At 38.4% G+C, this 72,089-nt stretch overlaps 2 protein-coding genes and 1 long non-coding RNA gene across 3 annotated transcripts; all 3 read right to left on the minus strand.

The window, feature by feature from the left end:
• Positions 1–16,311: 16,311 nt before the first annotated feature.
• LOC107808829 (uncharacterized) lies at positions 16,312–18,991 on the minus strand. The gene is made up of 5 exons (XR_001653273.2): positions 18,840–18,991; positions 18,445–18,737; positions 17,565–17,695; positions 17,075–17,119; positions 16,312–16,471 (listed from the first exon to the last, which is right to left on the minus strand). It is a non-coding gene; the product is annotated as an uncharacterized LOC107808829 (long non-coding RNA).
• Positions 18,992–30,400: 11,409 nt separating this feature from the next.
• Positions 30,401–33,126, minus strand: LOC107769265 (uncharacterized). Its single transcript, XM_075220912.1, has 3 exons — positions 31,372–33,126; positions 30,767–30,922; positions 30,401–30,601 (listed from the first exon to the last, which is right to left on the minus strand). Exons 1-3 carry the CDS (start codon positions 33,124–33,126, stop codon positions 30,401–30,403), a joined length of 2,112 nt encoding a protein of 703 aa, XP_075077013.1.
• A 66-nt stretch (positions 33,127–33,192) lies between these two features.
• Positions 33,193–34,065, minus strand: LOC107769255 (uncharacterized). The gene has a single exon (XM_016588464.1). It carries the CDS (start codon positions 34,063–34,065, stop codon positions 33,193–33,195), a length of 873 nt encoding a protein of 290 aa, XP_016443950.1.
• Positions 34,066–72,089: the final 38,024 nt, after the last annotated feature.

Below are 72,089 nucleotides of genomic sequence, written 5' to 3' on the forward strand. Positions count from 1 at the left end.
AACAACATCTAATCATTGAGCAAAGAATATACTGTCTACTTTTTTGTCTATTATTTATCAGAATTGTCCTTTAGCTCTACTGCTCTTACTTTACTTTTCTTTCTTTATTTTTCTAAGCCCACCTCGAGGTCACTAAGCTCGAGGTCAATACTGTTGAGTAACGTTGGTTTGATTCACTTATTTATTTGATTTCTACTTCATATTTCTTGATTATCAATTGGTATTGAATTAAATCACATATCTTTGAACCACTAATCAAGTTTAATTGTTACTCGTATTTTCGAGGTAAACAAAAACCAAAACCAAAGTGTAAGAATGATTTCTGAAAGAATTATCCTAATCCAGGGTTATCAAATTAGACATAGACAAAAGTTTATGATAAGGTCTCCTCGCCTTTTCTACGTAAAGTTCTGAGAAGATTGGGCTTTAATGACTAGTAGGTGGGCCTTGTGTATAGATTCATATCTAATAATTGGTAATCTCCGGTCATTAATGATGGCATGTTTGGTTTTATTATGTTTGAAAATAGTCTCAAACAAGGAGCCCTATCTCTCTCCCTTTTCTGTTCTAAGTGTTGAACTCCTCTCTTATGCTCAATAATCTGTATAATGATATTAATTTCAGAAACTTTTATATGAATATTAGCCATTTGCCGTTTCCTTATATGTGATTATCTCTGAAGGGAAAATAGAAAATCTTTGCTGATTAATTTGCTTATCTATTCATCACTAAAAAAAGGTTGCCTATAAATCAATAAGCAAAAAAGCACCATCATTCTTCACCCGAATGGCATCTCAAAGAGGATAGATCATAGATAGAACTGCTAGATTAGCTGGAATGAAGAATGAATCATTTCTAACAGATACCGTGATGTCCACTTTACCTGGAAGGAAGAAAATATCCATCTACTCAAGCATTATTGACAAGATACTCTCTAGGATTAGGGTATAGAATTCTAAATTCTTATCTCCAGGAGGTAAAAGTATCTTTATCAAACATGTCTTACAAGCTATGCCTTCTTATTTACTACCTGATATGCAACCTCCTATATATTAATTACTATTTTTGAGATGAAATTAATAGATTTTTCTGGAGTGGAGTTGATGGGGATCACTGGTCTATAACTTGTTTTGTCACTTTAGTGAGGGTGGAGCCAATATTTGAGGTTAGTAAATTAAATCCTGTTTACCTTGAAAATGGTAATTATAAATAGATTTGATTTGTGGTTCTAAAAATACGTGATCTATTTTTATGCTAGTTGTTAGGTAGCAGATGCTAAGTATGAGACTAGGAAATAAGGTAATAACTCGAAAGCAGTATGTTTGAGCAAACTGAGTGACTGAGAATCGGGGCCTCGAGCCAGGTTATGCGGGGCCTCGAGGTCGAGCTGGATACTAAGCTATGGGTAGCTGATGAAGGACTAACAGTTTTGAGAGCTTTGATGAAGGCTCTTTATGATCAATAATGAGCAATAAATGAAGAACAGTTAATGAAATACAATAAATGTAAGCAATAAATGTAAGTAATATAATCAAGGGAGAATGTGTTTGAGTTAGAGAGCAGAGAATGTTCTTGTTCTTGTATTGAATGTTGTATATAATTTTGTGTATGTTACAAAATGACAAGGTTTCCCTTTATATACCAGGGGGAATCCCAACATAGTAGAAATACATTTATTACAAAGATATATGGCTGGTACAACCATTACATGCCACGGTACGAGCTTGTACTAGTCTAATAGACTTGGTCAGCTAAAGTCACGTGCTTTGGGAATCTCCCATTTGTTCATCATAGCCACTGATTTACTTTTCCTCGAGGTCGTGCATATGGAAACCCTCGAAGCGGGGCCTCGAACCTGGACTCGAGCCTTCCAAAAATGGGCTGCGGGATATCATAATGATCATAAAATCGGGCTCTCCAATTTTAGCCATATACAGATAGTCCCCACATTTCTTAGAATGAAAATGATAAGAAACGGTCTTGAATTCTCACCTATTCAATACTTACTACCATGAAGTCAGTCTATCAGAGCATTAAATGCAATGACTCAAAAGCCGTGCAGGAGTCGTTGGTAACACGACAATCGAGAAGCCCACGAACCGCTACTGGTTCGGCCCTTCCGCTTCCCAAACGCTGGCCATACGACTTCAATAAATACCTCAACCGTTTTGTTATTCACACTTTTACAACATCTTCAATTTTCTAGAGTTAAGTCCACCGTCTTCTACATTATTCACCCTTCTACGCTTGCTTCTTCACTTTCCTTCCTAGAAACCCTTTTTATATCCATGGCTAGGACCTCTAGAACGGTACCTCAGAAGGAGGGCACTTCTTCTTCGTCTCGCTCATCCAGGGGTAAACCAAAAGTATCCCCAACTGTCGAGCAATATACTCCTACCAAATTCGACAACGTATCCGACTTTTCCGTCAAAAATCCCCCTACCACACTAGACCGATGTGATCCCGTGTCTCGGTACATCAGCGTGGTGACCTATACGAGCAGAGAGAAGGAAGACTGTCGATAGGGAGGGGCAGCGTTAGTAGAAATCCTCAATTCTGGGGAGAGCATAGTAGATCATAAAGCTGGCTTTCTCAGTGTGTATACACACCCATTTATTAGGTCCCGTAGATTCTTCGGATCCTTCTTCCCCATTGATAGATCCGGTGATTCTCGATTTCTGCCATGAGTACCGAGTGACACTCGGTCAGATCTATCCTTATTTCTGGAGGATAGTTCATATGCTTCGGTAGTTTTCCAACAAGGTCGGGGGTATGACCTTCACCCTCAATTACTTGATCAAATTATACAACCCTCGGTTCTACCGAGGTTTGATCAAGCTTCACCCTCAGTCCGCGAAGCCGTTCTTTTTGAGCATCTATAAGGACAAGGATCGAAGGTGGATGAGCCAGTTTGTCCAAGTGAGGACCTCAGACATTATCCCGGCTAATAGGATGCCATTCCCGGAGGAGTGGAATACGAACCGTAAGTGCCCCCACCTTGAACATATTTTATTGCCTTTTCATCCTCTTCTGAAAAAATGGTCTTCTTTTGATTATGCAGCCACCATTTGGTACCCTAGTGCGGTTCAGAATCTATTGGGATGGATCAGACAATTGGATTTCGCTTTCCCTTATTTTGATCGTTCTTGGCGCGACTTGGCCAAAACATGGTGGCAGGCCAAGAACTACGATATGCTCTTTACTGCTATCCTTACTAGGCTCCCTTATGAGTATCGTTTATAAGTTTGATGTATTATGCTTGTGTAGGCCTCGAGGATGGAGTGTCGATGAGGCTGGTTCCTGCTGGTGAAAAAGGAACCTCTAAACCTGGCAAGGGTAAGAAAAGGAAGAAAGAAACTTCGACCAAGTCTTCAATTAAGACAGATGCCACGGTCTCGACTTCGGCTACTGTGGCAAGTCCCCGTGCCGAGGATGAATGTGATGATGATGATGGAGGCCCTTTGGTATAAAGGATGAGACAAGGTAAAGATGCTCCGCAAGTTATCAGGCGGAAGGCCGCCGAATTGGGGGTGGTCGATTTGGAACAGACCTGCATGGAGGAGACCCTCGAGGAGGGCTTGAGGATAGTCCCCGAGTCTCATATCGGATATGGTACAGTCTGTGCTGATGAACCCGATGTTGGTGACTCTGAAGGGCCTGAACCCGAAGCTTCTTAGGGGCAAGATGAGGCCCTTAGAAAAATTAATGCCCTGAGTGGCATTATTTGGGCCCTCCATACTCACTGGGGGAGATCAGGGATACTCAGGATCAGGATACCTCTGGTGCGGGGGCCTTTCATGGAGGGGAAGATGTGCTCGGAGACCTCTTTGCTGGAATCGACGAGAATATCGATCTCGACGCCCCCGTTGCTCTCGAGGAGGCAGAGAGGCTTCAGCAGCAGGTCATACTCTTGACGTATCATTTGTGCTTAAAATCTTTGTGCTTGACTTTCTAACTTTTCTGTGCTGTTGTAGGCCAAGAATATGTATGATCATGCATTCTCTAGGCTCCAAGATGAGCTTTCGTGCTGTCGGAAGGAGCTCGAGAAGCTAACCTCGGTATTGAAGGAGTTAGAGACCTCCTCTGCCCGAAAGGGGGAGGAAGAGCGGGCTTCGGGCAAGTTTGGAGGGAGTGCTTCAAGAAAGGGCTGGCCTTGCCGAGCAGGTAACGTGACATCCATTAACTCACTCTTTTATTCTTATAATTTGATGCTCACCAACTTGTTTTTCCTTTGCAGATTGGGAAAAAGGATGCCCTAGTGGGATGACTTCGAGAAGAGGCTGCTCTCAAGGATGCGAAGATCCTCGAGCTGGAGGAGCAAAACGAGACCGTGGTCTCGGAAAGAGACCTCTTGTAGATGTAGTTGACATCCATCCAGGTTCTCCTCCGAAGTTCTCAGGAGGAGGTTGTTTTACTATCTGTGGCCAAGTCTGAGGCTGAAGAAAATGCATCTTCATACATGACGGATGCCACTACTATGAATGAATGAGCCCGAGAGATATCAGAGAAGGCTGGGCAGAAGCTGACTCTGGCCATCGCTTACGCTCGTGCAAAGGCAAGGAGGCAAGTTCTCGAGGAAGCAAGCGCTAAAGGCGCCGATCTCTCAGCTGAGATAGCGGAAGCCCGAGACTTGGAGGAAGAATCGACATTCTCGACCACTTCGTATGAGGGTTTCGGAGATGATCCAGAGAGTAGTGGTGGTGAAGAATAGATCCACGTCGTCTTCCATTATTTTTTGTGTATGCATTTCTCGGGGGAAAAAGTCTTGTAAAGACGCCCCTTGTAAATATATTTTTGGTAGTGTAAGAAAATATTTCTACTTCTAGTCTTTGAATTCTTTATATTTCAGCGTTCACGAGGAGTTGGCCTTTGAAATTTGATGTTGGCTCTTCGGAGCCCGTAATTGGAATAATCGAAACCCTCGAGATCGAGCACCATCTCGAGATTAGGTCGATAGCTTTTTAGAATCGATGCTTATAATAGTAGAAATCCTCGGGGTCTTGATGGCTCCCGAGCGTTGTGTGATAGTATCATTTATGCGACACGAATGTGAAGCGACCGGGGTGGTCCCACCAGTACACTTCCCCAAAATGGCACTAACATGGTCAGAATCAATTGGCTTTCAAGATAGGCGAACAGTTGCTGCTTGCTCTATATATTCATTTTCTTATTACTTGTTTGAGGACTCCGCTACTTTGAGTAACTATCCCTCTTATAGAGATCTTTTTTGTGCTAGTTATCTTACCATTTCAAGAGCTTTTGCCCAAGCCTTTACCTTCCTTTTTCTTATTTTATTGTTGCCATGGCTGCTACATCCAAACCCGTTCACCAAGGAGAGGATAGTTCCGCCTCCGCTTCACGCTCGGTTGGTGGTACACCGCCGGTGCCTGGTGAGCTAACCTCGAGGTGCTTTATCATGAGGAGGGACTTTGCATTTGAGAGACCTCCGAATTTTCAGGGCCATCGGGAGCATGCACAGAGGTTTATTTCCTCTATAGGGGAGGAGCACCTCGAGATAGTTAGAAAAGACTGCGGATGGGGAGAAAAAGTGGTACTGCAGGTACCTTCCCTGGAAGAGAGTATCATGGCTCATGTCGAGGGGTTTTTGAATGTATATACGTGCCCCTTTACGTTTGGCCCCCTTGATAGAGTCGTTCTCGGACTTTTTAGGAGGTGTCGGATTACCTTGGCACAGGTTCACCCATCGTTTTAGAGGATAATGCTGATGATAAGGTATTTTGCAGATAAAGCCAGGCTCGAGTTCACCCTTAGTCATCTTTTTAGACTGTACCGGCCCTTGCATCATCGAGGCCTGATTACTCTGTGACGTTGATCCACTCGGCCCTTTGTTGCCAACAATGAAGAAGATGGGGACCGAGGGTGGATGAGTCATTTTGTCTGAGTAAGGACTATCGATATTGTCCCCACAGAGTTCCTTCCCTTTCCTAAGAAGTGGAATTTCACACGTAAGTGGTACACTTGTGTTCTTATTATTTTTGCCTATGGTGAAGGTGGACTCTGTAAGGATGCTTTCTTTTTCTTCTCTTTTTTGCAGCAATCCATTGGATGCCACACGAGGTTCCCGACCTGGCGGATTGGTCTCAGAAACTGGCAACTTGCTTGACTTACGACGAGCTTAAGTGGCGAGATATGGCCAAGGGTAGATGGGACAAAACATCACGGTGCATGGTGTGTGGCTTGCTTTCTTTGAAATGTACTTTCTTAAATGCGTACTAGGCATTAGAGATTTTTCTAAGATGAGGTCGTGCCCACTCGGGGAGGAGGAAAAATCGTCGGCTTTGCGGTCGAGGACTTATAATAAACGGAAGGAGTCCTCAAAGGACGAGGATTCTTGTAGTGAGGCAAGCCCTTCTCGAAGGATCAAAGAAGATACATCCACTGATCCTGCGGCATCTGAGGCTTCTAGCCTTGGAAAAGTGGTTCTTTTCTTGCTGCCGTCTTCATTTCCCGCTAAAGGTACTTCGAGGGATACGGGTGTTCAGTAGCCGTCATCACCTCCCATCGAAGGTACTTCGAGGGATGTTCAAGACCAGGGGCCGCCTAAATCAAGAGGGATCTCGAGCGACCATGTCCCCACCGAGAATGGTTCAATTGGGGCCGGTGAGGCCAGGCTAGTAGGTGCACGCTCAACCTTTGAGGAGGCTCAGCGGCTTTGTTTGTGGTGAGCCTTAGTCGATTTCGTTGATCTTCTGATTATACATTTTCGTTTTCTCATTGAGCTTCTTTTTCATAGGCCTTTGACAAGCTCAAGTCCGAGATGCACCACTATGAAGCCTAGTTAAGGAAAGCCTTGGATGGGGAGAGATCCCTCAGGTTTCTTTGTGATGAAAGATCAAAAGAATTGAGGCACCTTCGGTACGAGGCGAATTGAAGCCTGAACTATGAAAGCCATCTTGAGAAATAGGTAGCTTTTGCTCCGCGGAATGCATGTTCCTTCTTCTATCCTCAGGGACTAATATTTTGATACCTCAGTTGCAGGGCAAGGCAGAGGATTTTGAATGCCTTTGGGGCGAGGTTGGCCAGGCCAAGCATGCGTGTAACGAGCTAAGGGCTCAGATAGATGTCCATGTTGCGGCCAAGAAGAATGCTCTGGCCAAGGTTTCTGCACTCAAGGTGCAGCTCAGGAACGCCCGTGAAAATGGCTCGGTTTATACGAGAAGGATTGCAAGGCTCGAGTTCGACCTTCTGGAGATGAAGGCGGAGGTCGTAGATGCCCGGGCTGAAGCTGAAGACATTCGGGCTAAGGCCGACAAGAAAGTGGCCGTCTATTTAAAAGAAGCTGCCGAAGCTCAAGCTGAGTTGAGAGGGGCTTCTGATTGACAAAGCAGAAGCAATGAATATGCCCGGTGTACTTGGAGGGAAACCCTTGAAGAGATTTACGCTAGGTGCTTCGATCTCTCGGAAGAGATAACACAGGCCAAGGCACATTAATACGACGCCAAATTCCTCTTGTCCGATGTCGAAGATAATGAGGAAGAGGCTGATGGGGCCGCAGTCCCCGAGGGGAAAATAGACTAGGCCCTTTCTTTTTGATTCTTTATACAATGTTCTTAGAGAACTTTACAAATGGTGTTTTTTGTATTTTTTTCGCGTATGCGTATAAAAGAAAACCTTTTGGTTTCATCTCTCATGCATTCCCCTCTGCTTGTGTATGTCTTTCTTTGTTTCGAATTTATAGGTTCGTCGATGATTGGCCAGGTGAACTAGATTTTGAGAAAACCCCTTTGGTTTGCCTATCGGCCCTGAGGCTTATTGGGCCAGCTCGTAGTCTTTTACGCACTAGGTCGGTACGACCTCTTAATATAGGTTGGCGACTGTGGCTCTTATGTATTGGGTCGGTACGACCTCTTAGTGTAGGTTGGCAATAGTGGCTCTTACACATTGGGTCGCTATGACCTCTTAGTGTAGGCTGACGACAGTGGCTCTTACGCATTGGATCGGTATGACCTTTTAGTGTAGGCTAGTGATAGTGGCTCTTACGTATTGGGTCGGTACGACCTCTTAGTGTAGGCTAGCAACAGTGGCTCTTACGCATTAGGTTAGTACGACCTCTTAGTGTAGGCTGGCGGTAGTGGCTCTTATGCATTGGGTCGGTACGACCTATTAGTGTAGGCCTTATTTTTTATCGTTAAAGACTTTTTTTGTGTTCGCCCGACTCTTCGATGGCTAGATCAAAACCTCGATTGTGAGCAGTTGTGTAACGATATATGAGCACCTCGGGAGGTTTTGCTCTATAGTTGAATTGTTTTGAAGCCTATTGTTTGGAGCTGATATGATCAAAGCTCTTTTGCTTATGACAAGGGTAGCCTGATTAACTGGTTCTATTCGAAGTATTTTCAAAGTAATTTGAGGCCTCTAATTTTATAGCGACATTTGGGAGTCCCCGAGTCGCGTGAGTTTGGCTGGTACAGCCTTGTGACCGTAGTCATTGTATTTGGCCGGAGCCTTTTAGTCCCTTAGTGGAGTAGTTTCGGCGTCTATATCGAGGGTTTGCCTTTTTAAGGGTCTTATAAGTTCGGGTATATATCCTTAACTTTAAGATCAGGATTATGCCTTTTGTAAGGTCTTACAAATTTTATCATGCCTTACTTGAGGTCTTATAGATAATTTACTTGATACAAGTATGGTTCATGCCTTGCTTGAGGTTTTACAGATGAGTTACTTGGTACAAGTATGGTTCATGCCTTGCTTGAGGTCTTACAGATAAGTTACTTGGTACAAGTATGATCCATGCCTTGCTTAAGATCTTACAGTTTTGGTGTTGACTTATAGAGGTCTTATATTGTTGATAATGCCTTGTGGAGGTATTACATTTTCTAGTATTGCCGCACGGGGGGCTTTCAGACTCGAGGTTACCCGTTTGGGGTCTTACGGCCTTGAGTTTCTGATAGCCCGGCGGGATGATAGTCGACGATAGTCCCCGAGGCGTCGAAAGTTTTTTGGCTCTGGAGCCATTTTTTTGTAAACTTGGTACTACCTCATTGAGGGCTTATGAGTTCGAAGTTTATGACCCGGAGGTTATATGGCTTCGAGTTTTTGATGACAGTCCCCGAGTGTTCGGGATGTTTTTGGATTTGGAGCCATTTCTTGCGAAAGCATCAGACTTCTTTAAAGCGTAAAGCGTTTCGATGGAGGAGGAAATATTATTTGATTGCTTGGCACAAGTATACATGTTTTTGCCATTAAGGGCTCAATTATTCTATGCAGACACGGTTCATTTGACCGTTTGGACCGATACATCATTTTCCTATTGAGACCCTTTTTGGCTCATCTGGACTTCTTCGAGAAGGTGATCTTTCGAGGGGATCCCCCCCAGTGTTCGAGGTTGATTGAAGAGAAGCCTCGAACACTTGTGAAATTTTCCATTAGTAGCATATAGATGTTGCCTCATTAAAAAACTTGTCGGTAAAACCCTTCTTGGGATAAAACCTGATCGAAGGAAAAGAGTGCAACATATGCTTTGAAACCTTAAGGTCTTCGAGCTGGACAGCGCTTCGACTGTTCTGGTCGTGCCTCTGCACAAAGGTTAGTGTAAGATGTAAATAAAAAGGGAGATAGTTATACCTTAGTGGTGATGGAACTTTAATATGCTTCGAACGTTTGCTTTTGGGACACGGCACAGTCCTTTGCTTGTTTTATTCGGGTGTAGCCAAGAATGTGTCTCATGACTGCTACTTCACTGTTTGCTTATCCTTTGACTCCTTCGATGTGGGAGGCGTTGACGTTGGTGCCACATCATGCACCGCAAACATTTCCCTCGCTGTATGTTGTTCCCCATACACGGTTTTTATTCCGTCCTTCGTCAGAAACTTCATCATTTGAGGAAGGGTTGATGGTACTGCTCTCATGCAGTGTATCCATGGCCTACCAAGAAAGGCGTTGTACCTCATGTCTCCTTAGATGACATGGAATTCTATATTTTGGATTGTGCTGGCCACGTTGACCGGGGAGGTTATTTCCCCTTTCGTTGTTTCACTTGCCATGTTGAATACGTTGAGGACTCGAGAGGCGGGATGGTCAAGCAGTCCGAGCTGATCCACCACCCTCGACTTGATAATGTTGGACGAGCTACTTGGATCCACAAGTACACGTTTAATTTGAAATGTATTCACAAGAAAACAGATTACCAGTGCATCGTTATGAAGCTGAGACAATGTCTCAATGTCCTCGTCGTTGAATGTGAGAGCATCCTCGGGTATGTAACCCCGAGTTTGCTTCTCCCTGGTGGTGGATATTTTTGTTCTTTTGATAATGGGTTCTTGCGGGATGTCAATCCCTCCAACAATCATGTCGATGACATGTTGCGGTTCATCTGTTTCATTCTTCCTGTTCGCCTCTCTCTCCCGGAACTGATTTTTGGCCCGATCACTAAGGAACTCCTGGAGGTGCCCTTTACTAAGTAGCCAAGCTACTTCTTCTCGAAGATGTATGCAATCTTCGGTCCTATGACCGTGTGTGCCGTGGAATTCACACACTAAATTGGGGTTCCTCTACGATGGGTCTGATAGTACAGGTCTTGGCCACCTGGTGTCTCTGATTTTACTAATGGTAGATACGATGTCTGAAACGTCAACGCTGAATTTGTATTCCGACAAGCAGGGTGCCTCCATCGGTCCTGTGTGTCTATCGAATCCGTATCTGCTCACGAGTCCTCGAGGATTCTAATGTCGATTTTTCCTTCGATCATTTTGGGGTATCTTACGCCTTGGGGCATTTCTCCTATCTTCGGTGTAAGGTTGGTACCTTTTCTTGTTTGGCTTTGGCTCCTTTGCCAGGAGTCTTCTTGGATATACCGAGCTCGAGGGGGCTCCCAGTTGGTCATCCTCGACCCTAATTTTTGACGGGTACCGGTTATGGACATCCGACTAAGTCACATCGGGATATTCAACCAAATTCTACTTTAGCTGCTTCGAAGCCATTGAGCTTCGTTCGTTCAAGCCTTGGGTGAAGGCATGTACTACCCAGTCATCGGAGACTGGTGGTAATTCCATTCATTTCATTTGGAAGTGAGATATGAATTCCCGTAGCATCTCGTTTTCTATTTGTTTGATTTTGAAGACGTCGGATTTCCTTGTAGCCACCTTGATGGCACCGGCATGTGCCTTTATGAAAGAATCTGCCAGCATGGCAAACAAGTCTATTGAATTTGGAGCTAGGTTGTGGTACCACATCATGGCCACTTTCGAGAGTGTTTCCCTAGACTTTTTTAGTAGGACGGATTCGATCTCGTCGTCCCTTAGGTCGTTGCCCTTCACCGCACAATTGTTGGCAGTGAAGTGCTCGTTGGGGTCTGAGGTTCCGTTGTAGTTTGGAAGATCGGGCATTCTGAATTTTTTCGGGATGGTATTTGGAGCGGCATTTGACGGGAATGGATTTTGTACGAATTTCTTTGAATCAACACCCTTCAGGATCGGGGGTGCACTCGGTATCTGGTTGACCCTTGAATTGAAGGTCTCCACCTTCTTGTCGTTAACTTTTATCATTTTTTCGCCCGATTCAATCCTATTTGTGAGGTCCTCGAGCATCTTCATAATAGCAAGGTCAGTTGTCGAACCGTTGTTACTCTATCTTTCCGGTACCTGTTCAGCTCGAGGAGCCATTTCTAGTGCTGCTGTGCTTGGAGTTTTCTGGTGGCTTTGCAGTTGAGCAATTGCCAGCTATTGTGCCTCTAACATTTCAAAAATAACGTGAAGGTTAACCTCTTGTTCCTCCCGAGCTGGGGTTTTCTGAGCTTCTTATTGGTCTCCTTGGCGTATGCTCATGTTAGTGTGAGAGCTTATATCGACGTGTTAGGCATCGTGTGAGACCACATCCGCGGGGATTGGCTCTGGCGCGTCTTTAGGGTTTCGCGGCGGTACACCGATGCCTGGAACATCCACACCATTTTCTCCATGGTCTTCAAGACCGTTATTTTCATATGCATTCACTGAGTTAGACATTTTTGACCTAAAATCAAAGATTCTTGGACAAGAAAAAGCGTAAAAGATAACTTGCATTATGTAGTAAACCAGCAAGAAAACAATCACTATTATTTTTAGCCCCACGGTGGGCGCACTGTTTACCTTGAAAATGGTAATTATAATTAGATTTGATTTTGTGGTTCTAAAAATAAGTGATATGTTTTTATGCTAGTTGTTAGGCAGCAGATGCTAAGTATGAGACTAGGAAATAAGCTAATAACTCGAAAGCAGTATGTTTAAGCAAACCGAGTGACTGAGAATCATGGCCTCGAGCCAGGTTATAGGGTGCCTCGAGGTCGAGCTCGATACTAAGCTATGGGCAGCCGATGAAGGACTAACAGTTTTGAGAGCTTTGATGAAGGCTCTTTATGATCAATAATGTCACGACCCCAAATACCCCGGTCGTGATGGCGCCTATCACAGTACTAGGCAAGCCAAACCAACATTTACCACATCGAATTCTTTTTATAAAAAATCATTTTCTAAAACCGATTAAGTCTCAAATTCTTCATATGTAATATATAAATCAACAGAAGTGTTCAGAAACCAGTACAAAATATACTAACACAGTCTGAATCCGGTGTCACTAGTCACGAGCCTCTAAGTACAACCAAACACTGTCTGAATAATACAGATAGTCTGAAATAACACAATACTAAGATAGGAAGGAGGAAGGCAGGGCTGTGAACCCCGTGCAGCTACCTTGCGATCTCCAGATAGACTCTGAGAGTGCTGGAAGCTCTCACTCTGATGCTCGGGCACGTGGATCTGCACACAAGGTGCAGGGAGTAACGTGAGTACGCCAACTCAGTAAGTAACTAAAGTAAATAAAGTCTGAGTGCAGTGACGAGCATTTAAAATCACATAAGAAGTCTCAACAGAAATACCAAGTCAAAATCTGCAATTTAATAGCCAATTATCTCGTGAAACTCCAGTTTCAATTCAAAATCTTTTGAAAATATTTATTCAACACTTTTCAAAAGAGACTCAGTATAAAAGAAGAGTGAAAACATAAAAATGTCACAAACAAGCCCCTAGGGAAAGGTATCACTCATAAGTATAGCCTCTCGGGCAAGTCTCTCAGTCACTTGTGACTCAATCAGTACTCACACTTAGCACCCAGCTCTAATAATAATAATAATAATAATAATAATAATAATAATAATAATAATAATAATAATAATAATAATCATAATAATAATAATAATAATCGCTGCGGCGTGTAGCCCGATCCATAGTTTATAGTCGACTACGCTCACTGGAGGTGTGCAGACTCCGGATGGGCTCTTACAGCCCAAGTGTCATATCACAGCGGCGCACAACCCGATCCAATATATATCGTTGAGGTGTGCAGCCCGATCCATATGTATATCGCTGCGACGTGCAGCCTGTTCCATATATATAATATCGCTACAGCGTGCAGCACGATCCATAATAGATATGTAATCCTCATCATTAGGTCCTAAACCTCTCTCAGTCATTAACCTCACGGCCACTCGGGCATATCAGTGAAAATTAGGGAACTCAGCCCAAACAGTTTTCATATATTAAGAAATAGAGTGATGAAACCGGTTTAAAACAAATAATAGGTAAAACATGACTGAGGATATACTTTCAAATCAAATAGAGTGAGGAAAGTAGTAAAAATACCCCTAAGGGTCTAAACAGGTCGGCACAAAGGCCCCAAACATGGCATTCAGTCCAAGTTAACAAACAGATTTCTAAAACACGTGGATATCATATACAATATGCCAAAATATACAACTATATAGTCGCCACGGGACGGACCAAGTCACACTCCCTACGGGTGCACGCCCACGCGCTCGTCACCTAGCATGTGCGTCACCTCATTTATCAAAACAGTACGGAAATTCCGGGGTTTTATCCCCTCAGGTCTAGATTTACAATGGTTACTTAGCTCAAACCGGGTGAAATACTACTCTGTGATGCCCTTGCCCCTCAACTCGGCCCCAACTCTTGTTGAATCTATCAGAAAACAACTATCAAAAAACAGAATCATAACATCAATATATGCCAAGTGAACGAAGCCCATGCGAAAATAATCAAATTACATCAAGAATCTCGAAATTGGCGAAACCCGACCCCCGGCCCCACGTCTCGGATTTCGACAATAATCTCAAAACTAGAATCCTTACGCCCCCACGAGTTCATACATATCAAATACATCAAAATCCGACCACAAATGACCCCTCAAATCCCTAAATCAAAGTCTTTAATTTCAAGCCCTAACTCCCCAAGTTTTGGCTTTAAATCCCATAAATTTCATGTCTAATTAGGTAGAAATCATTAAAGAATCGAGTATTGAGTTCAAAAATCTTACCTCCAAGTGTTTCCCTTCTATTCCCTCTTTAATCCTTCTCAAAAAGCTCCAACATCGCTCAACAATGGTGGAAATAGACCAAAAATCGCGAAAGCCACTATTTAAACATTCTGCCCAGGCCAAAAATTCCTTCTTCGCAAACGCGGTCAAAATCTCGCGAACGCGAAGCACAAAATCCTGGGGACCCTGCCACTCCAACTACTCTACGCGAATGCAGGACCTACATCGCGTTCGCGATGCATGCTCAACCTCAACCTTCGCGAACGCGAGACCAACATCGCGAACGCGAAGGGCAACTAGCCAGCCTCACTCAACATCTCTTCAACAGAACTGAAGAAAATCTACAACTTCTAAAAAATAAGGATATGATCCATTAACCACCCGAGACTCACCCGAGGCCCTCGAGACCTCAACCAAACATGCCAACACGTACCATAACATCATTCAAACTTGTTCCAATTTTCGGAACGCTCAAAACAACATCAAAACATCAAATCATCATCGGATTCAAGCCTATGAATTCCAAAAACTTTCGAATTCCAAATTAGATCAAAAAGCCTATCAAACCTTGTCTGAATGACCTGAAATTTTGCACACACATCACAAATGACACGACGGACCCACCCCAACTTCCAGAATTCCATTCCGACCCCTATATCAAAATTTCCACTATCAACTGGAAACCCCAAAATTCCAATTTTGCCAATTCAAGCCTAAATCTATCACGGACCTCCAAAACCCATTCTGATCACGCTCCTAAGTCCCAAATAACCTCCAAAGCTATCCGAATCATAAAAACCAAATTCCGGGATCGTTTACTCACAAGTCATCATCCGGTTGACTTTTTCAACTAAAAGGCCAACTTAAGAGACTAAATGTCTCATTTCTCTACAAGACCACTCGGAACCCAAACTAACCAGCACGATATCATATAATACAGCTGAACAAGGTATAAAGAAGCAGAAATGGGGGAAACAGAGCGGTAACTCATGAAACGACCGGTCGGGTGGTTATAAATAATGAACAATAAATGAAGAACAGTTAATGAAATACAATAAATGTAAGCAATAAATATAAGTAATATAATCAAGGGAGAATGTGTTTGAGTTAGAGAGCAGAGAATGTTCTTGTTCTTGTATTGAATGTTGTATATAATATTGTGTATGTTACAAAATGACAAGGATCCCTTTTATATACCAGGGGAAATCCCAACATAGTACAAATGCATTTATTACAAAGATATACGGCTAGTACAACCATTAAATGCCACGGTACGGGCTTGTACTATCCTAATAGACTTGATCAGCTTTAATCACGTGCCTTGGGAATCTCTCATTCGTTCATCATAGCCACTGATTTACTCTACCCGAGGTCGAGCATATGGAAACCCTCGAGGTGGGGCCTCGAATCTGGACTCGAGCATTTCGAAAATGGGCTGCAGAATATCATAATGATAATAAAATCGGGCTCTCCGATTTTTGCAGTATACAATTACCACAAAACAATGGTGAAGGTTTAGGACGGAGCATTCCTTTCGGAGTCAATTTTTGTAAACCAATATAGTTAAAAACTCCATCCTGTCAGAGGATAACATTAATATTTGAATTGTGGGAAGGGGCTCTATCTCTTTCTGTATGACAATTGGACCTCTCTATGATCTCTTCATAAATTTCTCCCCACTTATTCAATGACATGATGAGAAATCACATCATAGATACTCAACTTAGACTTAATGATGCTCATGATAGGCCCATTTGGTTGAAGATTAATACTAGGTCCTTCTATGTTCAGAGTGCTTGGAACTCGATAAAAATGAGAATTAGTTTTTAAACAAACTAGATATGCATGGGCCCAATATAATGAAGTTTGTAACCATTATTTGTTGATTGATTTTATGTTAATATGAAACTGCAAAAAGAGACAGGAAATTGAGGCATCGTTGGAAAGTAGCACAATATTCATATCCATGAGAATACACATATATGCATATATCTATTTACATATTTGACAAAATGAGATGCATTTTACTACGAAAGTGGCACAAATTTTACATCCATTTAAGTACAATTTATTCATAAAAGATGATTTTTTCTCCATATTATAATTGTTCTTCTCCTTTGCAGTGCAACAAAACTATTTGCATTGACATCTGCAAAATCACAGGAAAAAGATCATGTTTCAGTACCCATATAACATAATGCATTATGTTTAAGGGCAATAGCAATGCAATTGATTTTTTTTTATAAAAAAAAATCTGGTAATGGTCTCTCTACCAGATGTAAACACTTGGAAGACAATATAAAAATGCAACAAACTTCAACAGCGAAAGCTGACATAATCTAGTCCCTTATTAAAATTTTCAGTGAAAATCAATAAATCCTTTTAAAACTTTCAAACACAGTTGCCCTTCAATACCTTATTTTCAACATTGTTTCAATCACAAATGTTCAATTACAACCATGAGAATTATTTTTACAATATTTCAGATGTTCTCTCTGCATCGTCCTGGATTTCAGTATCTATGTTGGTGGAGTAATATGTTCCCATGCTTGGTAGTAATAACAGGTATGTAAATATAGGATAATCGTAGTATGTGTTATTAAGCTTCCCTCTCATCTTTAAAGAAGAGATAATGGTAGTATGTGTTAATCTTTCCTCGTATCTTTAAAAAAAACTTCTTTAGTAACAACTATATATTCAGATAAACGGAAGTGTAATAGATGTTTGCAGATTTTAGCTGTGAATTACATACCTTTTTAAATATTGTCTATCTTTGCACATATAGTTGTAATTGGGCCTGTTTGAAAAAGAAATTTCATGTAATGAGCTGAGAACTTTAATCAGCAAAAGTTAAAAAGGACAACAATATTGACAATACCAAAAAAGCCAAATTAATCAACAAACAAAGGAGTCAGCTGCAAGACAACGTTAAAAGTGACAAGTACAGCTTTATCTATTAATTAAATGATAACTTTAAGTCATTCCATAAATTCAAATGTTCAATAAATACATATGAAGAATGCTTACCCCATTACTAATAAGTCAATCTTTGCCTCTAAAAAGAAGGAATGGCCTGATGCAGTTCTAAGATTAAAATTAAAGACTAAGTTATTATGTTCTTATGGAGACACGATAGTATATCTAACACTTGAAAAAAATATGTAGTACTTGGAAAATGAGTTAATTGAGTAATATGAGAGCTAGGGTAGTACCGTAGACAGATAGTAATCAAGTAAACTCACCTAATATCACAACAGCAAAACTGGCTTTAGCAACATCCAAAAACAGCAGCAAAATGCCTTCAACCGCATCCCAAAATAGTAACAAGATAACTTTTATCGCATCCAAAAATAGCAGCAAAAAGTGGCTTCAACTACAACGCAAAATAACATCAAAGGCGTCTATTGTAATAATATTTAGAAGTAGCAACAAAAATGTGTGCAACAATGGTAAAAAATAGCTGTAAATGTCTGCCACAACACTCCAAATCAACAACAGAACTGCTTTCAATTATAAAATATATGAGTCCTCAAGAAAAACTTCCATACACGAGTACTCTTCCATCACACACACACATACACACACACACACATATATATATATATCTATGAGATACAAAAATCAGATCACATTACTGTGGTGCCTTAGTGCTAGTAATAGTCTGGCACTATTTTAAACACTATAACTTTATATTAGAAGCTAGAGATGGATGGTTACACGAAATCAAACTTCTTTCTTTCATAATTCTTGGTTGCAATTTCATTTTTATCTATATCGTTTTTGTCACCTTGAACAAAACAAACATTTAGTAAAAAAGTTATAAAATTAAAATTCGATGAACCAATCCATAAAACTAATAATTGGAATGTTTTAGAGTTATTACTTTACGCACTTCTAATTTGAGATTAGAAAGCGAATAAAACTAAGTAAATATGCTGCACATCAATTAAAATTGCTAAAACTTTGCAAGAGAAAATTAAACAATGCTAAAAGATGTAAGAACAGGTGTATGTAGAAACTATACATGTATTGGGCTATTTTTTAAAACTATTGTATTAATTAGATCTCAAAATTTATAATATGAGCAGATAAAGGAATGACTGAATTAAAAAGTTCAAATACCTTTAAAATTATTTTTTCAAATGAGGAGTTTTCATTTTCAAGCTATGCTTGGTTGTATCTTGAGCTTCTCTTCCCTCTAAGCCAAGACGTTCAATTTTACGTTTGCTCTCTTTGACAACATTCATCATGGTTGGGGTAAACTGTTGGTGGATCTCATTTTCCTTGTTCATGTAAGATAAAATGGATAACTTCTGCATTGCATCCTGACTTCTTGTAAACAATTTTTTCATTTGAATTTTGAATGTTTTTCCGCGCAATTGCTTTTGCACATCTGCAAGGGGTAAAAGTTGTTTCTGGGAGGACGAAATCAGTTAGTTATATATCAAAAGAGGGTCATCTTGCCAATGATACTTGTCTGTATCTTTTTGAAGTTAACAATGGTATGTAATATGTACCTTGACATGGTAGATGTCTTAAATTTCTTCTGAGTTGAGGAATAACATTTTTTCTGCAGGTTTGTCAGAAATAATAGTTGTTGCAGAACCGCTATTGTCTCTAACAGTGACTTCAAATTGACATCTATTCTGATGTAAAGCAAATAGTTGGTTAGATGAATAAATAACAAAATAATTTGTAAACTTTGATCATCAGAGAAGATTCTAGTAGCATTTATACCTTGGAATGAGATGTGTGGACCGCTGACAATTTGTACAGTAAATTGTTCTCCGAGAGAAAGATCTCATGAACAATTGCTTACAGTCCGAACAAGCTAACACACAAAAGCGTTGGTTCTCATTTGGTAGAGAAAGTTCAGCCTCGACATAAAATACTTGTCCCTAGAAAATTCAAGATTGGAACAGATTTCTTTTTTTGTGATCACAAAAAATAATTAAATTTTTGTAGAATAACATAATTTGTTGTCGTTCTTACCTGAGGTTGCGCTTGAATATTGGAAATAGCTATGATTTCATCCTCAAAGGGAACCACCATAACAGAGCATGATGAAGATGTACTCTTCGTCGTGTATGCATTAAGCATTGGTTCAATTATTTTGGCCCTACAAGCAAGTTAAATTCTAAAAATTTATTTTTGTACACATTCATGCATTATATGAACAACATATTTGTCGATATGCAATATTCAGAAAGAAATAAATGCATAGTACCATGACTTCAACTCAGTAGCTTGTGGATATGGAGGATTGAATTGGATTGTTGTACTAAATTTGCTTGAAAGTCCATTGAATTTGTTCGACGATCCTCCTGCGTGCATTCTAATATTAAGGTTTAATTTCATTGTTTCATTTTGAAAAGGAAAAAGGGAAAATATATGTGCAGTATACCTGATAATGATTTGCCAATTTTTCTAGCAAGAATAACTGGGTATTCATTAAGTTGTTTCAAAAGTTTATTCCCATAAAGATCAATGAAATCTTCCCACAGTGTAAATTTTGTTGGTTTTTTCCTGTAAATCATGAAAAGAAGATGCTCAAATAAAATATTAAAGCTTCATGAAAAATGGAATGTTGGACAAACACATTGAATAATAAATTTCAAACTAAAATGCTACAAGTGGTTAAAATACTGAAGTTTTGACAGTTGTATGAAGTATAACCAGTAGAAGCAGTCGAAAGAGGAGAGGAGGTCAAAGATGAGTAGGAAGAGAAGGAGCAGCAGAAGAAATGGAGGATAAGAATAGCAGGAGATATATACTTACTGATTATCCATAATAATAAATTCTTGAATTCTTCTTCCATTTGCAGCATATGTTGAAGGGCCTCCGTTAATCACAATAGCAAGGACATCTTGCATTAAAAAAAATAACAAATAAGTTAATACATCATGAAATATAGTGTCATAATAATAATAATAAGAACAAGATAAAGACTATTGAAAAGGTATAATAAAGGGATTTTACATGCACAAACATACACAATTAAATCTGTGACGATCCGACCCGTCGTCTCATGAGTTACTGTCTCGTTCGTCCCATTTTTTGCTTTCTCGTGTTTCATTATCGATATTGGGTGCATTAGAATTTATTTGGAGCGATTTTGATAAGAAATGAGACATTTAGTCTCTTTTAAGAAGGTTTAAGTTGGAAAAGTCAACCAAACATTGACTTATGAGTTAGAGGACTCGGATGTGAATTTCGACAGTTCGGTTAGTTCCGGGAGGTGATTTGTAACTTAGGAGCAGGGCTGGAAGTAATTTTGGAGGTCTGGTGTTGAATTAGGCTTGAATTAGCGAAGTTAGTATTTTGGCGAATTCCGGTTGATAGGTGAGATTTTGATCCGGGAGTCGGAATGAAATTCCGAGAGTTGTTGTAGCTTCATTGTGTCATTTGGGATATGTGTGCAAAATTTCAGGTCATTCGGACATCGTTTGGTCGGGTTTTTGATCGAATGTGTGTTTTAGAAGTTTTAAAAGAACTTAGGCTTGAATTCGATTTAATTTGATGATTTTGGCGTTAGTTGAGGTGTTTTGACGATTGGAGCAAGTTTGGATAATGTTTTAAGACATGTTGGTGCTTTTAGTTGAGGTCTCGGGGGCCTCGGGTGTATTTTGGAAGGTTAACGGATCGATTTAGGCACGAAAAAAATAAAGCTGCTGCATTTCTTTACAGCACTGTGAACAGTAGTTATGAATAGTGCCGTGAACAGTACCCTGTAACAGTATCCGTGAATAGTGCCGTGAACAGTACCCCATAACAGTATCCGTGAATAGTATCTGTGAATAGTGCCGTGAACAGTACCCCGTAACAATATCAGTGAACAGTAACACGGGGTGAACAGTAATTCCGAAAAATTCTGGGCAGAATGTTTACATTTCATTCGCGAAAAACACCCCATTTCTCCACCATTTTTAGTCATTTTGAGAGCTTTTGGACGGGGATTGAAGGGAGTTTCAACTAAGATCGATTGGAGGTAAGTTTTATGAGTTAAATACATGAATTTATTGAAGAATCATCCTAGAAATCCATGAAAACATGGCCAAATTATAAGAAATTAGGGTTTGAGATTGAAATTCTAAATTCGGGATCTGAGGGGTCAAATGGACTCCGATTCTTGTGAATTTGGTATGTATAGACTCGTGGAGATATAAGGAACATTTTGATGTATAAATTTTTGGATTTCAAGACGTGGGCCTGGGGCTCGGGTTTTGCAAAATTCGTGATTTTTGATATTTTTCGAGTCTTTTCGATTGGGTTATATTCCCTTAGCCTATTATGATGTATTCGTTGTGGTTTTGGCCAGATTCGACGCGCGAGGAGGTCGATATGAAAGGAAAGGGAATCGCGGAGTAGTATTTGGCCGGCTAGAGGTAAGTAATAGATGTAAATGATGTCCTGAGGGTTTGAAACCCCGGAATTTCACATCGTAACGCTATATTGAGGTGACTTGCACGCCGGATAATGGGTGTGGGGTAGAGAACCGTTGGGGATTGTGACTTGGTCCGTCCCGAAAGATATTTTACTACATTTTTGGTTGAGACGTATACTTTATTATTGTGAATTGGGCTTGTTGCCATGCTTGGGGCCTTGTGCCGACCTGTAGAACCCTTAGGGGATTTTTGACTGGTTTTCCTCACTTATTTTGTTAAAGAATTTATATCCTCAGTCATGTTTCCAATTGTAGGCTTCTTGCCAATTATTTGAATCTATCAGGGATTGATATCACTGCTTTCGCATATTTTGCATATCATTTGACCTCAGTCCAAGGTTTTAAATAGTGTTTTGCAAACTCAGCCATCTTTCTAAGATTTGAAAACTTAAATGAAATTTCTAAATGATATTTCGGGCTGAGAACTACTGTTTTACAAATGCTCAAGGGGCTTATGATGATTTCTGGACGGAGCATGGATCGGGCTGCGCGCCGCATCAGTGTTATATTGATATTGAGGCCAAGAGTCTGGTTGATTACATTGATATTAAGGCCGAGAGCCTGGTTGAGTACATTGATATTGAGGCTGAGAGCCTAGGTGATTATACTGAGATTGATATGAGGCAAAGGGCCTAGATTTGATGCCACGAGATGGCTTGATATTGTGATTGGGCTGTAGGAGCCCCTCCGGAGTCTGTACACACCCCCAGTGAGCACCGTCGATGATAAATAAATATGGATGGCTCGGGCTACACGCCGCAGTGGGTACCAGAGGGTACCGTCATATGCATTGCATTGCACTCATGTATTTATTCTTTATCTGCATTATCTGCCATAATAATTATGTGCTCTTATTTTATTGACAGGTTGCTTTATACTGTTCTGAGCCTAAAGGGCTGATACTGTTCTGAGATACTGAGCCCGAGGGGAAGATTTCTACTTATTATTTTGATACTGAGCCCGAGGGGCAGTTTTCTAATTATTATTTTGATACTGAGCCTGAGGGGCAGATTCTACTTATTATTTTGATACTGAGCTCGAGGGGCAGATTTCTAGTTATTATTTTGATACTGAGCCCGAGGGGCAGATTTCTACTTGTTGTTTTGATATTGAGCCCGAGGGGCAGATTTCTACTCGTCATTTTACTGCCAAATTACCTGTTTTACTGGTTTAAAAGAAATTTCACATGATGTTTCACTGAATTGTTATTTTAAATGATTTCACTGCTTCTGTATAGAATGTTGTGTGCCTTAACGTGTTTTCTTACCTTCAGTCATTATTTATATTTATTACTCACTGGGTCGGAGTACTCACATTACTCCCTGCACCATGTGTGCAGGTACAGGTATTCCTTAGGCATAGAGCGAGTTTTCTACTGTTCAGTTTTCATCAGAGTTATCGAGGTAGCTGCATGGCATTCGCAGACCCGTTTTCTCCCTTATCTTCTGTTATTTATGATATCTTCAGACTTTGTTCCTAATTCCATACTTTTTAGAATTTTAGTAAACTCTGTAGTAGCTCATGACTTGTGACACCCCGGTCAGGGCTGAGTTGGGTTGGATTTCCGTATTTTATCTATACTTTCCGCTATTGGACATTATTACATCATGTTTATACTATAATTGTGTTAATTAATTGTCTTAAAAGGATGAATTGAGTTGAATGGCTGGCCTTGTCTTCATGAGAGGCGCCATCACGACCAGGTTCGGGAATTGGGTCGTGACAAGTTGGTATCAAAGCCTAGGTTAATTGGTCTTGCGAGTCATGAGCCGGTTTAGTAGAGTCTCGCGGATCGGTATAGAGACGTCTGTATTTTTCCTCGAGAGGCTGCAGAACCTTTAGGAAAACTTCACATTCTTGAATTCTTATCGTGCGTCCTTGATTTAGCTTGAAAAGTAACTCTTACGATTCCTTCCACATGTTCGTATGCACGAACGAGCACTCAGTATTCTATTTACCTTGATGGCTTGTAATTCCCCGATAGAAGGGCGAGACGTGATCTCAGTGAGTTTGATGTTAGGCCAGTCTGGAGGACTTGAGGCTGGATCTTGCCTATGGCTTGAGCACTGAGGTGCTGATTGTGCGAGCAAGTGTTTTGAACCTTTATGTTCGGTATTGTCCCTATTAGTGGGAATCATGGCTGGATAGCTACGTGAGGAGTATGATAGTACTGCGAGATATATCTATATGACTTGGAAGTGACGAGGAAGGTCTACTGGATGATAGATGAACTATTGGGTGTATGATTTCCATTGTGATAGGATGTGTAGTCCCAAGTTATGGGTGCGTGAACAATCTTTTTGTGTCTCCTATTTGGAGTGAAGTAAATTTCATGTTACAGTATGAGTTTAGACTCAGGAAGATTAAGTGATTGTGTAATGTGTATGGTAGTGGAAGGTATACAAAAAATATTAACTAAAGGTAAAGCTAGTGGGTAATTGGCTTGTGAGGGGATTCTATTTGTCATACTAGTTAGATAAGTCTGGGAGCTGAGATCGCTTTTGTAAATGTATTATGACAAAATCGTTGAGTCAAGGAGACCACCGTGAGGGTCGAAAACATTAAAGAAAGAATATGTTCTTACTCGGTTGAATAGCCCAATATTGGAGGACTGAAAGGTATTTTCTATGTGTTATGATTCAAATAGGTGCAACGCATGTCCATGTATCAATTTTGATAATATAATACATGTAATATTGAGATTAATGTTGTTGATATACATTGTGATGCTTTGTCAAGTTGTGGACGTGTTGTTAGGATGGTTTTGGTGATTCTCTGGCAGGTGTATAGACCCAATTACAAAGGAAACTCTGCCGAAATTTTTGAAAAATTTGGGACTTAGTAAAAAAATTTGTCGCCTAAAGAGTGGGCTTAACTGTTGTGTGAGTGAATGCAAAAATTGCAGAAGAGTTAAAATTTCCGATGATTCGTGTTTCCATAAGCTTATGAAGGAGTGAGTTTAATCTCACCATGGTATTACGGCAGCAATAGAGTATATGTGTTGTGATCTATGGCTTCGAGCCAAGTTGGGGAGCTTGCTATTGGTTAGCGGATTGTACGATTATGTACTATGTTAGTTCCGATTTGATGCATGCTGGTGAATCAATTCTGGTTGTGGAAATTAGGCCGAGAATGGCACGAGTGAAGGAAATTTTTTGACAAGATGTCATGAGCTCGGATGAGCAGGAGATAAGTTTCGATGTTTACGGTAAGTTGGAATTGTCTTCAGCGTCACCTAAGATCGGTGTTTTGTAAAAAGGGTTTTGCATCCCGGTTAATGACTCTTGATCGCTCTTTAGCGTTAGTGCGATCGATGGTTTGGAGGTACGCTCCAGATATTGTTGTGGTAGGTTGTGGGAGTGTGTCCCACGGGAAGATTATATAAGTGTGGCATGTGATCACTTGATTGCTTAAAGATGTAAACCAAGTATGAAGTTTGTGATGGTGTCGTTAAATTAAAGATTCATGCCTGGAGGGCACTTGGCATATTAGGTTGTGAACTGGGGAGGATTACCCCAATTATGATGGTTGTTCTTGTGTGTTATGAGAAAAATGGGAGTTATTATGGACCTTTGAAAGGTTATCAGACTAGTTCAGTGTGATCAGAATCGGCTTTGAAGTCGATGGATAGATTTAATGTGAATAATGGCTCTATATCAGGCCAGATGTGTGCATTTTAGTAACGCGGTCCACATGGAGGAGTAGTTAGGTTGATGTTTCATTGTCAGATATTTCACGTAGTGATACATTGCGCCATGTGAGTTGTGAGACGACTTGAGAAATTGCTATGTGTTGATAATCTGTGTAGGAATGACGATATATGAGCATCTTGGCTCTTGAAATTGAGATTGTACATCGCACCTCAGTTGTGCTTGAGTTTTGTAGCTTATAACGCTATATGTCCCTCAGAGATATTATTATGCACTTAGCATGCTTACGATCGATACTCGGTATTTTGTTGTAATGAGCAAATTTGGCTCGATGTGCATCTCCTTATGTGAGATCTATGTGTGGATCGGGTGGCACGCCGCCATGGGTATGTTATCTGGATCGGGTTGTACGCCGCAACAGTGTGATGTTGAGTATAGTTTTCTATATGCTATTTTGTATGCCTTACTTCCTATTTTTTAATGAAAGTCTGTATTAGTGTGTGAGATTGGTAATTCCTTCCAGAGTTTGTTTTCCTTTTGTACCGCATTTGAATTGGTAGCTTATTGGCATATTGAGGCATCATATGCGGTTTTTGATTATGTCTGGGGTGGCTTATTGCCTGAGCAGTTCGTACTGGGTGAGGCGAGATCATTGAATTTGAGATTAGTGCAATCTGAGTATATGAAGTAAATTAAGGAGCTAAGACCATGATTTTGCTCAAAATGAGGTGATAGTTCTTGCCAGGAGTATAGAACCAACGAATCGTTGTCTCGACAGTGGTCATGAATTTATGCATACCTCATCCGTCATGTCAATATTGTAAGAGTTAGAACAATACCTATGTACATCATGCAGAACATGAGATGTGTAGCGATTTCTTCTAGGTGATTAGAGAAAAAAAAGCTTCAGATGATTAGGGCGAATAATCTTCGGATGATTGGGGAAATAGTATTGCTAATTGAAAGTGACTTGACGAGAGTATATGTCTCATAAAAAGGTAATGTTATTCAACTAATGATATTTCGGTAGTATTGCGGCATGTTCTTATTGGGTCCGCTGATGGTACTGATGAGCTTGAGGTACGACTCTTTCGTTTGAGTCATTTTTCATGACTTGAGTATGTTCAGGCCGTTTCTTATTGGTGCGCGTATTATGAAAGTTGTGGCTTAGGCCTGTATTGAGGTGTCATATCACCAGAGTGGTGTGTTGGATTCGAGGTGATCATTGGGGTCATTGATGAATACGAACGGATTTGATTTCAGCATGTTTGATGGGTAAATATCGAGGTTCGGTTTTAAAAAAAAAATTGTTACTATAATTGCTAGAGGAGAAATGGCCTCATGAATGGTTGATCTGAGCAATGGTTATGATTTATTGCGTGTTTCAATTATCATTGGCAGTATATGAGAGTGTTGGAATGAAACATTGGCTAATAAGAGATTTCTATCGGTATTTGGTTGTTGTGGGCAGCTGCTATGAATGGAAGTTATTGCTGCATTTGTTTGAGTTATTGGTATATCATACAATTGCACCTAAGGTTGCAGGCATGGTCTATTACAGCTAGTTCAAACTTATTCTGAATGTAGGTGTGAGGTTCTGATCTTGTGTATGATTCCGAAAAGGTGAAATGTGGCTCTATGATTTATGGGCTAGACTAGATTGTGTGATCTTAGTTACAACGCGTTATCGGACCCATGTGAGATAGGGTGACGTGGGATCATCCCCGGGTTTATGCTTGATAAGGTCATTCAGCTTTTGGTTGGCTTCTAGGACAACTTTGCGTACGCTCGAGGACGAGCGTTTGTTTAAGTTGGGGAGAATGTGACGACCCGACCCGTCGTCTCATGAGTTACTGTCTCGTTCGTCCTATTTTCTGCTTCCTCATGTTTCATTGTCGGTATTGGGTGCATTAGAATTTATTTGGAGCGATTTTGATAAGAAATGAGACATTTAGTCTCTTTTAAGAAGGTTTAAGTTGGAAAAGTCAACCGAACATTGACTTATGAGTTAGAGGGCTCGGATGTGAATTTCGACGGTTCGGTTAGTTCCGGGAGGTGATTTGTGACTTGGGAGCAGGACCGGAAGTAATTTTGGAGGTCCGGTGTTGAATTAGGCTTGAATTGGCGAAGTTAGTATTTTGGCGAATTCCGGTTGATAGGTGAGATTTTGATCCGGATGTCGGAATGAAATTCCGAGAGTTGTTGTAGCTTCATTGTGTCATTTAGGATATGTGTGCAAAATTTCAGGTCATTCGGACATCGTTTGGTTGGGTTTTTGATCGAATGTGTGTTTTAGAAGTTTTAAAAGAACTTAGGCTTGAATTCGATATAATTTGATGATTTTGGCGTTAGGTGAGGTGTTTTGACGATTGGAGCAAGTTTGGATAATGTTTTAAGACATGTTGGTGCTTTTAGTTGAGGTCTCGGGGGCCTCGGGTGTATTTCGGAAGGTTAACGGATCGATTTAGGCACGAAAAAAATAAAGCTGTTGCATTTTTTTACAGCACTGTGAATAGTAGTTATGAATAGTGCCGTGAACAGTACCCTGTAACAGTATCCATGAATAGTACCGTGAACAGTACCCCATAACAGTATCCGTGAATAGTACCCGTAACAGTATCCGTGAACAGTACCCATTCGCGAAAAACACCCCATTTCTCCACCATTTTTAGTCATTTTGAGAGCTTTTGGACGGGGATTGAAGGGAGTTTCAACTAAGATCGATTGGAGGTAAGTTTTATGAGTTAAATACATGATTTTATTGAAGAATCATCCTATAAATCCATGAAAACATGGCCAAATTATAAGAAATTAGGGCTTGAGATTGAAATTCTAAATTTGGGATTTGAGGGGTCAAATGGACTCCGATTCTTGTGAATTTGGTATGTATAGACTCGTGGTGAGATATGGAACATTTTGATATAAAAATTTCTGGATTTCAAGATGTGGGCCCGGGGCTTGGGTTTTGCAAAATCGTGATTTTTGATATTTTTCGAGTCTTTTCGATTGAGTTATATTCCCTTAGCCTATTGTGATGTATTCGTTGTGGTTTTGGCCAGATTCGACACGTGAGGAGGTCGATACGAAAGGAAAGGGCATCGCGGAGTAGTATTTGGCCGCCTAGAGGTGAGTAATAGATGTAAATGATGTCCTGAGGGTTTGAAACCCTGGAATTTCACATCGTAACGCTATATTGAGGTGACTTGCACGCTGGATAACGGGCGTGGGGTAGAGCACCGTTGGGGATTGTGACTTGGTCCGTCCCGAGAGATATTTTACTACATTTTTGGTTGAGACATATACTTTATTATTGTGAATTGGGCTTGTTGCCATGCTTGGGGCCTTGTGCCGACCTGTAGAACCCTTAGGGGATTTTTGATTGGTTTTCCTCACTTATTTTGTTAAAGACTTTATATCCTCAGTCATGTTTCCAATTATTTGAATCCTTCAGGGATTGATATCATTGCTTTCGCATATTTTGCATATCATTTGACCTCATTCCAAGGTTTTAAATAGTGTTTTGCAAACTCAGCCATCTTTCTAAGATTTGAAAACTTAAATAATATTTCTAAATGATATTTCGGGCTGAGAACTACTGTTTTACAAATGCTCAAGGGGATTATGATGATTTCTGGACTGAGCATGGATCGGGCTGCGCGCCGCAACAGTGTTATATTGATATTGAGGCCGAGAGTCTGGTTGATTACATTGATATTGAGGACGAGAACCTGGTTGATTACATTGATATTGAGGCTGAGAGCCTGGGTGATTATACTGAGATTGATATGAGGCCGAGGGCCTAGATTTGATGCCACGGGATGGCTTTATATTGTGCTTGGGCTGTAGGAGCCCCTTCGTAGTCTGTACACACCCCCAGTGAGCGCCGTCGACGATAAATAAATATGGATGGCTCGGGCTGCACGCCGTAGTGGGTACTAGAGGGTACCGTCATATGCATTGCATTGCACTCATGTATTTATTCTTTATCTGCATTATCTGCCATAATAATTATGTGCTCTTATTTTATTGACAGGTTGCTTTATACTGTTCTGAGCCTAAAGGGCTGATACTGTTCTGAGATACTGAGCCCGAGGGGAAGATTTCTACTTATTATTTTGATACTGAGCCCGAGGGGCAGTTTTCTAATTATTATTTTGATACTGAGCCTGAGGGGCAGATTCTACTTATTATTTTGATACTGAGCTCGAGGGGCAGATTTCTAGTTATTATTTTGATACTGAGCCCGAGGGGCAGATTTCTACTTGTTGTTTTGATATTGAGCCCGAGGGGCAGATTTCTACTCGTCATTTTACTGCCAAATTACCTGTTTTACTGGTTTAAAAGAAATTTCACATGATGTTTCACTGAATTGTTATTTTAAATGATTTCACTGCTTCTGTATAGAATGTTGTGTGCCTTAACGTGTTTTCTTACCTTCAGTCATTATTTATATTTATTACTCACTGGGTCGGAGTACTCACATTACTCCCTGCACCATGTGTGCAGGTACAGGTATTCCTGAGGCATAGAGCGAGTTTTCTGCTGTTCAGTTTTCATCGGAGTTATCGAGGTAGCTGCATGGCGTTCGCAGACCCGTTTTCTCCCTTATCTTCTGTTATTTATGATATCTTCAGACTTTGTTCCTAATTCCATGCTTTGTAGAATTTTAGTAAACTATGTAGTAGCTCATGACTTGTGACACCCCGGTCAGGGCTGAGTTGGGTTGGATTTCCGTATTTTATCTATACTTTCCGCTATTGGACATTATTACATCATGTTTATACTATAATTGTGTTAATTAATTGTCTTAAAAGGATGAATTGGGTTGAATGACTGGCCTTGTCTTCATGAGAGGCGCCATCACGACCAGTTCGGGAATTGGGTCGTGACAAAATCTTTAAATACCAAATTCAGATTCTTTGGCTTGATCCTCAAAGGTGTCAAATGCGGTAAGAGTTAGCCGCGTTGGCGGCGGTAATGGATCCTATGGAGGAGTGACCTTTTCAATTGGCTCGACAATGGGGCTTCTATCAATTGTCCAAGTGAATTTGTTAATTGGATTTCCATACAAATAAGATGACTCCTTCACTTGTGCAACTGACACCAAGTAAGTATGGAAAGGATCAAATAAATCTTCAAAATGTGTTATATCAGCATTGAACTTGATTGCTTGGACTTGATTTTCCTGTAAGAAAATAAGATACAATTAATATTATTATATTCAAATAAATTGGCAGAAATTATAGCACCAGAGCAAACAAAATTTAAATATTAGAGAGCTCTCATATATGAGCTAACGATGATTTAATTTGGTTATTGTTGGGAGAATTATAAATTTAATAAAGAATACCTCTTCATCCTGTAATGTCATGAGTTGATATTTTTTGATTTTCTCTTTGTTGTCTTTGGGACGACCTTTATCAACTACTTGGATCTTATAGGTCCATTCTTCCGTTTTGGGAGTGATTGCATTGATAGTTAACCTTTCACCCATATTGGAATTAATCTGCAATTGCAACATGCTAATATTAGTAAAAGAGCATACATTTACAATAAATATAGAATGAGTTTAATATAAAATGAAAGAATACAGAAAATCAAGTTATAATTAGATTTACCATAAGAAATTATAGCAAGAGGTCAGGAAAAAGCTTTTTTAATAATTTCATCATAGACTATATTATATGTAGAGTGATCATCATCGTCGTCAGCAGTAGGTGGTCTAATTAATACTTTCACACAATTAGAACTTTTTGCTCTCGATAAAGCAACATACAATTGATTATGCGAAAAGACAAGTTCGCGCAAATAGATACCCACAAAATCTAATGTTTGACCTTGTGCTTTATTTATTGTCATGGAGAAACATAATCATATTGGAAATTGCGTTCGTTTAAAAGGGAGAGGTAATTTCTCATCTTCTGATGTCATGAGTGGTATTCGCGGAATAAATACATGTTTATTTTTAAAATCGCCGCTAGATATTGTTGCACTGATAACATGGGTTTTAAAATCATTATAAATTAACCGTGTTCCATTGCATAAACTTTCACTGGGATTTAGATTTCTTAATAACATATTGGGGCAATTTTTCTTCAAAGATAATTTATAAGGAGGTAGACCTGCAGGATTTAAAATGTGCAAAAAATCTTCGTACTCACTCTGATCTTTTGGATCAGTTGTCTCATCAGTAGCAATGTAAACTTTTTCAGTAGTTGGAAATTGAGCAAGCAGCATGTCATTTATTTCATCAACAAAATCATTTTTGGTTGTTAGAATAGCACGAGAAGTAATAAAGGAAGCATTTGAATGACATTTGTATAAATGAGGATAAGTAACTCGGAAGAGCAAATTCAAGGATTCTTTTTCAGAAGTATAAGGAATAATGAGGGAATGAGGAATTTCAATTTTTCCACAGTCATTTTGCTGTTCTTTTCCATCACCAATTCTCATTAAATATTCACAAAAGGCAGGATCTGTTTTAGCACGTATATTCTCAGATAGTTGTAATTTTTCAAGTTGATTCCAAATTTCAGAGCACAATAAACTTTCACAAATAAAATCTTCCTTTTTGCCACTACGAACTACGGGAAGAGTTTGTCTAAAATCACCACTAAAGACAACTACCTTTCCTCCAAATAGTATATTTGTTTCCATTAGATCTCTTAAAAGCAAATCAAATGCTTCCACTGTTTGCTTTTTGGCCATTGAAATTTCATCCCATACAATTAGTTTTGCATCTCCTATTAAAGACGCTAATGAGCTTTGTTTAATAATATTGCAGCTGAAGTTCTCATTGACATCAATAGGAATTTTAAAGCGAGAATGAGCAGTTCGACCTCCAGGAAGAAGTGAAGCTGCAATACCGGAACTTGCAGTTGCTAAAGCTATGAATCCTTTGTGTCTCACAGTAGCTAATAAAGCATGATATAAAAAACTTTTACCAGTCCCACCGGGACCGTCAATAAAGAATGCCCCTGGTCTATTTGAAAATATTCTATCGAGAATCATATTGTAAGCTCTTCTTTGTTCAATATTTAATTTGTTTTTCAACAGTAAATCTTCATCACTAACAATGATATTTCTCTCGAAATCAACATATTTAGCTTCTTTCGCTATTGCATATGGCTTTATCACTTCTAAAATTAGTTCAAATTCATTAATATTACGCCCCATTGAATGAAGAATATTATTAATATGGTTTAACACTTTGTAAGGAATTTCCCTTGCATCTATATTCAGATTTCTTTTGAAATCTTCAGACATTGGGGTTTCAAATTTTTCCCATAATTCTCTTGGATTAGTTGGATTACAATAGATCAATAACATAGCATATAATTGTCTTAAATTGGATAGCATTTGGTAACTTACAGCTTCAGACATGCATTCTACCAAATTATTATCACAAAATAGTAATCCTCTTCTTTCTGCAGCTTCTCTAAATGTGGTACAACATAGTCCATTTACTGTTCGCAAATCTTCATATGATTTTGGTCCTCTTACATTCATTAGAAGTAGTCTAAGATAGTATCTTTCTTCTTCGGTTGGATGACATGTCACAATGCGACCAATAGCATTTCCTCGTTGACGGCGTGTCCATGTTTTATCTGTTGATGACCATACAAAGTATTCGGAAAATTCTCGATATAATAAATTCAGGTTCTTAGCATCTTTGTTTCCTCTATTCATTAAAAAGAACTCAGTTAACATTGTTTTCTTAATCATAGGATTGTTCACAATTTTACTAATATTGTCTGTACTCTTGAAGGAAACAAGTTATTGTCCATCAAGATGTAGCTGAAGATGATATACATTTGAAAACATTTCACTAATAGGGAAAGCAAATATACGCCATGTAGCCTCAAGCGGTGAAACCCACCTAGCAGATTGGTATTCCTTTATTTCATCTATTTCTACATTTGTATCATTAGCATATATATGAAATGCAATTTTATCATGTCCTTTGCAAATATACTTATAGATGTACTTGACAACTTTAATATCAGAACAAATCTCAATATTTATATGACAATTGAATTTATAAAGTAAATATGGATTATAAGGAACAACCCATGCATTATCAAGAAGGTGTCCTCTAATTTTCACTTTCTTTCCTGTGTTTCGCCTTCTATAAATTGGATACGAATTTTTTCCTTTAGTTGTTTGTTCTGCAAACTCTTTAGGATACTTAAATTTACATTGACCTGTTTTTTTCTTCATAAAAGAATTTGTTGGATTTAATTCTCCACATGGACCGTGCATCATGTGATCTATAACAAGTGAGTATAGAGTAGGATTTTCTTTTTCATCGGGTATTTCAGCATATACAAAATGGTCATATGCTTCAGGAGTTAGTAACTTATATTTTTCATCAAGGATTATAAGAAAATGAGCATGTGGAAGTCCCCGTTTTTGAAATTCCACTGTATACATAAATGTTGCGACTTTGCCAAATATTTGTGTTTTGACAATATCCTTTTTCAACTCTTCTAATTTTGCTAGAAATACTCCACTTATTAAATCCGGTCTATTTTGTGTTTCATCTATTGACAGGAGGTTTTCTTTTATTTCAGGCCAAGAAGGATTACAGGTCATAGTAAAAAATATATCAGGTTTTCCAAAGCGTTGCTCTAATGCAATAGCATCCATATACCTTCGGCGCATATCTCTTGGGCCTCCCGTAAATCTAAGTGGGAGTATTTTTTTTTTCCAACCTGTGAAGCGTCTCTTTCCCCACGGCGTAGGACATCTAAGAGCCCACCTAATACATCGACTCTGAATAAATCCTGATTTAAAGAAGCAAAGTCTAATCTTTGGCTTTCAATTTTTATCCATTCATCCACAGTATATTGCTGAAATAATCTGCCAGCATGTAAAAGTATATTTTCATCATCTCTTATTTGAAGTTTGTAACAGTAATATTCACGACAAGAAATTGTGTCTCTTTTTTGTTTTCCTTTTTGCATAACTTCAGCTTCCATATCGAGCAATCCATTAATTGAGCACATATTCATTACACTCGGTAATTGTTCATGTTCATAGTATATTCGCGTTATTGATTTATCAGTAGTATGTTTAATTTTTTTAATACCACAATGGCATCCATTTTGACTGTAAGGGAACAACAATGGATACTGTAATGGATCGTAACAGCCATAATAATAATTTACCAATTGACTTCTATCACTTTTTGTATATATACGAATATGTGGTGAAGGAATATAGTTATTGATATCATGTTGAACCCATATACCCACAACTTCTGATACAGTTGGTAAATTATATACTTGTTGATCTAAACCAGCATCACTTTTAAGCGCAATGTAAAAATCAGATAATTGTGAAATATTTATTAAGGATTTCAAAAATATTGAGTATGGATTAATTTTTAATATATCCATCAAACTCTTTACAATATCTTCATTCAGTTTGTTTGAACATGCCATTCGGTTTCTTACTTCATTTTCACTATCAAAGAAGTATAACTGAAGGTTTTTTCCTTTTTGATCAGTTGGTATCAAGTCATTTATAAATACATCTGCCCTTGAACACGGAATGTATAAATACCATTATTTCTCTTTGCTAGCTCTTTGTCATATGTTACTCCAAGGGATGTGAACGCAAATATGTTATTGTATGTTCTAATGTAAGTTCGAAAATGTTTTGATTCCTCACTATTTCCTAGATAAAGGTTTCTTAACTCTATTGGCATTTCATGGGATATTAATTGAATAGAACCGTTGCCACAACAAAATGCAGGCTGTTCATATTCAAACTTTTTTGCTCCACAAAATTGGCATTTCGGTACATCCTTTAATTTGACATACGTATTTTCTGCTTGCATACTACTCGAACAACCAGGTTCTGTGAAAACATACCCTGCATATGAGAACTCTAGTTATGAGGATATTATTAACCTAGAAAAGAAGTAATTACTATTGTTCTTAATAGATGTAGTTTAAACAAATTTTGAATTTTAATCTTACATGTTCTTCTTCTTGAAAAAGGCAATGAGTCTTTTATATTAAGAGACCTCTGGGTGGCAGGAACATTGGCAGCATTAGAGGATGATGCATTAGCAGCATCAACACTAATTGAACTTTCAGTAAGCCATCGTCTTTTCAATTCAGCTCTGTTTGCACGTCGTCGTGCCAAAAAGGCCTCTTTTTTATTAGGTGGCATAAGTCTATATAATTCGCGTCTCCTAGCCCTTTTGTCATCGCGTGTTTTTCCAAAGGTCTGGTCATTTTCATGATTTCTATCCACCATTAAGGCAGCTTTTCTGTTGCGTGAGTATTTTTTTAATGACCGATGCTTAAAAAAGGAAAAAATTATAATTTTAGCTATATGTTTATCATTGATGAATCATATGCGTACAAGGTATGTAAGTTAAATTGTATTGGCATATACCATAAAGCAAAAAATCTCAACTAAAGATATTTCTATTATATGCATAGCTACATAACTAATTTTGGATAGAATATATTACCTTGTAATGAAAAAGAGTTAAAGTATGATTGAGACGACATGAAATGAATAAAATGACCAACATCTCCTTAATATAGTAGATATGCCCTAGATCCAATATCATATTTGATGATTTGAACATAATTTTATGAACATTATTTGATATAAAATATATATGGCATTTGATATTCTTTTATCATTGTTATTAATTGCTTGATTAATTTGATAGGGTCCTTGATTAAATTTTGAGACTTGACATTGTGATGTTGATCAAGATAATGAGAGTAAAGTTTCTTATAATTTAATCTAAATTTGTTCTTGATCGTAGGATTATTAATTTGGACATTAGTAATTCGGTTAGATCAATATTTATGTGATCGTCTTTATGGGATAAAGATTAGTTGATCTCATTAACTAAATTACATAGATAGATGATGCATATAGAGATATGATCATTGAACTGACTCATTGGATAATTCCTAATGGTTAGAATTACCATAAACTGTCAATAGGATATTCTCTTGAAGAATGTGATGTAACCGTTTCCTTTGACCTGAGATCGACATAGTAATTGACAAGTTATTTATTGTACTTTGATACTAGACACCTATGGCCCTAGGGCGATAGTTGAAAGGATATTGGGTATGATTAAATGCTTGTATAATTAGTGATTGTTCAAGATGGAATCTGTCAACTCTTGGCAATGAGTTTAAGCTCCATGTTGTCATGAATTATAAACGGCCAAATTAAGACCTTGGCCAGGGCAATTGAATGAAAGAAGAAATGAGTTTCTTAGGTCATTCGATGGTCGATTATATTTGACATGAACACATAGTTGGTCGCCTATTAGGATTTGACAGTTGAACCATATCCTAGGGTGATCCAGAGCTATAAGGACAGAAGGAATTACTACATTATTCTTCTACTGGTTCTTGAGAGTAAATTGTATACTTCATATTATCCGGTCGTTAAAGAGTGTTGCTAGACGCCACCCTTGATTAGTATATTGATGCGGTCAATTTACTACCGACTTAGTATTGAACCTATGGGGTCGCACACTAACGAGTGTTCTGATCTTTGCTAAAGGATTAAATAAATTATTATTTGATAATTAAATTAAAGAATTTAATTAGTCAAATACATTTAGTTGTTAGTCCAAAAAAATATTATTATATTCTTTGCTAGCACAGAGGATATAATTAATACTGTGAACAAATTGAAGTTTTCTATTTAGAATAGAAAATTAAATTATTTCTTGGTTGAATATATACGATATATATTAAGTAGTCATAATTTATATTTATTTATATATAGGAGATATATAAATATTAATAAAGTATCCAATTTAGAATTAGATTGTAAATCCCATAAGAGTCTACAAGACGAAATCTTTTTGTTATGGGATTTGAACTTTGTTTTTAGCAAAATAATAATTAATGACTTATAAGGAAAATCCAATATTGAATTGGATTTGTCATTATTACAATCCAACTTTCACGTTGGACTTCATGGAAAGTCCATGTAAAAATTAGGCAGATTCAAACTTCCTAAGAATGTTTTCGATTTCTTTTTAGAAAAATTCCATGAAGTTTATTTTTGGAATAAACTTTTACCCTAAGTAAATCATTACCTCAACCAAATAGGAAAAGAGTTTGTAGGTGATGCTATATAAAGGGTGATGGAGAAAATTTGTCGTACTTACTTATTCTTGAGAAGAAAACCCACTTTGTGAAAGTGAGAGTGCAACACAAGCCAAGAGAGAAAATACAATTACAAGAAAAGTGTTTCTTGTTCTTCTAACATTGAGTTGAGATTTTTGAGAAAATTTCAGCACAATATTTTTTGTTCAATTTTGTTCGCGGGTTTCATTGATCAAAGAGTTGATATCAAAGATCAGTCTCGGTGTGGATACGCATAGAGTCTTCGCACTATCAAAGAATTTTGAAACGAGACTCTCTTCACCAGGTACGTCTCAGATCCGATCTTTGACATGTAAATAAATTTTAAACACAAAAAGATCTGCCTAGGATTATTATTGTCTTCCGCTGCGTGTTACGAATACCTATATGCAATCCTTCAGTGGTATCAGAGCAGTGGTTTTTTGTGTCTAAAATTTATTTACGAAATATTTTTATATTATATTTGAAGAGTTCAAACCATAATACATGTGTCTTGTGCAATAGTTAAATCGTTTGAACTATTGAGATAGTTCATAACTTGAATTTAAAATTTTGTATTAGATACAATGGGAATCTATAATAGGTTACATGATTCTATTGTTATTTTCAATTGTTATTAGTTCATGAGATGTTAATTAATAATAATATTCTAGCATGAATTCTTTTTATGTGATATATAAGATAAACATGTTAGAGGATGTTGAATTTTGTTTTAAGTCACGTGCTTGTTCATTATATAATTTTGAATTATTTATTACATGTGATGTAAATCAATTTAGGACTAAGCATGTAGACAACTTGAACTAAATTCACATGCTATAAAAGATTTGATCTTCATGTTATTAAAAATTATTTTAGTAACAATTCCCTCTTACTAAAATTTGAGTTCTTAAATAATAAAATATAAGATATTTTATTATAGAGCTATCCATCAAGGTAATTAATTTTACTTATTTCTTGTTTATAAGGAGCGGCCTGATTACCAGGAGACTTATAGTTCGAGAATATGTTAAAATTATTTATTGCATTAGATGTATGGATTGAAAGAATTATTCAATTTTACACTAGATGCCTGGACTACCCGGGGGAGTATAAAATTTAATAAGTTCTTTGCTATCATGATGGTTGAACTCAACTATGCCAATAGGATCGACCTGACTACCAGGGGACTATTTGACATAGAACTATTTAAGGAAATTGTATGGGGATACAATTGGTAAGAGTACCTACCTTTAAAATATATGTGAGAAACGACTTGACTTCCAAGGGGCTCATACATATTGTTAAAGGATTCCGTTACTACACTAACAGAAATAAAGATTTCGTAAACTATAATGAGGGTAAATAGTTTAAAATAATTAGTGAAAATATCATTTAGATAAAAGTCCATGTCTTTATGATATATGCAAATATGTTCTTATATTATTGCCTTTTCTTTTCTATATTTTAGATTTCTCAGTATGTCTGTTATATCACTGTGTGAAATACTTGAGACCAACAAATTGGTAGGACCAAACTTTGATGACTGGTATAGAAATTTGAGAATTGTTCTCATGCATGAAAAGCTTATTGATGTGATCGATAAGCCTGCAAAGATAATCCCACCAGAGAATGATGTTCAAGGCACCAAAGTTTATCAGAAATACTTGGAAGAATGCCTTGCTATTAAACACATCATTCTCGCTTCTATGAGTTCTGAACTCCAGAGGAAACATCAGAATATGGATCCAACTGCAATCATTGAATATCTTAAGAAGATGACTGATACACAGTTGGACATTGAAAACTCTCCAGTTGGACCCCTTGTCAATCATATGACGGTTCTTACTAAAGAACATGAGAATTTGGGGCACAAGCTTGGTAAAGAGCTTTCTGAAGATTTGATATTGCAGCCAGTATATGATGCTGAATGTTTTCACTTTAAGAAGAAATGGCATTGGAAGAGAAACTGGAAGGAGTATCTTGCAACACTAAAGGACAAGAAACAAGGTGAGATATTAATGAAAAATGTTTTCAAGGTTTCTTTAACTACTACTAATTCTTCATTGTGGGTATTAGATACTGGCAGTGGTTATAACATCTGTAATATATTGCAAGGGTTCAAGGTAAGTAGGAGGCTAAAGAAAGGAGAAGTTAATCTACAAGTTGAAAATGGTGCAAAAGTTGATGCCGTAGCTGTAGGATCAATTTCTTTAATAATGCCTACGAGCAAAGTACTTATGTTGGATGATTGTTATTATGTTCCTAAATTTGTTTCGAGCATAATTTCAGCTTCTATGTTAGACAAACGTGGTTTTCGCATAAATATAGGCAATGGTATTTGCTCTATTTATTATAGTGATGATTTATATGTGAATGGCTATCTCCAACATGACGTTTATGTCTTACCTAATGTGAATGCTAATTCGATTATGCATGTTTTAAGTCTTAAGATGAAAAGAGATGATCAAGTAAATCATGCATACCTTTGGCATTGTAGGCTTGGTCATATTGGAGAGAAAAGAATTAACAAGTTGTACAAGGAAGGGTACCTTGACAAATATGATTTTGAATCATATCCAACTTGTGAATCTTGTCTCAAAGGAAAAATGACCAAATCTCCATTTACTGGAAGTGGAGAAAGAGCTTCTGAATTATTGGGACTAATTCATACAGATGTTTGTGGGCCCATGAAAATTCAAGCTAGAGGTGGATATTCTTACTTCATCACCTTTACTGATGATATGTCAAGATATGGATTTGTGTATCTTACAAGTCTGAATCTTTTGAAATGTTCAAAAGGTTCCATAGTGAAGTTGAGAAGCAGACTGGTAAAAGTATCAAAGTACTAAGGTCTAATAGAGGTGGAGAATATCTTAGTGAAGATTTTACCAGATATCTCAGAGAGAATGGGATTCTCTCACAGTGGACACCTCCAGGAACACCACAACACAATGGTGTGTCTGAAAGGAGAAATCGAACCTTATTAGATATGGTGAGATCTATGATGGGATTCACTGATCTTCCAATAAATTTATGGGGATATGCTTTGGAAGCAGCAACATACTTACTTAATAAAGTTCCCACTAAGTCAGTCTCTACAACACCATATGAGATATGGAAAGGATGTAAGCCTAACCTTAAACATATTAAAGTTTGGGGTTGTCCAGCTTATGTTAAGAGACTACAGTCTAATAAACTTGACTCAAAATCTGATAAGTGTAAGTTCATTGGGTATCCCAAGGAAATAATGAATATTATTTCTATCACCCTTCTGACCATAAAGTGTTTGTGGCCAGAGGAGCAACCTTTTTGGAAAGGGAATTTCTTTTAGAAGGAAATTATAATGGAGAAATAGAACTTGATGAAGTTCAAGAAACTAATGAATCAACACAATATAAAGATCATGAGACCCAAGTTGAAGAACCTTTATTGGATATTTTGAAGTTGCCAAGGAAGTTGCCATCTTCAATGGTTGAAGTTCAAGAACTAACTGAAGTTCAAGAACAGGTTAATAAACCAGTTCTAAACCAAATTGAACAACAACCAAATCCAGCACAAGGTGAAGAGGTTGTACAAGTACCTCTTAGAATGTCTACACGAGAACGTCATGTACCAACTAGATTAAATTTATTGGTACAAGATGATGTATCAAATGAGGTTGATCATAATGATGATGACCTTAAGACCTATGAAGAGGCTATACAAAGTTCTGATTATGAGAAGTGGCAAAAGGCCATGGAATCCGAAATGGAATCCATGAAGGAAAATAAAGTATGGACTTTAGTTGAACCTTCAAAGGATATAAAACCTATAGGTTGTAAATGGGTTTTTAAGAAAAAGATTGGAGCAGACGGAAAGGTGGTGACCTACAAAGCCCGTCTTGTTGCCAAGGGATATCGTCAGAAAGAAGGAGTTGACTATGACGAGACTTTCTATCCCGTGGCAATGCTCAAATCTATTCGGATTTTGCTTGCTATAGCAGCATACTATGATTATGAAATACGGAAAATGGATGTGAAAACAGCTTTCCTTAATGGTGAGCTAGAAGAGGATGTGTACATGACACAACCTGAAGGTTTCACATCTTCGTCTAATCATAATAAAATTTGCAAGCTACAAAGATCCATTTATGGACTAAAGCAAGCTTCTCGAAGTTGGAATATTTGCTTTAACAAAACAATTGAAAAGTTCAATTTTGTTAGATGCGAAGAAGAACCTTGTGTGTACAAAAAGGTTAAAATTTCAGTGAATTGTCATTTACTGATCTCATCTTTTACGGAATCGATCCTCTTTGACTGTACAAGAATATGTGGAGCTCAGCATGTCTGGAAGCACAGGAGGCTTTTTCGTTATTTTGTAATCCCCAGGGTATGATACCTTATAGCTTCACAGTTACAAGTCATTTTCTCATTACTTTGAGTCTCTCATTTTCCATTAATTGTTGCTATTTCCGCACCCCTGTCCGGTGGTTTGAGAAAGAAAGTCGAGACATTCAGAAAGAGAGTTATGGCATTTCTAGCATTGAAAATCCCTATTCTTATTGAATAGTTCAAATGGGAGAACAATTATATTCTTAGTGTTGTATGTTGATGATATATTGCTCATAGGGAATGACATACCGGCATTGCAAAGTACCAAGATTTGGCTGTCTGAACAGTTCTCCATGAAAGACTTGGGAGAAGCAGCTTATATATTAGGAATAAAGATCTATAGAGATAGATCTAGGAAGCTGCTTGGACTTTCCCAGTCTTTGTACATTGATACCATCTTAAAGAGGTTTAACATGGATAATTCCAAAAGAGGCTATCTACCGATAGGCACTGGAATTACTCTCAGTAGGGAGGATTGTCCTAAAACACCTGAAGAGAGAGAACGCATGAGTAGGATCCCATACGCTAGTGCAGTGGGAGCTATCATGTATACCATGACATGTACACGTCCTGATGTGGCTTATGCACTTGGAGTGACTAGCCGATATCAGGAAAATCCTGGTGAGGAACACTGGAAGGTGGTGAAGACCATTCTTAAGTACTTAAGAAGGACTAAAGACCAATTCCTCATCTATGGAGATTCTGAGTTGAAACTTGAAGGTTATACTGATGCAAGTTTCTCTTCAGATAGAGATGATAATAAATCTATTTCTGGTTATGTATTCACCTTAAATGGTGGTGCGGTGAGTTGGAAAAGTTCCAAACAAGCTACAGTAGTTGATTCAGTGACTGAAGCAGAATATATAGTAGCTAGTGAAGCTGCTAAGGAAGCTGTACGGATGAAAAAGTTCTTAACTGAACTTGGTGTGGTTCCTTCAATAGAAAGTGCGGTTCCACTGTTGTGTGACAATACTGGAGCCACTTCTCAAGCAAAAGAACCAAGATCACACCAAAAATCCAAACACGTTCTGTGAAGGTATCACTTGATAAGAGAGATCATTGAACGTGGAGACGTCGAGATTCAAAAGGTTGATGGAAAGGAAAATGCTGCAGACCCATTCACTAAAGCTCTTGGCGCAAAGGAGTTTGACAAGCACAAGTGGAAATTGGGAATGAAGTACAATAGCGATTGGCTCTAGTGCAAGTGGGAGATTGTTAGGGATATAGTAGATATGCCCTAGATCCAATATCATATTTGATGATTTGAACATAATTTTATGAACGTTATTTGATATAAAATATATATGGCATTTGATATTCTTTTATCATTGTTATTAATTGCTTGATTAATTTGATAAGGTCCTTGATTAAATTTTGAGACTTGACATTGTGATGGAGATCATGATAATGAGAGTAAAGTTTCTTATAATTTAATCTAAATTTGTTCTTGATCGTAGGATTATTAATTTGGACATTAGTAATCCGGTTAGATCAATATTTATGTGATCGTCTTTATGGGATAAAGATTAGTTGATCTCATTAACTAAATTACATAGATAGATGATGCATATAGAGATATGATCATTGAACTGACTCATTGGATAATTCCTAATGGTTAGAATTACCATAAACTGTCAATAGGATATTCTCTTGAAGAATGTGATGTAACCGTTTCCTTTGACCTGAGATCGTCATAGTAATTGACAAGTTATTTATTGTGCTTTGATACTAGACACTTATGGCCCTAGGGCGATAGTTGAAAGGATATTGGGTATAATTAAATGCTGGTAGAATTAGTGATTGTTCAAGATGGAATCTGTCAACTCTTGGTAATGAGTTTAAGCTCCATGTTGTCATGAATTATAAACGACCAAATTAAGACCTTGGCCAGGGCAATTGAATGAAAGAAGAAATGAGTTTCTTAGGTCATTCGATGGTCGATTATATTTGACATGAACACATAGTTGGTCGCCTATTAGGATTTGACAGTTGAACCATATCCTAGGGTGATCCAGAGCTATAAGGACAGAAGGAATTACTACATTATTCTTCTATTGGTTCTTGAGAGTAAATTGTATACTTCATATTATCCGGCCATTAAGGAGTGCTGCTAGACGCCACCCTTGATTAGTATATTGATGTGGTCAATTTACTACCGGCTTAGTATTGAACCTATGGGGTCGCACACTAACGAGTGTTCTGATCTTTGCTAAAGGATTAATTAACTTATTATTTGATAATTAAATTAAGGAATTTAATTAGTCAAATACATTTAGTTGTTAGTCCAAATGAAATATTATTATATTCTTTGCTAGCACAGAGGATATAATTAATACTGTGAACAAATTGAAGTTTTCTATTTAGAATAGAAAATTAAATTATTTCTTGGTTGAATATATATATGATATATATTAAGTAGTCATACTTGATATTTATTTATATATAGGAGATATATAAATATTAATAAAGTATCCAATTTAGAATTGGATTGTAAATCCCATAAGAGACGTCTACAAGACGAAATCTTTTTGTTATGGGATTTGAACTTTGTTTTTAGCAAAATAATAATTAATGACTTATAAGGAAAATCCAATATTGAATTGGATTTGTCATTATTACAATCCAACTTTCACGTTGGATTTCATGGAAAGTCCATGTAAAAATTCGGCAGATTCAAACTTCCTAAGAATGTTTTCCGATTTCTTTTTAGAAAAATTCCATGAAGTTTATTTTTGGAATAAACTTTTACCCTAAGTAAATCATTACTTCAACCAAATAGGAAAAGGGTTTGTAGGTGATGCTATATAAAGGGTAATGGAGAAAATTTGCCGTACTTACTTATTCTTGAGAAGAAAACCCACTTTGTGAAAGTGAGAGTGCAACACAAGCTAAAAGAGAAAATACAATTACAAGAAAAGTGTTTCTTGTTCTTCTAACATTGAGTTGAGATTTTTGAGAAAATTTCAGCACAATATTCTTTGTTCAATTTTGTTCGCGGGTTTCATTGATCAAAGAGTTGATAGCAAAGATCGGTCTCGGTGTGGATACGCATAGAGTCTTCGCACTATCGAAGAATTTTGAAACGAGACTCTCTTCACCAAGTACATCTCAGATCCGATCTTTGACATGTAAATAAATTTTAAACACGAAAAGATCTGCCTAGGATTATTATTGTCTTCCGCTGCGTGTTACAAACACTTATATGCAATCCTTCACCAACATCTCCTTAATATGAAGAAGGCAAGTGGAAAAAATTAAATCCAGCAAAAGATGAGTACTTACCACCAGTGATTTGCTACTAAACTGCACGAACAGATAGCTGTTACAACACAACAAAGAGCGAAACCTATAATTAAAACAGAACAAACCAAAATAGAAAAATGTCAATAATGATATCGTATAAGTGGTTTCTATATGCTGAGGGAAAAAATATATTTTATTTACAGGCTAATGAGAATATAAATTAGTGTATAGGTATGGAATCATCAGATATAGCCAATAGCTTTTGGTCAAAGAAGTCATAACAACAATTAGCCAATGAATACGTTAAAGAATTACCAATAACTAACCAACAATAACTTTTTAAGGCCAACCATTTTCTGAGAACTAACACTAACAAATACATTTGAATATATTACAGAGAAGAATGATGACAAAGAAATATTAATTATAAAAACCTGAAGTAAAAAAAATCATGTAACTATGTAAAAGAGCAGAGTAAGAGAGGAACAGAGAGGCGGCCTGCAAAGAAAACTCTCTTCTTTGGATCTCTAATATAGAAGTTTTTAGGAAAGTCCTTTTTTTCTCTCATTTTCGCATTTCCCTCATACCTTTGATTTTTTGTGAGAATTAACTTAATTTTTTAGATGTTTACCATGAGAAGTCAAACTATGGCACAAAGCTCTTCCTTTTAACATATCCTTCATTGCCCGGAGAGTCAAGATTTTTACTGATGATATAGGGCCCTCTAGATACAACTATTGCCTCAAAATAATTACCGTATTTTTGTTAATGTTTACTTGCAGGCTGTCTAATTCGTATAAAACTGAACAAGTAAATATCTTTAGTCATGTAATCCTATTACTTTTAGGATATACATTTTAAAAATTTCTATTACTAATTTAATTTAAAAATATATTATAATGTCCTATTACTAATTTAATTTGAGAATGTATTATATTGTCCAAATTCATTTAGAAAAAGGAGAGCCTCTATTATTATAAAAGCATAAATACAATATTAATATACCAAAATAACCCTAAAATATTAAATGGAAGAATTCATAGGGAAAGGACATAACTGTAATAACCTATTTTTTTTACTACAATATCTTCTATGCTAATTTTTCATTTAAGATTTTAAAATTAATAAAATTTTGTCTATTAAATTCTTATTAAAAATATGTATGAAAGTTTAATAAAATCAAATTCATAAGAATCTTCTGTATTGGCAATACATTACCACTCCATAATATCCAATACCAAGAAAAAAAAGTAAAATTAAATGAACTGCATAAAGAGTTGAAATTGTGAAAACAAATACCCCTATGATAATATATTTTTATATAATATTTAAATTATTTTTCTACTCAAATAATATTTTTTTATCAAATTTTGTGTAATATTAAAAAATACCCAGTTATTAAACAACTAAGCAAAATATTTACGAATATAAATGTGTAAGAAAGAGAATAAAATGATTGATAAGAGTTAAAACCACTAATGATTCTATAGACATAAAGATCTAAAAGTGAAATGTCATATCAATCTTTTACTCTTTAAAATAAAATTTATGGTGGATAAAATTATAATTAAGATTAAATATTTAAAACAAGGGATTGTGATGACCCAAAAGGTTATCACTTGCTTTAAAATGAAACTTCCGTATTCTGAGGCCTTGAAAACCTCATTTAGAGTCACCTCAATTTGTGTGCGCAGTCCGGGCGTGTAGCCGGAAAGCTTAAATATGATAATCTGTGAAAAATGATAAGTTTTGATTATAAAATGAGCTAATTTGACTTCGGTCAACGTTTTGGGTAAACGGATTCGGACCCGTGATTTGATGGTCTCGGAGGGTCCGTAGGAAAATATGGGACTTGGGCGTATACTCGAAATCGAATTCTGAGGTCCCAAGTCCGAGAACTGAATTTTTAAAAGAAATTATTTTCTGAAACTGTTTAAGGAAAAATGAAATGAAATTTGCTTAGAACTTGATGGTATCGGGCCCGTATTTTGATTCCGGTACCCGGTACAGGTCTTATATATAATTTAAGATATTTTCGTGAAATTTGGTGAAAAACGGAGTTTATTTAACGTGAGTTGGACTTCTGGTTGAAGAATTATGAACTTTGAGAGTTCTTGATGAAAATATTGAGTTTTGAGGTTTAATTCATGATTTTACATGTTATTTGGATGATGTGATCGCACGAGTAGGTCCATATGATGTTTTTGAGTTAGTATGACATTTGGTTTGGAGCCCTGATGGCTCGGGTGAGTTTCGGGATGTTTTTACACTTAGGAAAAAAGTTGCAGATTTAGAGAAGTTACAGGTCTCTGAAGCCAGGTGTCGCGGTCCGCGGTGGAAGCTTCGCGGTCGCGGTGGGGACTCCGCGACCGCGGTGGGATTTGTGCGGTCCGCGGTGAGCAAGGCCAAGCTTTCGCGGCCGCGCTCGATTTCTTGCAGTCCGCGGTAGAGCTCCGCGGTCGCAGTCTTTTTTATGCGATCCGCGGAGAGGGTCTGAGAGGGGTATAAATAGAAGAGATTTCCCATTAATTTGCACTTTTCAAAAACCCCAAAACATAAGAGGCGATTTTTCAAACAACCTTTCTTCTCCAAATCAATTGTAAGTCATTTTAAACTAGTTTTCTTTAATCATTAACATCTTTTAACATGATTTCAACTTCAAATCAATTATTTTTATGGGGGAAATTGGGTGTTTTGGGTAGAACCTAGTTTTTTTCCAAAAAATTGGGGATTTGGACCTCGATTTGAGGTCTGATTCCAAAACAAATTACATATTTGAGCTCGTGGGGGAATAGGTAATCGGGTTTTGGTTCGAACCCCGGGTTTTGACCACGTGGGCCCGGGGGCGATTTTGATATTTTGGGTAAAACTTTGGAAAACTCATTTTCATGCATTCAAAATTGATTCATTTAGCGTTTATTGATATAATTAATTAAATTGTGACTAGATACGAGCGAATTGGCGGTGGAATCAAGGGGTAAAGCTATAATTGAACCTTGAGTTGTGTTCGTGGCATCGAGGTAAGTGTTTGGTCTAACCTTATCTTGAGGGATTAGGAGTTGTGTCCTATTTGCTTTTTATCGAGTACAACATATAGGCATGGTGACGAGTATCTATACGTGGGTATCGAGCATGACCGTGAGTCTTATATTGTGATTTTCATGATTTCGTCGTATTATTCATGCCTTGGTGAAGATTTCTAATTGTTGTATAAAGTTGGTTGAAAGAATTGTGACATATAAACATTGAGGAGCGTTGACTCAAGTTGTATAGCGAAATTGTGAAAGTATAAGTGACAATTGATCTTTTAGAGCATTGGCTCGAGTTGTGAAATGAGTTGTGAAAGTATAAGTGATAATCGAACCTCTAGAGCATTGGCTCGAGTTGTAAAGTGAATTGTGAAGTAAAATTGAGAAAGAGAAGAGATCATTATGTTGTCACCCTTGACGGGCTATTGTTGATTTATTTGTTGTTCCCTTGCCGGGATTTAATTGTTTAATTGTTGTTGCCCTGCCGGGATTTAATCGTTTAATTGTTGTTCCCTTGCCGGGATTTAATTGGTGACTTGTTGTTCCCTTGCCGAGATTCTTATTGCAAATTTCCTTTATGTCTTACCCTATTGTTTATGATTATTGTTTGGGTGAGGAAGAGAGTTAAAGCATGAAGGGTGATGCCGTGCCGCACGATGTACCATTCCGTGCCAATTTTATTGATTATATGGTGAGGCAAGAGAGTAAAAGCGCGAAGGGTGATGCCGTACACATTTTTATTATGTGATTGCTTTGATGAGGATGAGAGTAAAAGAACGAAGGGTAATGCCGTGCATTTGTTGATTTCTGACTCTTTGTTGATATCCGAGTTATGTTATTTCTTTCATTACTTGTTGTTATTTTATTTACTTCGAGGTTATAGATTCCCTTACCCTATTTTCCTTGAGATAGTTGTTTGGGTGAGGAAGAGCGTAAAGCACGAAGAGTGATGCCGTGTATTGTTTTGGTGAGAGAGAGTAAAAGCACGAAGGGTGATGTCGTGCACTTGTTTTTGATTTCCTAATTTTTATTGATAATTGTGTTACGGTTTCTCTACACCAAATTGTTGATTTCCTGTTGATACTTGTTGTACCCCGCAACATGATTTCCCCTTCCTATTTCCAATTGAACTGTGGAGATCCTCATATTTATTTGTTGCTCTTCTGTTACTACTCGATATTTCCCCGCAGCATGTTTTCCCCCTCCCATACCTGACTGTATATGACTGTTTCTTTCTGTACTTCTTTTCTGTTGTATTTAGTTAACTTGCACAGGTTTATGTGGTAGTCTGGTCCTAGCCTCGTCACTACTTCACCGAGGTTAGGCTAGGCACTTACCAACACATAGGGTCGGTTGTGCTAATACTACACTCTGCACTATGTGCAGATCTCGAAGCAGCTTTTGGACAGTAGTTGGAGGGCTTCCTTCAGTCCACTCGGAGACCCAAGGTAGACTTGCAGGCGTCCGCAGGCCCTGGCGTCTCCCTCTATCTCTATTTCCTGTTTCTTTTTCTTTTGTTCAGAAACAGTGTATTGTATTTCTTCAGACCTTGTATGTAGTAACTCTTAGATAGTCTGTGACACTGTGACACCAGGTTTTGGGTATTTGAGGTTTTAAAAGTTGTAATGGACGTAGCCTTAAGTAATATAATTGTTGACTTCCGTTTATTTATTAAAATTCCGCTGTTATCATGTTATCGCCTTGTGTTTGTTTAAAAAAAAGTAATATGAAAGTGTAGTAAGTAGTTAAGGTTTGATTTGCCTAGCTCCCATTAGTCGGCACCATCACGACTCCCGAGGGTGAGAAATCCGGGTCGTGACAGGGATGAACTAATATTAAGATCTGAATCAATATAGAATAAATTATTTTTTTATGTTAGAACTAAATAATTAAATCTTTTAATTAATTATTTATAAATAGAATCAAATTTAATTATCTTTTAAAGTCATCATATGAGTAAAAATTCTTATTCAAGTAGAAAAACAAATCTTAGGGTACATAAATTTATTCCATAAAAAGAGCATTAGAACAAAAGTAAAATGTTAATATATTATTAAGAATCAAAATGCTATACAAGTGTTTGAGGAAGTACAATCAAAGTTAAATCCTAAACAAGATAAGCTTTCAAGACTATATTATAAAGAGTCGACTCTCCTATAACGAGATAATTCTTTATCGACGCATCCGGTGGAATTGAAATAATATTTCCATGTCATGTATTACTTGCAAATATCATATTAAGAGCACTCTTAGCAATAATAGCAAGTGGTATATCAACAACAATTGTATTGTGAGACCACCCGCTTTAGATTTAATATACCTCTTCAAACAACTTAAATAACCATCATAATTATATCAAAGCAGAGCAATCTTGCTAAATTTATAAGGAAAGCAAAATCGATAATATGGGACGAAGCACTTATGGATAAGTGTCAAACGATCAAAATAATTGCTCCAAGTTCTAGAGATATATTGGATATTAATGAACCGTTTGGTGAACAATTAATGCTTTGGGAAGTAATTTATATCAAGAACCACCAGTAGTTCAAAATCGACAAAAGTAGAAACTGTAAAAGGTAACATGCCAAAGTTATGCATCTGGCCTCAAATGAAAAAGATTCAACAAATAAAGTAAGAACAAATCCAGTATTCAGTGTCTTCTTGCTTCGTGTCAGAAATGAACAAGAGCATCCAATAAACGATGATTTGCTTCTTCTTGAACACTTGGTTATCAATCCTAAAGGTAATATATATAGTGGTGTATTTAATAAGAGAAATATTTCTATCATTAGATTAAAACGTAATTTGTGCAAATCACATGATAAAATTAAAAAGATATCTTAGCTAGTAGAAATGAATATGTTGATCAACTAAATAAAAAGGTTGATTGCAAAATTTTATAGTAAAAATAAAATATTTTTCTATTTTTGATTCCGCAGATAATGATACCAATAATTATGTGATGACTCAGCCGGTCGTCTTAAGAATTTAACGCCCCGACCCCCTATTAACTGCTTTCCTTGAGTTTATTTCTGCTATTTTGATTTGCCGGGATGTTCGATTTTGAGTTTCGGAGAGTGTTGGGACACTTAGTCCCTAAGTGAGAGCTTAAGTGTTGGAAAGTTGACCGAAGTTGAAAAAGTGTGAAGACGGCCTTGGAATGGAAATCTGATGGTTTCGTTAGCTTCGTTGGGTGATTTCGGGCTTAGGGGCGTGTTCGGATTGTGTTTTGGAGGTCCGTACAAAATTTAGGCTTGAAATGCCGAAAGTTGAATTTTGAAGTTTCCGGTTCGATAGTGAGATTTTGATCCGAGGGTCGGAAAGGAATTCCGAAAGTTGGAGTAGCTCCGTAGTGTTGAATGTGACATCTGTGCAAATTTCAGGTCATTCGGACGAGGTTTGATAGACTTTTTGATCGAAAGTGTATTTTGAGAATTTTGGAATTCTTAGGCTAGAATCCATGGTTAATTCGAGCTTTCGATGTTGTTTTAGGTATTTTAAGGATTGGTACAAGTTTGGATAATGGTTTGTGACTTGCTGGTGCCTTTGGTTGAGGTCCCGGAGGCATCGGGATGGTTTCGGATGGTTGACGGAAAGATTTTTGGAATTTGAGTTGCAGCCTCAGCTATTCTTCTATCATAATCGCACCTGCGGAGCTGCAGAAGCAGCGGATTAACCGCAGAAGCGGAAATGAGGAGGGGGGCCAGAAACCGCTGAAGAGGTATTGCAAATGCGATTACTGGACCGCAGATGCGGAAATCGCTAGGCAGAACATATAAATTCTTGCCTTCGCGAAATTTAGCCATTTTTCATCTTTTTCAAACGGGAAGAAGCTTGGGAAGCACTTTTCAAGAGGGATTTTCATAGGAGTTCATTGGGGTAAGGTCTTTGTTCCCTAAACTCGTTATTGGAATAAGTTTTATCAATTTAAGCATGAAAAATTAAGGAAAATCAGTGGTAATTGTGGGGGTTAGGGCTTGACTAATTGGAGACTTTTGAGTGATGATTTGAGGGACCATTTGAGGTCTGAATTTGATATTTTTGGTATGACTGAACTCGTGAGAGTGTGAGGATTCTAGAAACATAAATTTTACCCGATTCCGAGACGTGGGCCCAAGGGGCGTTTTGGTCATTTTACCTAATTTCGCGCATTAGCTTAGAATTTCTTTATAGAATCAGTTACTTGAAGTATTATTTACATTATGAAATTTAATAGAATAGATTTGGGCCATTTGGAGTCGAGTACTCGTGGCAAAGACGTGGTGTTGGGTTGATTTTGAGCTGGTTCGAGGTAAGTGGCTTGTCTAACCTTGTGTGGGGGACCTTCCCCTTAGGATTAGTATATTTGGTAATTGAAATGCCTTGTACGTGAAGTGACGAGTGCATACTTGTGATAATTGTTGGAAATCCTTTTTTCATTAAGCATTTACTAGCATGTTTCTTTTCCTGTTTTTATTACTTGTACTATTAAGCCTGCTGTTAGCCTAGGAAAGCATGTCTAAGTGACTTATCTGCTTTATTTGCTCAACCTGCCTTACCTAAATTCGGTGCAGCATGGTAGGCTAGAATCACTTATTTTACCTTAATATGAAATTGTCATTTCTGTATATCTTTCCTGTTGCTGCTGTGTATTTATTTTGGGACTACGGATGTGGGATTCCGGGAGCTCCCCCTTGTCTATTTATTTTGGGACTACGGATGTGGGATTCTGGTAGTTCCCCCTGCACAGTTATATGGAACTACGGGAGTGCACCCGATAGATTCCCCCAGTATTGGGTATTTACATTTGGGACTACAAAACGGGATTCCGGTAGATCCCCGCGCACTATGAGTTGGACTACAGGACGGTATCCTGGGAGACTTATCGGATATGTGTATTTGGGACTATAGGACGGTATCCTGGGATATCCCTAATTTGTTATTATTGGTGCTGAGCTATATTTCCTTCTGTGTTTACCTTGCTTCTCTATAGTTGTTGTTGTCCTGTATATCTTGTGTTATTTTCACTGTTGTATTTATTTATACTATTCTGCTCTATACTGTTGAACTCTATATTTTGTTTAATCTCAGTTGGGCCCTGACCTTCCTCGTCACTACCCGACCGAGGTTAAGCTTGACACTTACTGAGTACCGCTGTGGTGTACTCATGCCTTTTCTGTGCATGTTTTCATGTGCAGATCCAGGTACGTCGACTCAGTCCTACCACTCGTGAGGCGAGGCGACTGCTCTAGAGACTTCGAGGTACATCTTTTGCATCCGCAGACCGAGGAGTCCCTTTCTATTCTAGCTTTTAAACATTTGCCCTTCTGTATTTCTTACTTTGTTAGATATTCTGGAGTTAGACATTGTTAGATATCCCAAGGCTTATGGATCCGTGAGTTTCTGGGTTTTGGGATAGTGTATCAAATTTTGAGAAGTTGTGTTGTATATGCCGAGCGACATTTAAAATATTGTTTCTTTCAGTTATTTTGGGCTTTTGATTATTTCTTCCGCAAGTTCAGTTTATTTTCCACATTTGTTAGGCTTACCTAGTCGTAGAGACTAGGTGCCATCATGACAGTTCACGAAGGGCGAACTGGGATCGTGACAAGTTGGTATCAGAGCTCTAGGTTCATAGGAGTCATGGATCACAAGCCGATTTATTAGAGTCTCGTTGATCGGTACGGAGACATCTGCACTTATCTATGAGAGTCTATGTAACTGTTAGACAAATTTCCACTTCATTTGATTTCCTTATTATATGATTTGTTGACATCACAATTCTAAACTTCTATCTTCTATCCTCTCACAGATGTTGAGGACACGTGCTACTCGAGATGATCAGGCACCCGCGGCCCCTACTGCAGCTGTCAGAGGCCAGGGCCGGGGTAGAGGCTGAGGACGCGCATGTGGTGCAGCTAGAGCACCTGCGCAAGCTACCACCGAGGTACCACCAGCAGTTCCTGTCGGTGTCCAGGCCCCTAATACGCCTACTGCTACAACTACTCCAACTCTTCAGGAGACTCTGGCACAGTTCATGAGCATATACACCACTTTGGCTCAGGCAGGGTTGCTTCCCCTTACCGCAACCACATTTCAGGCCGAGGGAGGAGCACAGACTCCCGCCGCCCGCACTCCCGAGCAGCGAGTGCATGTTGATCAGGTCCCTGAGATTATTCTTGTACCGCCTACAGTGCCAGTTTTGCTTGAGGTCAGGGCAGCAACTTCCGAGGAGGAGAAGTTGAGGCTTGAGAGGTTTAAGAGGTACAAGCCTCCTGTATTCAGTGGTCTAGCATCTGAGGATGCTTTGGGGTTTCTAGATGAGTGTTACCGCATTCTCCGTACCATGGGTATCTCAGGATCGAGCGGGGTTTCTTTCACTACCTTCCAACTTCGAGGGGCCGCCTATGAGTGGTGGCGCACCTATAAGTTAGATAGTCCAGATGAGGCTGCTTCACTGACTTGGACTCAGTTTTCAGATATATTCCTGAGGGAGTATGTTCCTCAGAGCCTCAGGGACGCATGGCGAACAGAGTTTGAGCATTTGCGCTAGGGTGCTATGACTGTTTCAGAGTATGCTATCCGTTAATCTATCTTGGCTAGGCATGCACCAGCCTTGGTTTCTACTGTTCGCGAGAGGGTTTGCCGATTTATTGAGGGGCTTATTCCCAGCATCAGGTCTAGCATGGCTCGTGAGTTGGAGATGGATATTTCTTATCAGTAGGTGGTGAGAATTGCTAGGAGGATTGAGGGCATGCATGTTAGGGAGAGAGAGGAGAGGGAGGCCAAGAGGTCTCGAGAGTCGGGCAATTATTCTGGTGCCCGTGCCCCAGTTGCAGGTCATCATGGTTGGGATTATATGAGTCGCCCTGTTCATTCAGCTCTTTCAGCAGCCAGCAGTGCTCCAGCTCCTCCTAGATCTCAGGAGCCTTATTATGCACTACCGGTATCTAGCGCGCCTCCTACGCGGTGTGCTTTCAGAGGTCAGTCCACCAGACCTGGCCCGAGCTAGTCAAAGCTGCCACGTCCTCCTAGAGCTTTTTTTGAGTATGGTGGCACCTGCCATATGGTGAGGGATTGCCTCAGACTTGGGAGGGGTGCACCTTCACAGACTTCTCAGCCACAGCGTGCGCCGCAGAGTTATCAAGCTATGGTTACAACTCTAGTTGCTACCCCACATGCTCAGCCAGCTAGAGGTGGAGGTCAGGGAGGTAGAGGTCGCCCTAGAAGGGGAGGCCAAGCCAGATACTATGTCCTTCTTGCCCGTACCGAAGCCATTGCCTCTGATTCTGTATCATAGGTATTATATTGGTTTTTCACAGAGATGCATCGGTTCTATTCGATCTAGGCTCCACTTACTCTTATGTGTCCTTTTATTTTGCTCCGCATTTGGGTGTACCTCGGGATTCTTTGAGTTCCCATATTTATGTTTCTACTCCTGTGGGAGATTCTCTTGTTGTGGACCATGTTTATCGGTCGTGTTTGGTTGCTCTTAGTGGTTTTGAGACCAGAGCCAATTTATTGTTGCTCAGCATGGTAGACTTTGACATTATCTTGGGCATGGACTGGTTGTCTCCCCATTATGCTATTCTTGATTGTCACGACAAAACCGTGACGTTGGCTATGCCAGGTGTACCGCGTGTTGAGTGGAGGGTTACTTTAGATCATACTCCCAGTAGAGTTATTTCTTTTCTTAAAGCTCAGCATATGGTTGAGAAGGGGTGTGCCGCGTATTTAGCTTATGTGAGAGATGTCAGCATTGATACCCCTTCAGTTGATTCAGTCCCAGTAGTACGAGATTTTCCCGATGTGTTTCCAGCTGATCTTCCAGGCATGCCGCCTGATAGAGATATTGATTTTGGCATTGATCGGTTGTCGGGCACTCAGCCTATTTCTATTACTCCGTATAGTATGGCTTCTCCTGAGTTGAAGGAGTTGAAGGATCAGTTATAGGAATTTCTTGATAAGGGTTATATTCGGCCCAGTGTATCGCCTTGGGGTGCTCCTGTCTTGTTTGTGAAGAAAAAGGATGGTTCTATGCGTATGTGTATTGATTATCGCCAGTTGAACAAGGTTACAATGAAGAACCATTATCCTTTGCCTCGTATTGATGATCTGTTTGACCAGCTTCAGGGCGCATGAGTGCTTTCTAAGATTGATTTGCACTCGGGTTACCATCAGTTGAAGATTTGGAAGCTAGATATCCCGAAGACTGCTTTCCGGACTCGGTATGATCATTACGAGTTCCTTGTCATGTCATTTGGGTTGACGAATTCCCCAACAACCTTTATGCATTTGATGCACAGCGTGTTCCGGCCGTAACTTGACTCATTCGTCATTGTCTTTATTGATGATATTCTGGTGTATTCCTAGAGTCGGGAAGATCATGAGCAGCACCTGAGGACTGTGCTTCAGACTTTGAAAGAGAAGAAGTTATATGCTAAGTTCTCAAAATGTGAGTTTTGGTTGGATTTAGTGGCATTCTTAGGCCATATGGTATTGAGTGAGGGTATTCAGGTGGATCCGAAGAAGATAGAGGTCGTGCAGAGTTGGCCCAAACCATCCTTAGCTACAGAGATCTGCAGTTTCCTTGGCTTGGCGGGCTACTACCATCGTTTTGTGGAGGGGTTCTCATCGATTGCAGCCCCTATGACTAGGTTGACACAAAAGGGTGCTCCATTCCAGTGGACTGGGGAGTGTGAGGCGAGCTTTCAGAAGCTCAAGACAGCTCTGACTACAGCCCCAGTTTTGATATTGCCTTCAAGTTCGGGGTCTTATACGGTCTATTGTGATGCCTCGAGGATTGGCCTCGGAGCGGTGTTGATGCAGGACGGTAGGGTGATTGCCTACGCATCCAGGCAGTTGAAGATACATGAGAAAAATTACCCTGTTCATGACCTTGAGTTAGCTTCCATTGTTCACGCCCTGAAGATTTGGTGCCATTATTTATACGGGGTTCCCTGTGAGATTTATACTGACCATTGGAGCTTGTAGCATTTGTTCAAGCAAAAGGATCTAATTTGTGCCAGAGGAGGTGGTTGGAGTTGCTGAAGGATTATGACATCACTATTTTGTATCATCCGGGAAAGGCCAATGTGGTGGCCGATGCTTTGAGTCGCCAGGCAGAGAGTTTGGGGAGTTTGGCTTATTTACCCGCATCGGAGAGGCCTATGGCGATAGATGTTCCGGCCTTAACCAGCCAATTTGTGAGATTGGATCTTTCAGAGCCTAGTCGGGTTCTAGCTTGTGTGGTTTCTCGATCTTCTTTATTTGATCGTATCAGGGAGCGACAGTATGATGACCCTCATTTGCTTGTCCTCAAGGACAAGGGTCAGCACAGTGATGTCAGAGATGTGACTATTGGTGATGATGGGGTATTGAGGATGCATGGTCTGATTTGTATACCCAATGTTGATGGGCTTCGAGAGTTGATTCTAGAGGAGGCCCATTGTTCGAGGTATTCCATCCATCCATGTGTCGCGAAGATGTATCAGGATTTGAGGTAGCACTATTGATGGATGTGGATGAAGAAAGATATAGTTGGATTCGTAGCTCGGTGCCTCAACTGTCAGCAGGTGAAGTATGAGCACCAGAGACCGGGTGGGTTGCTTCAGCAAATAGAGATTCCGGAGTGGAAGTGGGAGTGGATCACCATGGACTTTGTAGTTGGGCTCCCACAGACTTTGAGAAAGTTCGATGCTATTTGGGTGATTATGGATCGACTGACCAAGTCCGCTCATTTCATTCCTGTGTGTACTACTTATTCTTCGGAGCGGTTGCTGGAGATTTATATCCGGGAGATTGTTCATCTACATGGTATTCCAGTTTCCATCATTTCAGATAGAGGTACTCAGTTCACATCACAATTCTGGAGAGCCGTTCAGCATGAGTTGGGTACTCAGGTGGAGTTGAGTACAACATTTCACCCTCAGACGGAACGACAGTCCGAGCGCACTATTTAGATTTTTGAGGATATGCTCTGTGCGTGTGTGATTGAGTTTGAAGGGCCTTGGGATCAGTTCTTGTCATTGGGGGAGGTTGCTTACAACAACAGCTATCAGTCCAGCATTCAGATAGCACCGTATGAGGCTTTATATGGTAGGCAGTGTAGATCCCCGGTGGGCTGGTTTGAGCCGGGTGAGGCTATACTACTGGGCACAGACTTAGTTCAGGATTCTTTGAAGAAGGTTAAGGTGATTCAGGATAGACTCCGCACAGCCCAGTCCAGACAGAAGAGCAATGCGGACTGGAAGGTTCGTGATGTTTTCTATATTGTTGGAGAGCGAGTTCTGCTTCAGGTTTCGCCTATGAAGGGCGTTATGAGATTTGGGAAGAAAGGGAAGTTGAGTCCGAGGTTTATTGGCCCTTTTGAGATATTGAGGCATGTTGGGGAGGTTGCTTATAAGCTTTCCTTACCTCCCAGCTTGGTAGGAGTTCATCCAGTATTTCATGTTTCGATACTCCGGAGGTATCACGGTGATACGTAATACGTGTTGGATTTCAGTTCAGTCCAGTTGGACAAGGATATATCCTATGTTGAGGAGACAGTGGCAATATTGGACAGGTAGGTTAGAAAATAAAGTCAAAGAACATTGCATCAGTAAAAGTTCAGTGGTGGGGGCAACCGGTAGAGGAGGCGACCTGGGAGACCGAGCGGTATATGTGCAGCTGTTACCCTCATCTTTTCACTACTTCACGTATGTCCCTATTCTCATTCGAGGACGAATGAATGTTTAAGTGTAGGAGGATGTGACGACCCGACCGGTCGTCTTAAGAATTTAATGCCATAATCCCCTATTAACTACTTTCCCTGAGTTTATTTCTGCTATTTTGATTTGTCGGGATGTTCGGTTTTGAGTTTCGGAGAGTGTTGGGACACTTAGTCCCTAAATGAGAGCTTAAGTATTCAAAAGTTGATAGAAATCAGAACAGTGTGAAGACAACCTCGTAATGGAAATCTGATGGTTCCATTAGCTCAGTTGGGTGATTTCGGGCTTAGGGTCATGTTCGGATTGTGTTTTGGAAGTCTGTAGCTAATTTAGGCTTGAAATGCCGAAAGTTGAATTTTTGAAGTTTCCGGTCCGATAATGAAATTTTGATCCGAGGTTCGGAATGGAATTACGAAAGTTGGAGTAGCTCTGTAGTGTTGAATGTGACGTGTGTGCAAAATTTCAGGTCATTCGGACGAGCTTTGATAGACTTTTTGATCGAAAGCATATTTTGAGAATTTTGGAGTTCTTAGGCTTAAATACATGGTTAATTCAAGGTTTCGATGTTGTTTTAGGTGTTTTAAGGATTGGTACAAGTTTGGATAGTGGTTTATGACTTGTTGGTGCCTTTGGTTGAGGTCCCGGGGGCCTGGAGATGATTTCGGAGGGTTGACGGAAAGTTTTTTGGAATTGGAGTTGCAGCCTCAGCTATTCTTCTGTCATAACCGCACCTGCGAGTGTGGGGACTGTAGGTGCGGAGCCGCAGAAGTGACATATTAACCGAAAAAGCGAAAATGAGGAGGGGGCCAGAAACCGCAGAAGCTGTTCCCCCACCGCAGAAGTGGTATCACAAATGCGATTACTGGACCGCAGATACGGAAATCGCTGGACAGAACATATAAATTCTTGCCTTCGCGAAATTTAGCCATTTTTCATCTTTTCAAACGGGAAGAAGCTTGGGAAGCACTTTTCAAGAGGGATTTTCAGAGGAGTTCATTGGAGTAAGGTCTTTGGTACCTAAACTCATTATCGGAATGATTTTTATCAATTTAAGCATGAAAAATTAAGAAAAATCAGTGATGATTGGGGGGTTAGGGCTTGACTAATTAGAGACCTTTAAGTGATGATTTGAGGGATCATTTGAGGTCCGAATTTGATGATTTTGGTATGAATGAACTCGTGAGAGTGTGAGAATTCTGGAAACATAAATTTTACCCGATTTTGAGGCGTGGACCCGAGGGGCATTTTGGTCATTTTAACTAATTTTGCGCATTAGCTTAGAATTTCTTTATAGAATTTGTTACTTGAAGTGTTATTTACATTATGAAATTTAATTGAATAGATTTGGGACATTTGGAGTCGAGTACTCGTGGAAAAGACGTGGTGTTGGGTTGATTTTGATCTGGTTCGAGGTAAGTGGCTTGTTTAACCTTGTGTGGGGGACCTTCCCCTTAGGATTGGTATATTTGGTAATTGAAATGTCTTCTGCGTGAGGTGACGAGTGCGTACTTGTGCTAATTGTTGGAAATCCAGTTTTCATTAAGCATTTACTAGCATGTTTCTTTTCATGTTTTTATTACTTGCACTATTAAGCCTGCTGTTAGCCTAGGAAAGCATGTCTAAGTGACTTATCTGCTTTATTTGCTCAACCTGCCTTACCTGAATTCAGTGCAGCATGCTAGGCTAGAATCACTTATTTTACCTTAATATGAAATTGCCATTTCTATATGTCACACCTCCTTTTTGCGCGCCCGGCCCCGAAGGGTTAAATGCGCGAGGGGAGTTTTTTCAATTTAAGTGACAATATTCGAAATGGGATTATTTATTTAATTCAGAGTCGCCACTTGGGAAAGGTTTGACTTTTGGTGTCCCAAGTCACCGGTTTATCTTGAATCCCAAATCGAGGAAATTTTCGACTTTTCCAAATGAAGTCTGCGAACCAGAAATTCTAAGTAAGGAATTCTGTTGACCCGAGGGAAGGTGTTAGGAACCCTCGAATCCCGTGGTTCTAGCACGGTCGCTTAAATTGTTATAATGGCTAGATATCTGATTTAAATACATGTTGTGACTTATGTGCTTTTATTAAGTTTAAACCGCTTTTGCTATTATCATTTATTTTTATAGAATTGCAACGTCGTGAAAATGCATCTCGAACCACGTCACAATCAATGCACCCGTGATTGTTAACACATTTCGACTCCGTTGAGATTTGGATTTGGGTCACATCAATGTACACCCGAATTTAAGAATATAATTTAATTAAACCGTGCCTAAAAGAAAGTCTAACGCGTTATATTTTGGAGAAAAGCCGTGAGATTCACTAAACGACCTGTCCTGAATTCTAAATATTTATTATGGTTAGTTATTGAGGGCCCCGCAATTTGCATTCTTACTTGGCGAGGCTCGTCTCATTATTTTAGAAAAGGATATCCTGAAGCGACTACATTTTTATTACGTTTGTCTCTAAAAAGAATAAAAGAGAAAAATACCAAACTTACTTGTTTAAGCGACTAACATCCTAAATCTCTACTATATGTGACGAGTCCGAATTTTGCTTGATTGCCTAATTGGTTGTTTATGGGGTGAGGATTATTTCATGCCTCGTCTTCAAGGAGTAAATAAGCTTTGTTAATTTGATAGGAGAGATTGCAAGCAACAAATAACTCATACTAAATTTACATTAAACAAACCTTAAGTTTGAACTTTATAATTAACTTATTTAGACTTGATAAATGAAATCGGCTACTTGTTAAAAAAAAACTACTGTTAATTGGATTCGAGAATGCCTATTAGTTTTCCTCGAAAGCCATCGCATCATTCCGAAACAATGAATCTATATTGAAACCCATATCGAAACTATGTAGAAACAAGTAATTTAACAAAAAGGGTAGGCGTACATTATCACCCTATTAACGTAACGCTGCATGAGAATTAGTTTGGGGTACACTTATCTTGAAGTCAAATGGAACCGAATATAGCAGATTCGATAGTTCAGAGGTCTAGGCAAAAATACATACATATGCTTGCTATGATTCTATGTTGTGATGTCATAACTGAAACAAAACTAACGGTTGTATGCCTTAAAACACATCTGATCTAACAAGCAAATGCTATCTAATTGTTCATCTCAACTTAAGATGTATGTTAATTTATACAGAATATTTGCTGTTTTGCAGTTAAACAAATACAGGCTAAACTAGCATTCAACCTACTTTGAACACAAGTATTATAAAGTAAACAGACATTTGTTTCTTTATTTCTGCTTCAAACTTCAAACTTTCAACAACATATAGTTTCAGAAGTTGTGTACCTGGAAATGTTTGACAATTGAAGAAAAAAGGGGAGTCAGCAGAGTAACAATGGCAACAAGTGCAGCAGCAGTAACAGCAGGTAACCAATAGAACAAATCCCAGTGCAAGATGCAGTTAGAGCCGATGGAAAATGGCAAAAATAAAACAATTTCCCAGTAGTGTGGAATCAGAAGTTAGGCAGAACAAATCCAGAAGTGAACTAGTGCTACCACCCAACCAGTAACCTCAAACAAGACTCAGAAGAAAACAATATGGAACAAGGAAATCCAGACCAGTGAGAATCGAGACAAAGATGAAAATGCAGTCCCTTTTTCTGTGATATGCCTCTGTCTATCTATTTCTGTCTGTCTGTGTATCTATCCAAAAATCCCCCCTGTGTCTGTCTCCTGTATGTTCTGTGTGTATTAATATGTATGTATTTCAGCTCTCTCCTCTCAAATCTATCCTCTCTCTGTTCTCTTATGTCTCTCCTTTTAAACTGATGGAAGTTCTTCCTTTTATAAGCCTAAAGTCTGCCCTTAACAGCCTGTTCATCAATCACCCAAACACCCTCCCATGTGCTCTCTTATTTTCAGATTCCACTGACTATTTAAATAAGAACAAACTCCCATGATATTCCCTGGCAGACTTACCTTTTAAGTGAGGTTTAATATTTCTAAACTAAAGCAGGATGTGGGCAGCATGGTATAATCTGACAATATATGCTGTCAAACTATTTTAAATGTAACAAAGGCCTTTATGCCCATGTTGTGCACAAGTGCACATGCCTTCCAATTCTGACTGCAACTAAACAAAACCAATCTTTTTATATTTCTGATTCAGATTAACAACTATAAGTAGCTAAATTCAATTCCTAACTGATTCAGACAATGCTTAACAGAAGCAGATCGATTTGTTTATTGTTCAAACATCTGAAACTAATTGACGACACATGTCGACTCGACTATATTAGTTATAACACATACAATCGAAACCAAAATCAGACATTTAACAGTATAGGACACATGATTTGAATTATATTGACTAAGCAGAATTGTACCTGAGGAATCAGTTAATCAGTTCAAATTTGAAATTTAACTAATTGCACAACAAATACATACATACACATTATCAGAACAAGTAGAAGAAGAAACTCAATCAAACAAACAAAGGTTCGGGCAAGGTGGACAGGACACAGTTAATAAAACTCAAAACACAGATTTCACAAAACATGAACAGCCTTTAGAACAATCACTTGGACTAAAACAAATAAAGAAAAGAAAGCAAACTCACCTTAAAACCCGAAAAATCAAAAGACCCTAGCTTGGACTCGAACATACCTTTCTTAAGGCTGAACGGACTCTAATCGAAGTGTTTCTCAGATGAGAAACACTTCGATTAAGGTCCATTAGACCTTAATCTCTTCGGTTTGAACCAGATACGGACCAGTGACGAGGAACCCTAAGGTTCCAAAAATTAGATCCAGGATTCATGCTTCCCTGGTCAGATTCGGACCAAACCAAGCATGGTTTGATCACGAGGGGAGTCTGGGGAGTGTCTGGTATGAATTTAGGGCCGATCGGTATAGATCGAGTTTTGACTCGAATCTTCAAATGAAGATTCGAGAAGGTGGGGAGGGATTCGAGCTAAATGGTTAAAAGATCTAGGTTCAGGATGGCAAGGGGGTTCTATGGTGTTAAGGGTGTGGTCACCGGCGTTCATGCCGCCGGGATTAATGGCGAGGGATAAGGGGGCGGCTAGGGTTTCGTGGGGAAAGAGATGAAGACGAAAGCCGGGGTATTGGATAGGGGGGCAGGGTATGGTTGGAAGGTTATATATGGGATGGGTGGGTTGATCTCAGCCGTTGGATGAGGCGAGATGGAAGGCCCAGATCTTTCATATGATGGGGAAACGGTGTCGTTTCCCATACCAGGGTTTGGGTTGGTTTGGGTAAGGTGGGTCGGGTCTGTTGATGGGTTCGGGGTGAGAGATCTTGGCCGTTGATCTTTCAGAGATCAACGGCTCAGATCAGCCTGGATTAAAACGGCGTCGTTTGGACATTCTTGAAGTAGGCTGGTCACGGACTGGGCAAGCATGGGTTTTGGGCTGAGTTTATTTGGGCCAATTTGTTTAAAATTGGCCCAAGTCCGAAAAAATATTTTTTTTATTATTATTTTATTTTCTTCTTTATTTTAAAAACAAAACCTAAGTAAATCAAATTAAAATTAAATAAACACTTAATACAATTATTTGCACATACATTAAAATATTTTAAAACAGGTAAAATCAAACAAAAACAAAATCACGGACAAAGATGCCTATTTATGATTTTCTATTTAACAACCGGATTACGGTTCAAATTATGCATGACACATACATTTTTTGTATTTTGTTTTAATAAAAATAAAACGGGCAAAAATCATAAATAATTAACAAAGCGCCATGTAAAAATCCAAAAATTGTACAGCAGGACCAATTGTTATTATTTTTATTTATTTTGGAGCGATTGTCGCGCGAAAACAAAAATCACGTGCTCACACTATATATCTTTCCTGTTGTTGCTGCGTATTTATTTTGGGACAACGGATGTGGGATTCCGATAGCTCTCCCTTATCTGTTTATTTTAGGACTACGGATGTGGGATTCCGGTAGATCCCCCTGCACAGTTATATGGAACTATGAGAATGCACCGGGTAGATTCCCCCAGTACTGGGTATTTACATTTGGGACTACGGAACAGGATTCCACTAGATCCCCGCGCACTATGAGTTAGACTACGGGACGGTATCCTGAGAGACTTATTAGATATGTGTATTTGGGACTACAGGACGGTATCTTGGGAGATCCCCAATTTGTTATTATTGGTGTTGAGCTGTATTTTCTTCCGTGTTTACCTTGCTTCTGTATAGTTGTTGCTGTCCTGTATATCCTGTGTTATTTTCACTGCTGTACTTATTTATACTGTTCTGCTCTATGTTTTTGAACTCTATATTTTTGTTTAATCTCAGTAGGGCCCTAACCTTCCTTGTCACTACCCGACTGAGGTTAGGCTTGGCACTTAGTGAGTACCGCTGTGGTGTACTCATGCCCTTTCTACGCATTTTTTTCATTTGCAGATCCAGGTACGTCAACTCAGTCCTACCACTCGTGAGGCAAGGCAATTGCTCTAGAGACTTCGAGGTACATCTGCTGCGTCCGCAGACCGAGGAGTCCCCTTCTATTCTAGCTTTTAAACATTTGCCCTTTTGTATTTCTTACTTTGTTAGATATTCTGGAGTTAGACATTGTTATATATCCAAAGGCTTGTGGATCCATGAGTTTTCGGGTTTTGGGATAGTGTATCAGATTTTGAGAAGTTGTGTTGTATATGCCGATCGACATTTAAAATATTGTTTCTTTCAGTTATTTTCGGCTTTTTATTATTTCTTCCGTAAGTTTAGTTTATTTTCCCCATTTGTTAGGCTTACCTAGTCGTAGAGAGTAGGTTCCGTCATGACAGTTCACGGAGGGCGAACTAGGGTCGTGACAAATTACTACCAAAAAGAATACTAAATACTTTAATACCAAATGGCCTTCTACGATACATGTTTGTTGTCAAGTTTATTATTTCTTACTTATATTAGTGTCACCGTATATATAATAGACCAAGTTTAAATTGATCTTCCATTGTATATAGGTTGATTTTGAAAAAAAAAATATGTCTGTCATGCTACTGAAAAACTTAGATATGCCGAATAACTTATGTAATAGCACACAAATGGTATATAATTTTGACAATAACGTCATACTGGTCAATGTGCTTCTATGTATATTCTTATCCCTGAATTCAACTTTCATCTTTCGAAACTATGTAATATCCTTTTAAATTTATGTGAAAATAATTTTTAGTATGCTTATATTTTGCAAATATAATAAATAAAGCACAAGGACAAACATCTTAAATATTGCAATATATTTTCTTGTACGAACAACTGTATGTTGCACTTTCAAGAGGGATATCAAGATCGACAACAAGAGTTCTGGTTAAGACAGAAACATACACACAAAAATATTGTCCACGAATAAGTGTTCGTTAAGATACAATCAGATTAAATACTTTTCAACTATTGTACATAATTATCTTACTAACGTGACAAAATTGATCATTTATGTAAATTTTAATGATGTCCTTTTATTTTAAATTCATGTATCATGCTAATATAATAATATTTATTGGTATTTAGATGATTGTTGTATTATTATATATAAAATTCTCTCATTAATTAAATTTTATTGTTTCTTTATATAAATAAATGTTTAAATAATCACGTGTCATTATCAACGTGCAACGCACATTCATAGATACTAGTGTGTGTGTATATATATATATATAGGCCAAGTAAAGCTAATGGCTAGTCTTAGTTCTCGCGAGGTTTATTTTCCATGAAGAAAATATGAAAACTTTCTTCCAGGTTCCAACCCTTATCATGAAATATCTTATCAATTGGGCCTTTGAGGGCCATTTTCCTTTTCTCTTGTTAGCTCAATCATGGCATAAAAAATTCAATTGCTAATCTTATTCGAAAGTTACTGGAGATCTTTTCGTTTTCCAATTTGTCAATGTTCGTCGACAGTGTCGAGACCGTAGCCACTTAAATTGTAACTCCAATTACTTTGTTAAAAGTAAAAACCATCAGAAGAAAAAATTCCAGATATACTTATTAAACTGACTCGAGTCTTCTATTCTTCAGTCTAATTGATTTAAATATTACGTCAACTAGCAATCAAACGGAAAATCGGTTTCCTGTTTAGAAAAAAAAAAAAAAGAAAAAAGATTACACACACCTCTCTATGTTATCGTTTTTTAAATATCACGAAACCTCATTTAATCTATGATTGTGTTTTAATTTTTAAATGAATAAATATGTCCATTATGTGTTAATATTTTTTCCAATCCTCCTGCAATAAATTTCATTATTTGTATTTTAAGTTTTATCGTTTTATGCAAGTATATCTATAGATGATGAGGAAATGAAAATTTTAAAATATTAAAGAAATATTTAAGCAAAATGATACTTCTCAATCATCTATTAAGTCAGTCTTCCTTTTCATTTTGCAATTTTATTTGTTTCTATTGTCACTTTTACTTTTATTTCTATTTTCTTCTGACGAAATTGTTTGTGGAAGCCAAATGGATGATACGATTAAATTTATGATTCAATAAGATGTGAAACATGATTTTGCAAAGAATAGTATCAATAAGTATGTAGGGTTGGACCCTTTACAACTAGTGGTGGCAAGAAACTGCTCTTTTTGTGAATAAAAAAAATGCTCTCCATGAAAGCCCAGCAATATGAATCCTCCAATTCCATACCACCCAAACCACCTAATATTCTAATGGATTCCACTTCAACATCATCCCATAATTCATTAACCAACTCCAACATCAGCCTAAATAGCCATATAAATATTGATATGCATGAACCTGCCTCCAATTCTTCTCCACTTCATAAATCATACCTACGTACCTTAACCTCTCATAATATTTCTTCTCCACCATCTATACCTCAAGAACCACTAAACCTTAATTTGTGATTAATGATGAACTGGAGGCACCCTCTGACCCCTCCATTTTTATACCACTATCTCTTGAAGAAAAAAAACAGGATTTACAAACCATGGCAACATGCAGTAATCGTTAAGGTATTTGGTCGCAAGATTGAACATCAAATACTTAGGCAAAAAATATATGCCTTGTGGAAACCAACTGAAAATCTCCCTCTAATTGACTTTGTCACGACCCGGATTTCCCACCATCAGGAGTCGTGATGGCGCCTACTATTGGAGCTAGGCCAGCCAAGTATTTAAAACATTTCTGATAACATTCGCAGCAATATAAACAAAACAAGACAATTAAATAAAAGCGAGGTCTTAACTTATATAAAAACTGAATAGAAATTTGCAGAAAGTTTAACATAATCCTCTACCCAAGATTGGTGTCACAATGCTCACGAACTTCTAAGATTTACTAAATACAATCGTCTGAAAGAAAATTATAGACTGTTTGTTTCGGTACAAAAGATAACAAACTGAATAAAGAGAGAGAGAGAGAGAGACTCCGGGCCTGCGGACGTCAGCAAGGCTACCTCGGCGTCTCTGGACTGAAGTCAGCTCCCGATCAAATCCTACTGCTGAGGTCCAAAAGCTGCTCTTGGATCTGTGCAAAAAGATGCACAGAGTGTAGCATCAGCACAACCGACCCCATGTGCTGGTAAGTGCCTGGCCTAACCCGGCGAAGTAGTGACGAGGCTAGACAGGACCTACCAAAAACAACTTGTGCAGATATATGCAATAAAAGGAAATATACAGAATTTAAACAGCTAAGAGGGGGGAGGGGAGCATGCTGTGGGGAGATAACAGTTTCAAATAGAAATCCTCAATAACAGAAAGAAGTAACAAAGCCAGAATGTCAACAAGAATCAAAAATCAACAATTTGCACGGCATCACCCTTCGTGCTTTTACTCTCGTTCTCACCAAAACAATACACGGTATCACCCTTCATGCTTTTACTCTCGTTCTCACCCAAACAACAATCACAAGGCAAATAGGGTAAGGAAATCTATAACCTCTAAGTAAGTCAAATAAGAACATGTAATGAAAGAAACAACATAACTCGGATATCAACAAAGAATCAGAAAGCAACAAATGCACGACATCACCCTTCGTACTTTTACTCTCGTCCTCACCAAAGCAATCATATAAATAAATTTGCACGGCATCACCCTTCGTGCTTTTACTCTCTTTCCTCACCATATAATCAATAAAATCGGCACGGAATGGTACATTGTGCGGCACGGCATCACCCTTCGTGCTTTACACTCTTTCCTCACAATAGCAAACAATGCACGACATCACCCTTCGTGCTTTATCACTCTTCCTCACCCAAACAACAATCACAAACAAGGGGCTTCGGGAGTACACAAATGAATGATAGAAATTTCGGCAAGGGAATACAAATAAACAGCTAACTCCCGGCAAGGGAGCACAAGTAAGCAGTTAAGAACCCAACAAGGTAACAATATCAACAATCTCAGCATCCCGGCAAGGGAGATAGTCAACAAAGCAACAAGCATCCCGGCAAGGGAGCAATTCAATAATTCTTTCTCTTTGTTTCACTTTTACCTCTTATCTCATTTTACCACCTGAGCCAACGCTCCAAAGGAGTTCAATCATTTCATATACTTTTACGCTTTATAATATACTCGAGCCAATGCTCCAAGAATGTACAAATCATAATTCTTCCTTAAACTCTTCACATTATATGAAATTTATCAATTTAACAAAGAAGAGGTATCACAAAATCCGAATAAACACAAATTAGACTCACGGTCATGCTAGACTCTGGTGTATAGATACTCGTCACCATGCCTATACATCGTACTCAACAATTAGCAAATAGCAAACAACACTCCAATCCTATTCCCTCAAGCCAAAGTTAGAACAAACACTTACCTCGGTCCAAAGAATAGCAATCAACCCTCAAATACCGCCTTTCTTTTATAATCCGACTCCAAAACAACGATATCTAAGCATAATTAATTCAATAATATCAATAAAGACTCGATAAAAAAAATCCCATATCTTAGATATGAAGTTCCTAGCATTCTTCCAAAAATACAAAATTCGACCCCGGGCCCACATGATCCAAACACGAGGCTCAGACCAAAACCCAATTACCCATAACTCCACGAGTTCAAATATATAATTTATTTTAAGATCCGACCCCAAATTGAGGTTGAATCACTCAAAATTCCCAAAAACCTAACCCTACCCAAAACCCCTAATTTCTACTTTGATTTCGTGATTTAGGTTTAGAAACTCATTAATTAATGAAGGAAGATGAAGGAAATGAGTGGGAATTTACTTACCCAAGAACCTTTGGTGAAGAAGTGCTCAAAAATTCGCTCAAGAGCTGTGGAGAAGAAGAACTCGTGTGAAATATTGACTAAATCTCGTCATTGTTCTGTTTTGGGTATTTAAAATCACTGGGCAAAAATGCCCTATGCGATCGCGAAGAAGGTAATGCGATCGCATAGGGTAAGGGGAAGCTGGTCATTGCGATCGCGGAAGGGCTGATGTGAACGCATAGAAGAAAAGGCTGTGCATTCCAGGTTTGGACTTAATGAAACGCGACCGCGGATTAAAGGTTGCGTTCGCATTGAAGGATTTGGCTAAGCTATGTGATCGCAGATGAATCTATGCGATCACATAGAACAAATGTGGGGCACCTAAAGGATTACTCTATGCGATCGCAATGCTACCTATGTGATCGCATAGAACTAGATACCAGGACACCAGAACTGAAACTTCTGCAACTTTTCTAAGGCCAAAACCACTCTGAAACACTTCCGAAACACTCCCAAGCCCTCGGGGCTCCTAACCAAACACACACACTAACTCAATAACATCCTACGAACTTACTCGAGCGATCAAATCGCCAAAATAACATCAAAATCAATGAATCAAACCTCAAAATCATCATTTTTCATTCTAGTTTCGTGAACTCTCAACTTTAGATATTTAGGTCCGAAACACGTCAAATGACGTCCGATTTCAACCAAATTTCACAGAAAGCGCTTAAACTACATATAAGACCTGTACCGGGCGCCGGAACCAAAATACAGACCCGATACCAATGCTTTCTAATTCATTTTCATTTCAAATTTCCAAATAAATTTCAGAAAAATAATTTCTTTTAAAAATTCATTTCTCGGGCTCGGGACCTCGGATTTCGATTCCGGGCATACGCCCAAGTCCCATATTTTTCTACGGACCCTCCGAGGCCGTGTAATCATGGGTCCGGGTCCGTTTACCCAAAATGTTTACCAAAGTCAACTTTAACCATTTTAAAGCCACAATTTATCAAGTTTCACATAATTTAGCACATAAGCTTTTCCGGCTACGTGCTCGGACTGCGCACGCAAGTCGAGGCAACTAAAGGTGAGGTTTTCAAGGCCTCGAAAGCATGGAAAAAGAGAGAAAACTGGTGATGACCCTTTGGGTTGTCACAAACTTAGGGTCAGATTTTTTCCTTCTTAAATTTCAAAAAGAGGAGAATAAGACTCAGGCATTATAGGATGGTCCTTGGTTCATTCTAAATCATTTTCTATCCGTTCGTCAATGGGAACCAAATTTATGGCTTCTAAAACTAAAATCACTTCCTCTGCTATTTGGTTTTGATTACCTGAATTACCTACTGAATTTTATGATTTTCAGATTCTTCAGAAACTAGGTCATAAAATTGGGAAATTATTAACTATTGATACTTGCACCTCTTCAACAACAAGAGGAAGATATGCAAGGCTATGCGTTGAGGTACCATTGGATCAAACATTACGGACACACATATACATTGGAAATCATAAGCAGAATATCCTTTATGAAGGTAATTAAAGGGTTTGTACTTATCAATTACAAGTTGATCCTCCTACTGATACCTCTAGCAAGGAGCACACAACCAATACTAACCCTAACAATTCAAATACCTTAATGCCATCTACTGAAGAATGGAAGATTGTTCAATTTCCTAATAAATCACTCATGAAAAGGAACCCTTACACAAAAAATCAATTCCAACCAGTGCAACCTTTGGAGACTAATTATACACGCCATTCAGGTAAAAATGGGTTAAATACCCCTAATGCTCTTCCTTTCACTAAGCTAACCATTACTAATATTAATCCTTCTACTTCTAATCCAAACACATCCCCCCTCTTTTTTTTAAATAATAATAAATTTGCTAACCTATTAACTAATGACTTTGATAATGGTAATCAATTACCTAATCCTAGTGAAAAGAGCCAATTACACCCAACAAGTTCCACTCAAGTACAAAACCACTCGGCCCAATTAGAAAACACTCAAAAATCAAACCCTATCCAAACC

The sequence above is a fragment of the Nicotiana tabacum genome, chromosome 1, assembly GCF_000715075.1.
Source record: "Nicotiana tabacum cultivar K326 chromosome 1, ASM71507v2, whole genome shotgun sequence".
Lineage (NCBI taxonomy): Eukaryota > Viridiplantae > Streptophyta > Magnoliopsida > Solanales > Solanaceae > Nicotiana > Nicotiana tabacum.

Bases quoted from the DNA above. Each gene is read 5' to 3' on its own strand.
- LOC107769265 (XM_075220912.1), bottom strand. From the start codon at position 33,126: ATGTTAACTGAGTTCTTTTTAATGAATAGAGGAAACAAAGATGCTAAG. The intron at 30,923-31,371 runs GTATTTATTCCG...TTGCAATTGCAG, and splicing joins GCGATTTTAAAAATAAACAT to ATTAATTCCAATATGGGTGA. The intron at 30,602-30,766 runs GTATTCTTTATT...ATTTTCTTACAG, and splicing joins TGACATTACAGGATGAAGAG to GAAAATCAAGTCCAAGCAAT.
- LOC107769255 (XM_016588464.1), bottom strand. From the start codon at position 34,065: ATGGATGCTATTGCATTAGAGCAACGCTTTGGAAAACCTGATATATTT.